Raw genomic sequence first — 72,089 nt, 5'->3', positions numbered from 1 at the left:
ATGATTTTAAATAAAGGTCTCTGAGACTTCTCTCTTTTCAGTCATTTGTGTATATAGCCTATAATAAATATACAACATACACCCAGTAAGTGCCACTCTCGTATATAAACAAATATAAATTGTTTTATTTCACACAAACAATGATACATGCATGCATAAACATTCAGCTGGAAATTAACGTTTAGCAAAATGATCTTATTTCTTGTTTATATTTGATCAATATTTTAAATCAAATAATATACAATACTGACATTTATACTTATTTTAAAAAGTATTAAACATAATCATAAGTGTATATAATTATTTATTTGTCTTGTTGCCGCCGGCAGCCTCCTCCAATTTCCGGGTATTAGCGACAGCTGCCATCCGGTTTTATTGGCAGCCACTTCCTGCTGCCAGTGACAGCCACTTCCTGCTGACAGCTGCCGATTTTTCGCTGAACCCCCTCTCTTTTGTCACCCAGGGCTTATTATTTGAATACATTTTCCTAGGTATCACAGACTGTGAATATGAACTCCCAACATCAGCTTACTCATCGTTGTCTACACAATTTTTAAAAATGTCCCATTCACTGCGATCAAAGCAGTTTTGTAATTGTAAGAGGTTATCATAAGTCCATCTTTGAAATGATCTATGTAGTAACAGGTCTAATTCTCTGCAGCATGGTTTATAGCATGGTTGCAAAGAAACGTCTCGGTTACGTATGGTAACCCTCGTTCCCTGAAGGAAGGAACGGAGACACCACGTCGGTGACCGACGAATATGGGATATCGCTTCAATAGACCAATCTACTTCGAGTGTAAACTAAATGAGCCAATGCACATTGGCATGCAATTATTGCATCCAGCTGCCGCTGATCACTGCTTGAGTATAAGAGGGCAGCAGGTGCAATGAATACAAGTTTTTCGCTGAGGAGCCGAGCCGGGAACCCGGCAGCTCAGCGGCGGTAGAGCAACCATGGCGACGGGACGTGGCGTCTCCGTTCCCTCCTTCAGGGAACGAGGGTTACCATACGTAACCGAGACGTTCCCTTTCAGTCGGTCACTCTCGACACCACGTCGGTGACCGACGAATATGGGATCCCTATCAAAGCGCCATGGGTGCTGCCCCTTCCAGTGCCCTGTGCGAGCCGCCTGCGTCCCTATTAGGTGTAGGCCGGGGCTCAGAACGAGTAGCTCCACTCACCATTGTCAAAGCACTACCTCACTGGGTGAGATTGGATAATACTGGGAAAACGTACCCGGTCCGCTTGGAGCCGGGACGCTGCAGAAGCCCCATCCTTCCCGAAGGAGGTCTCGGAGGCAAATACACATATAGCATCCGCTTAGGAGTATACGGAGAAATTTGAGGTGATTAAAACCCTCTTGGGAAGGCAGAAGTCTGCCGGGGAAACACAGCTCTAAGGCTATACCGTGGACTATACACATACGAGTAACGCTTAGGTCTCAATATGGAACCCAGCCTTCCATGGTTCTCACGGATTCATCATGAAGGCCTGGCGCCGGACGTTCCGCCGCGTCCAGCTGCCTAGGGTGATGGAGGATCTCAACAGGGTCTACAGTACGGACACTCTGGAGCAGTTTTAGCAAGCCCACACTAACCGGTGCCTCTCAGTGCCACTACCCATTTGAGGTGAGAACACAGGAGGATACCGGCTCTACACGAAGGCTATAGAACCTAGCAAACGTGTTAGGGGTCGCCCAGCCCGCAGCTCTGCAAATACCTGTCAGTGAGGCGCCATGAGCTAGCGGCCAGGAGGATGCAACACTTCTAGTTGAGTGAGCTCGCAACCTGAACGGGCAGGGCACATCCTGAGCCTGATAAGCCAGGGTTATGGCATCCACAATCCAGTGGGCCATCCTCTGCTTAGAGACGGCATTCCCCTTCTGCCGGCCACCGTAACAGACAAAGAGCTGGTCTGAGGTCCTGAAGCTTTGCGTCCGGTCCACGTAGCACCTTAATGCTCGGACGGGACAAAGCAAAGCCAGGGCTGGGTCTGCCTCCTCCAGGGGCAGCGCTTGCAGGTTCACCACTTGGTCTTTGAAGGGTGTAGTGGGAACATTGGGCACGTAGCCAGGCTGGGGCCTCAGGATTACCTGGGAGTCAGCCGGCCCGAACTCTAGGCACGAATCGTCGACCAAAAATGCATGCAGGTCCCCTACCCTCTTGATGGAGGCCAGTGCAAGCAGGAGCAGAGTTCTCAATGAAAGAAACTTTAGCTCAACAAAGGCTCGAATGGGCCCTGCTGTAGTGATTTAAGCACTAGAGACAGGTCCCAAGAGGGTATACAGGGGGGCCGGGATGGATTTAACCTCCTGGCCACCGTAACAGACAAAGAGCTGGTCTGAGGTCCTGAAGCTTTGCGTCCGGTCCACGTAGCACCTTAATGCTCGGACGGGACAAAGCAAAGCCAGGGCTGGGTCTGCCTCCTCCAGGGGCAGCGCTTGCAGGTTCACCACTTGGTCTTTGAAGGGTGTAGTGGGAACCTTGGGCACGTAGCCAGGCCGGGGCCTCAGGATTACCTGGGAGTCAGCCGGCCCAAACTCTAAGCACGAATCATCGACCAAAAATGCATGCAGGTCCCCTACCCTCTTGATGGAGGCCAGTGCAAGCAGGAGCAGAGTTCTCAATGAAAGAAACTTTAGCTCAACTGAATGCAAAGGCTCGAATGGGCCCTGCTGTAGTGATTTAAGCACTAGAGACAGGTCCCAAGAGGGTATACAGGGGGGCCGGGATGGATTTAACTTCCTGGCCCCTCTAAGGAACCTGATGATGAGGTCATGCTTACCCAAAGATTTCCCATTCACGGGGTCATGGTACGCAGCAATAGCGGCAACCTGGACTTTGAGGGTGGAGGGAGACAGCCTTCGCTCCAACCCTTGCTGCAGAAAGGATAGCACGACCGCAATCAGACATCTTCGGGGGTCTTCTCGGCGAGAAGAACACCACTCAACGAACAGGTTCCACTTCAAGGCATAGGCGTGTCTCGTAGACGGTGCTCTTGCCGAAGTGATGGTGTTAACTACCTCTTGGGGTAGGTCACCTAGAACCTCTGCGTCCCATCCAGGGACCAAAACATGGAGTTTCCAAAGGTCTGGACATGGGTGCCAAATGGTGCCCCGTCTCTGAGTCAGTAAATCCCTCCTCAGAGGAACCGGCCAAGGAAGGGCTGTCGAGAGGAGCACTTTTTCGGGGAACCAGGTCCGAGTAAGCCAATATGGTGCTACTAGCAAGACTTGCTCATCGTCCTTCCGGACTTTGCGCAATGTCTGTGCGAGAAGGCTCACTGGGGGAAACGCATACTTGCGTAGGTCCCGCAGCCAGCTGTGTGCCAGTGCATCCGTGCCGAGAGTTCCCTCGGTCAGGGAGTAGAAAACCTGGCAGTGAGAGGTCTCTGGAGCAGCAAACAGGTCTACCTGAGCAGCTCTGAACTGCCTCCAAATCAGCTGGACCGTCAGGGGATGGAGTCCCCATTCTCCCGGGAGTATTGCTCAAGACAGCTCGTCGGCTGTACGACTGAGCAGGCCTGGAATGTGAACCGCACGAAGTGACCTCAGAACCTTCTGACTCCAAAGGAGGAGGTGGCGGGCGAGTTGCAAGATGTGACGAGAGAGCAGACCACCTTGGCGGTTCATGTACGCAACAGTTGCAGTGTTGTCCAATCGGACCAGCACAGGCTTGTCTAAGTAGTTGAGATTGTGAACACTCTGCTCTCTGAGAGGAATGAGAGCTGCCTCCGTGACTTCCGTGAAGACACAGGGAGACTGGGACAGCCGGAAGGGCAGGACCTTGTACTGATATGCTAGTCCTTCGAACGCAAACCGCAGAAAAGGTCTGTGGCGCGGAAGTTTGGACACATGAAAGTACACGTCCTTCAGGTCGATTGCTGCAAACCAATCTTGGGGACGGATGCACCTGAAAATGCGTTTCTGTGTCAACATTTTGAACTGTAGCCGATGGAGGCCCCGATTCAAAACTCGCAGATCCAATCGTAACCCACCGCTTTTCTTGGGTACAATGAGGTACTGGCTGTAAAGCCTCGTCCTCATATTGGCTGGAGGGACCGGCTCTATCGCGGCCTTCGCCAGTAGGACTGCGATCTCTTTCCTCAAGACAGGGGCATCGGACGCTTTCACTGTAGTGTAGCAGACACCGCAGAGCTTGGGGGGAAGCCGGGCTATCTGAATCGCATAGCCGAGGCTGATGGTTCGGGAAGGGAGCACCTGGTCTCCACGCCAGGAGGCGGCGGACTTAGGACACAATTGCATTGCTACCCCCCGCTCCACCGACGGGATTCCTGAATACCCCTTCGCTGCACCGCCCTCGAGGGTGGTGAGGGAGGAGGAGCCCACTGGCTGGTTTCTGGCAGTAAAAGGTGCCATCCATGACTTGGTGAGCTCGTCATGCACTTCAGGAAAGAAAGGCACTGGGGTGGGGCGCTGAGAACCAGCGCGCGCCACCCCGAGAAACCAATCATCCAACCGTGAGGGCTCGGGACGCGGTGGGGAATTCCACTCGAGCCCTACCCTCTCGGCGGCCCGGGAAAGCATAGCTGCCACTTCGGGATCCGACTCAGGCTTTGTCACCATCCCAGAGGACGGTAGCGCAGCTGAACCTTGATCCGACCGCTCTCCCTCCGATGCTGAGATCGACATCTGGTCCCAGTGGGGGAGTCCCACTGGATACCGCTGGTACGCTCCTTGAAGAGGGCCCAGCACGTTCTGTGGGTTGCTCGCAGAAATGCACGGGTGAAATGGCATCCTTTTAAGGACGATCCATTGTCTTTACAAAGACGCACCCGTGAAGCTCTTTTAGAGAAATTTGCTCTTTAAGAAATGTTCTTTTAGTGCTGAGGCGCACAGGAGAATTGGCCGATTGCAACACGACAGGGGTAGTGCAACACAGCAGACACAGTTGAGCAGAGCGATACTAATGCTCGGCTCCGAAGCGAAAAGCTGGTATGCATTGCACCTGCTGCCCTCTTATACTCAAGCAGTGATCAGCGGCAGCTGGATGCAATAATTGCATGCCAATGTGCATTGGCTTGTTTAGTTTACACTCTAAGTAGATTGGTCTATTGAAGCGACATCCCATATTCGTCGGTCACCGACGTGGCGTCGAGAGTGACCGACTGAAAGGGAACTGCATTATGGTCTGCACAACTAATTGGGGGTTTGGAAAAGGATCTATATGCATCTGGTATTGAACCATAACCTAAATCAAGTTTTTTATGTAAAGTTATTGCTAGAAATGTAAAACTCCCTACAAAGAACATTTGTTAAAATCACCCATAATAAAATGGGGAGCATCCAGTGAATGCAACTGATACCGATGCACCACCTGACTGATGTCCGTTGGCTTCTGAACATCAGACTTCGGGTGAATGTATACCAATGAGATAGTTACTGAAATTCTCTTTGCAAATAAATAGGCCGGGTAGATAATCAATAGTTCTACATCTGCGGTATACACTTCCTTGGACACAGTCACTGTTTTTGCCCATTGATTGTTAGTGTATAAAACAGACACCTCCTCTTTGAGACTTTCCTGTGACTGAGAGGTCAGGGTCCAGCCATAGGTGTCCCAAAACCGTCCAAAGACAGTTTGGTGTCACAATCCTTCCCAGTTAACCAGGTATACATCAGTGCAATTACAAGTATCTCTGTACTTCCGTAGACAGCACACATTTGCATGCAGTTCATTTATTTTTCTTTGTAAAGACTGCACATTCTTGAGAATTATACTTGGCAGTTTAAGTTACTTTAAGTTGAGTGGAGCTGTGTGTGGAATTGCTTTTTATACTTTTATAAATAAAGTATCATTGTTGTTTTTCTTTATATTCATGTCTCTGATGTATCCTTGTGGGAACAAACCTGCTTCCTTTATGGACCATTATCTTCCTGGGTAAAATTCACAGGATGGTGTAGTCTTTCATATGTGCTAAATTTTTGCTGAAGGAAACGGGGTGTTATGAGGGATGGATGCAGAGAAAACTTAGGCTACAGTAGATGAGGAATCGATTATTGCAACCCCATGATATTTTGTAAACTGGAATTATGACAGAACTGGGCAGATTCAGATATTATAACAATCTATCGATGAACGCACATCTTGCCTCTGTGCCATCACAGTCTGTCCCCCTAAAAATGGCCTACACTCTAAAAAATGCTGGGTTGTTTCAACCAAACTTTGGGGCAAATATGGACTAACCCAGCTGTTGGGTTAAATTTAGTAATTAAAATTTTAACCGAAAAAAGGGGTTAGTCCATATTTGACCCAAAGTTTGGTTGAAACAACCCAGCATTTTTTAGAGTGTATTGCGACACCCACGTTTTATATATATATATTTATACAAATAAATACAGACAAAAACATATGTAAATGAAGAAAATCTAAACATATTTTTTGTAAATATTTTAATTGATGTATTCATTTAGTGACACTAACAGAGAATTTGCTGTGTTTGTCTGTTTCAAAGCAGAGGTTTGAATTTTTAAATGCAACTTTTACACAAACATCAACCGTATTATGAAAGCCTTCAGCTGAATAATTTATCAGTTGATCATCAAGGTTACACAACACAAACGAACCTATAGTTCAAGATTACAATCATATGTTGCAGAATATTGCATGGTGAAAGTGTTCAAATAGAGCCCAAAATATGAAGTATATAAATTTGCATGCATAAAAAGGTTTTTTCTCAAGTTAATTTAATAAACTTCTTCTTTGGTCTCGATAATAACCACAGGCTAAGTATTTACATTGTGAGATGATGTCAATTGTTCAATGTTCTCTCTTTCTTATAATCTTGTTTTAGAGTATGCCGATGAATAATCAAAGTACAGACCTTTTTGTCTATTACTGATATACTGTAGATGTAGAAGAAAAAAAGGTTAATTAAATCCAGTCTAGGGACTAGTGTCTTATTATTATTATTATTGATTAGAGAATATATTTAATTACAATATGCCATTATACTCTGTAATATATACCACTGTAACACTTTTTAGATTAGATTAGATTAGATTCAACTTTATTGTCACTGCACATGTAGGTACAAGGCAACGAAATGCAGTTAGCATCTAACCAGAAGTGCAATAAGCAGTAAGTACAGAATAAAGGTCTATAATATGTACAATAACTATACAGGTAAGTATTATGGACATAATTTACAGATATTAAATACTATAAGCACGATATACAGATAGGTGTACTATGAACATACTATACAGATGGGCTATGTAAAAGTGTATGTACACTATAGGCAGAACTATGAACATAATTTACAGTATTGCAATGGACAGTAAAGTGCATAGAAAAAAAATATTTCAATGTGCAAATGGATTATACATTGTTCCTGGATGAACAGGCAGTAGTGCAAGTAATAACAAGTTACTTTTTGCTTGTTGTGAGTAAATAAATAAATCAGAGTGTTGAAGAGGGGGAGGAGTCTATGTGTGGTGTGGGGGGAGTTGAGGTGTGTCAGAGGGCAGAGTTCAGCAAGGAGACAGCTTTAGGGAAAAAGCTGTTCCTGAATCTTGTGGTCCTTGTCCGGAGGCTCCTGAAACGCCTTCCGGAGGGGAGGAGGTTAAACAGTTCGTGGTCAGGGTGAGAGGAGTCCTTGAGAATGCTGCGAGCTCGACGTAGACAGCGTTTCTTCTGGATGTCCTCAAGAGCAGGAAGCGGTGTCCCTGTGATGCGCTGGGCAGTTTTCACCACCCTCTGCAGTGCCTTGCGGTCAGCCACTGAGCAGTTCCCATACCAGACTGTGATGCAACTGGTCAGGATGCTCTCGATCGCACACCGGTAAAAGTTCACCAGGATGGTTGAAGACAACTGGTTCTTCTTCAGTGTCCTGAGGAAGAAAAGGCGCTGGTGAGCCTTTTTGACGAGGCTGGAGGTGTTTGTGGCCCAGGACAGTTCCTCCGAGATGGTGGTTCCCAGGAACTTGAAGCTGGAGACACGTTCAACAACCATCCCGTTAATGTGGATGGGGTCATGCGTGCTTCCTTTCTTCTTCCTGAAGTCCATAATGAGCTCCTTGGTCTTATTGGTGTTAAGGAGCAGGTTATTGTCAGCGCACCATGTGGCCAGGTGCTGTATCTCTTCCCTGTAGGCAGTCTCATCGTTGTCACTGATGAGGCCAATCACCGTGGTGTCGTCTGCAAACTTAATGATGGAGTTGGATCCATGCACAGGCTTGCAGTCGTGGGTGTAAAGGGAGTATTTTTTAAGTCCCTTTTTAAGTTCTCATCCAACTTTTTGTCATTTATGTTCAAAGTAAAAGCAATGTTGAAGTCCTAATTGGCCATTTTTTACTGTTGGTTGCCATTTTGAGATGCTAGATTACTTATTCTATCTCGAGTTAGTCTGAAAAAAAGAGACCACAAAATGATTTTAGAATTATGCTTTTAAGTTTCACAGTAATTCACTTGTCTAATTCATAAAAAAAATAAAAAATAAAAAAATAAAAAAATAGTCTTTTTATTAGTTTTATTAGTATTAATATTATATTATTTCTCTGAACATTTCTTAAAATAAATAAAATGAGTCGAAGTAGCTCATTTTGTCTTCCAGTCAACTTCTCACATGCTGCTTCATTTCATACACACAATGGGCCACTTTTCAGAACATGGAAAATATACCATTGCCATCTGTTGCAAGAAAGAAAAAAATGGACGTTTTATTTATTTACTTTTGATGTTCCTCTCAAGGCAGTCATCATTCAATTTGTTATTTGGCTCTCAAAGAAACCGTATTTGGCAGTTAAAATTGGAACAATCACTCCAGAGCCTTATTCCTTCTGTGGAGAGAAAAAAAAAAAAAAGTTGAAAAGGTCATTTATTGACAACACCATATATGTATCTTTAACTGTTACCCTGGACCACAAAATAAATACATTTTTAATAAATAAAGAAAAAAAAACTTTCTCCTCTGAAACCCCAAACAAACCCCCTTCCTCCTGAAACATGAACTATCTCACTTTTTCCACCCCCCACTGGACACTTTTCACACACACTGCTGTAGGGGCGTCGAACTGGGGGTAAAACCAGTACTGATTACCAGGGCCCCAAAGGAAGAAATGGCCCTTGAAATATCCCTTGTGCATTGTTCAAATTCATTAGCCTTTCGTTATGTTCGGGATGAAAACAACCACTTAATTAAACTGCTCTAAAAATGTATCAGATTCATATCAATTTTCAGCACCGACTTGGTAGTGAAGTGCCAGAACTTGTGGCATCCCTATTCGCCATTTTATTGTCTGGTTGGTTCAGTCTGAAATACTGCTAAACAGCGGACATACTGCTAACCACTGATCTATAATATAGGAGCTGCTTCACTGTCTGTTGGCAGTTTAGAACGCGATGAGCGATCCAGTCTTATATAGATCAGTGCTGCTAACTCGTTTTCATTTCTTATTCGCTGCTCTAAACAGGGGTTGCTTGTGGCAACACAGCACAACTTCCTGTGTTTGCAATGCATTCTGAGCAGCGAAAAAAAAAAAAAAAAACGTGCAGCGGTTAGGCAAAGCTAGCGGTCTTAACTAGGTCTTGAAAATGGTATTGGATCGGCATATAGGTTCATGTACTCGCCGATGCCAGAATTTTTTGTGGTATCTGTGATATTTCCGATACTCGTATCGGTATCGGAACAACTCTACTTTTCAACATCAAAAGGCAGCAGGTGCATAAACACTTCTTTTTTGTTTACTCCATGTAGTTCTGAGAGCATGAGGTGCATATTTGGATATTTTCAGATACATCAAGGTAAATGCACAAAGGTCTCTCTCTCTCTCTCTCTCTCTCTCTCTCATTAAAATTTGCTGTTATACTCCATATACAAGTCAGAAACTAAGCCTTTTTTTTTTTTTTGCACAGGCCTGTCTAAAGGGTTAGTGGTCCCACCTAGTGATCAACTGTAAAAATATTTTTTTTTACCTTTTCCCAACAGGGAAAACAATCAAGAATCTCACACACAAACACTATAATTTGCTGTTATTCTCCATATACAAGCCAGAAACTAAGCCTTTTTTTTTGCACAGGCCTATCTAAAGGGTTAATGGTCCCACCTAGTGATCAACTGTAAAAATAACAAATTTTACCTCTTCCCAAAAGGGAAAACCACAAACAATCAAGAATGCATGATTATATGGTGTCATGGCTTTGCAATCAAAAATGTCGTTATAATGGAACAAATGATGAAAAAAAAAAAAAAAAAATCTAATGCTGCACAAAAACTAACAATGCAACAAAGCCAATCTTGTTACTAATCGTTGACCTGCCAAAGACTGTGATAAAAGGTAAAAAAAAATAAAAATATCCAGTCCACAATCACTTTTTATATTGAAAATATGTAATTGTGTGTTTTTTTTCCCAAATCAGTGACATAATTTATGAACTTGGTAATTAAAGAGTTAAAATCTTAGATTTTTCTTTTAAACATTTGGTAGTTTTGATCAGGACTGAGGTTGAATAATTTATGCAAAAAAAAAAAAAAAAAAAAAAAAAAAAAATATTTGTCCGATACATTTTTTAAAGCAGTTAAATTTAGTGGATGTTTTAATCAATGAACATTATTTATTATTATTAGGACTGCCTATGCATAGGGCCCGGGATCTTGTGCAGCGCCCCTGTACTGCTGTATGTACATAATCCCACAAAAGTAATGTGTGTTTACATGGTCATGCACTACAAATCATCTTGCACTGTTCCCCAGCCAGCTGCTTGACTTACAGTGTTTCTCTTTGCACATGCCCCAGAGCGGTCGTGCTTTACGCCGGGTTTAACAACACCATGCTGCGGCATACAGAGACACTGTAGAGGGACTTCAGGATCGAAACAGTTCGCAGCACGACGGTCGTGTCAGGACCACTGCCCACGTATCAACAAGGACATGAAAGGTTCAATAGACTTGTTGCTTTAAATTAATGGTTATTGTCATGGTGTAAAGAACAGAAATGCTCTTTGTTAATAATTGGAATCTTTTCTAATACTACAAATGGTGAATTAGGACTTGCATTTACTGACCTAATAAACTCTTTTGGAGTTAAGCAAAATGTCACCGGGCCCACTCATCATTTTAATCATACACTAGATATATTACATGGAAATGATCTTACTGATATAGATATCGTACCTCAAAGCGATGATGATACAGACCATTTTCTCGTGTCGTGCATGTTGCGTATCACTGACATTAACTATATGGCTCTGCATTGCTGTCTGGGCAGAACTATTTTTCCAGCCACCTAAGACAGATTTGCAAATAACCTTCCTGATTTATCTCAACTGCTATTTTTACCCCAAAATACACATGAGCTAGACGAAATGACTGGCAACATGGGCACCATTTTCTCTAATACATTAAAAGCTGTTGCCCCCATCAAATTGAAAAAGGTTAGCGAAAAATGTACTGTGCCATGGTATAACCGTAATACTCACTCTCCCTAGAACGAAACTAGTAGTCTTGAATGCAAATGGACAAAAACTAACTTGGAAAATTTTAGAATTGCGTGGAAAAACAGTATGTCCAGCTATAGACAGTTTCTAAATACTGCCAGGGCCGAGCATATCCACAAACTCATTGAAAATAACCAAAACAATCCAAGGTTTTTATTTAGCACAGTGGCTAAATTACAAATAACCAGACGCCACCTGATACAAATATTCCATCAAAGTTTAATAATAATGACTTTATGAATTTCTTCACTGACAAAATGGATAACATTAGAAATACAATAGCGAATGTAGATTCTACAGCATCTAACACTTCAGTTTCATCCATCGCACCCAAAGATAAACTGCAGTGCTTTACAACTATAGGACAGGAAGAGCTAAATAAATCACTGTATCTAAACCAACAACATGTTTATTAGATCCTATACTCACTAAATTAATGAAAGAGCTGTTACCTGTAGCCGAAGAACCGCTTCTCAATATTATTAACTCATCGTTATCTTTAGGTCACGTTCCAAAATAATTTAAGCAGGTGGATATTAAGCCTCTTATTAAGAAACCAAAACTAGAACCTAGTGAACAGGCAAATTTTAGGCCTATTTCAAATCTTCCATTTTATGTCTAAAATTTTAGAAAATTTTAGGCTCGACGCATTGGCATTGATGTTTCAGCACAGGGCGGAGCAGCTCTGGAGGGCTCCTTTGGATGGCCTTGTTCTGCTTCTGTACTGTCGAGTACTGCAATGCATACTGCATACTGTAATGTCATCACGTTATAACTCCTAGTGACCGAGAGATAGGGAACTATGGACTCTCTCTTTTCTATAATTTTAGATATGGTTGCTCCTTAAGTTAAGGAAGATCAAGGAAAACAGTGTGATTCTGTGGTGTAATGTGCCCACTCACACCCTCAAAAGAGCAGCATGGAAAATGGAGCGCATCTGGAGGAAAACAAAACTAGAGGTATTTTGTACTTCTTGATGGGAAAATATCCTATCCTACAGAAAAGCATTAAAAACTCCTAGATCTGATTATTTTCCCTTTTCTTTTAGAAGACAGCAAACATAACCCCAGGTATTTATTCAATACATTGGCTAAATTAACGAAAAATGAAGCATCAATAGGTGTTCACATTTCCCAACATCACAGCAGTAATGGCTTTATGAATGGTTTTACTTTGGATAAAATTGTAACCATGTAGCCGTCAGCTACATTATCACATCAAGGTTGAAATTGACTTAACCTAAGAGGTATCATATCGATCACAAGGGCAGTATGGGGTACCTCAAGGCTCAGTACTAGGCAGTTACTTTTCAAGCGTTACAAGTAACCCTTGGGAGATATCATCAGGAAGCATGGTGTTAGCTTTCACTATTATGCTGTTGATACTCAGCTCTATATTTATTTGTGGCCTGGAGAAACATACCAATTTGAAAAAAACTAATGGAATTGTGCAATCAATATAAAAACCTGGATTAGGAGTCTTTCTTACTGCTAAATTCTAAAAAAAAAAAAAAAAAACCCAGAGCTGTTAATTATAGGACCTAATAACTCTGCATGTAATAACCTAGAACACTGTCTAAGGCTTGATGGCTGATCTATCAATTCTTCATCATCAGTTATGAACCTAGGTGATAGCGGTCTTTCCACTTTTCAAGCATTTGTAAAACTGCATTTTCCATCTCAAAAATATATCTAGATTATGACCTATGCTCTCAATGTCAAATGTGGAAACATTAATTTATGCATTTATGACCTCAAGGTTAGATTCTTGTAATGCTTTATTGGGTGTTTTTTTTTTTTTCTGCACACTTAATAAACAAACTCCAGCTAGTCCAAAATGCAGCAGCTAGAGTTCTTACTAGAACCAGGAAGTATTATTATATTAGCCCAGTTCTGTCAACACTGCATAACTTACAGTATTGTCAACCATGTTACAAAAGTTTTTTAGTTGAATCATTTATCAGTAGATCATCAAGGTCACACAAAACACAAACTATACGCAAGATTGCAATACTGTTTTGCAGACTGTTGCATGATAATTCAGAAAGTTTTGAAGTAAAGCTCAACATATGAATACCAAAAGTCAATTGCTATTAAATTTCACTGAACATTTTCATATATTAAAAACATATTTCAAAGGCAAAAACATAGATTTTTGGTCCTCTGAATAGTTTAGTTTAGTGCATTGCAGGGCATTTTCCTCTGCAAACCATAGAACTGCCCCTCTCACTAGAGAAGATGCCATTCTCAGGGTGTTTATTGTGAAATTTTGTTGTGAAATAGTATGTTTTTTCTCTTCATTTCTCTTTTTGGTTTCCTGACCTTTATACAGTGGAAAAAGGAAGTTTAATAAACATTGTTTTGCCAAAATTAAGCTCAAATGGAAATTACAATGTTTTTGACAAGATCATTTCTAGCCTGGCCTAATTGTTTATATGTATGTATTAATATGTAACATTTACAAGCACAAAACTTAAATTTTTGTGCATTTGTATTGATGATAAATCTTACAATTTAGACGTATTTCAGCATTTAAAACTTACAAATCACTATGTATTTTTAGCTAAAAAAAGTAAAATATTTACAAATAATTTATATAATTAAAGGTGCAGTGTGTAATATTTACAATTATCTATTGTCAGAAATTCAATATAATATACATAACTGTTTCCAAAGGTGTATAAACACCTTACTTAACCCTTGCGTTGTGTTCAAAACTCTATAACATTTGTGGTATTCCAGGGCATTTGATTCCTTTCCAGGGCATTTGATTCCTTTCCATCCTTTTAGTCAACTTTTCTTTAATTTAGAACTATTTTTATTTATTTATATTTGCATCTAATTAATCACATGCCTTGTTTATCTAATTTCTTGAGTGGAAAAAGCATTATTTACAAATTTTCACAATATTAAATAAAATTTAGCTTTTTATATCACATTAGTGTCCTTTTATTGTTTAGTCAGAGAGTTTGTTTTGAAAGGCCTTTATTTTCTATAAAATGGCACAAAGTCACACTTTTGGTGTTCCTGGTAAAAAATGGCCCGGCTTCAGAAAAATTACTTATAAATCACCCATTATGGTATATTATCACCAAATATTGGAGTTCATATTTTTTACTTTTTTTTTTTCTTCTATTCAGGACTGGTTTTGTATTTATATTTGCATCTGATTAATTGTAGGCCTCATTTATCTGAAAGTAGTCACCTCACTCAGATAAAGTATTATTTATTAATAATTTTTCAAAATAATAAAAATGCCGGGTCATTTTTGCCCAGGAACACCAAAAGTGTAACCAGGTGCAAAATCTCCCCCAGAAAAGTACGAAAATTATGAAAAAATTGAGAAGTAGTTCTACCCTTTGTGAAGAAAGTCTCTAAATTTCAGTCCAATGCGATAATATTAAATAGTATTTTTTTTTATTATTAAATAGTATTTTGTTAATTATAGGACCTAAAAACTTGTAATAACTTGTAATAACCTAGAACACTGTCTAAGACTTGATGGTTGCTCTGTCAATTCTTCGTCATCAGTTAGGAACCTAGGAGTGCTATTTGATTGCAATCTTTCCTTAGAAAGCCACGTTTCTAGCATTTGTAAAACTGCATTTTTCCATCTCAAAAATAAATCTAAATATATATCTAAATTATGGCCTATGCTCTCAATGTCAAATGCAGAAATCCATGCATTTATAACCTCAAGGTTAGATTATTGTAATGCTTTATTGGTTGGTTGTTCTGCACGCTTACTAAACAAACTACAGCTTTTTCAAAATGCAGCAGCAAGAGTTCTTACTAGAACCAGGAAGTATGACCATATTAGCCCGGTCCTGTCAACGCTGCACTGGCTCCCTATCAAACATCGTATAGATTTTAAAATATTGCTTATTACTTATAAAGCCCTGAATGGTTTAGCACCTCAGTATTTGAATGAGCTCCTTTTACATTATACTCCTCTACGTCCGCTACGTTCTCAAAACTTTCGTTCTCAGGCAATTTGATAATACCTAGAATATCAAAATCATCTGCGGGCGGCACATCCTTTTCCTATTTGGCGCCTAAACACTGGATTAACCTACCTAACATTGTTCGGGAGGAAGACACACTCTTGCAGTTTAAATCTAGATTAAAGACCCATCTCTTTAACCTGGCTTACACATAACATACTAATATGCTTTTAATATCCAAATCCGTTAAAGGATTTTTAGGAAGCATTAATTAGGTAAACCAGAACCGGAAACACTTCCCATAACACCCTATGTACTTGCTACATCATTAGAAGAATGGCATCTACGCTAATATTTGTCTTTCTCTGTTATTCCGAGGTCACCGTAGCCACCAGATCCAGTCTGTATCCAGAGCAGAGGGTCACTGCAGTCACCCGGATCCAGTACGTATCCAGACAAGATGGTGGATCAGCACCTAGAAAGGACCTCTACAGCCCTGAAAGACAGTGGAGACCAGGACAAATAAAGCCCCAAAAACAGATCCCCTGTAAAGACCTTGTCTCAGAGGAGCACCAGGACAAGACCACAGGAAACAGATGATTCTTCTGCACAATCTGACTTTGCTGCAGCCTGGAATTGAACTACTGGTTTCGTCTGGTCAGAGGAGAACTGGCCCCCCAACTGAGCCTGCTTTCTCCCAAGGTTTTTTTCTCCATTCTGTCACCGATGGAGTTTCGGTTCTTTGCCGCTGTCGCCTCTGGCTTGCTTAGTTGGGGTCAGTTCATCTACAGCGATATCGTTGACTTGATTGCAAATAAATGCACAGACACTATTTAACTGAACAGAGATGACGTCACAGAATTCAATGATGAACTGCCTTTAACTATCATTTTGCATTATTGACACACAGTTTTTTGTTTAAAGCACTGTATAAATAAAGGTGACTTTGACTTTGATTGTAATGTAATAATATTTCCCCTTTTTCTGTCATACAGAATTACTCACAGATTGTCCTGTCCTTCTTTTTCAGGTCTACACTATAGAGCTCAACAGTTCTCTTAAGGGCAAACCCTCACAAACCTCCCTAAAGACTAAAATAGCTATTATTCAGTCTCAACAAATCATACCAGATCAGCCCTTCCCTTCCTTTTTTTTTTTTGATCAGATTTTTTTGAATCTGCATTAAATCATCAAATGATCTCGTCTGAATCTTACTTTAAATTAACTTTATTATATGTTTAAGGAGCAATATTAATTGCACATAGAATAAAGGCCGATTTATAATTCTGCATTGAAACTATGCCATAGGTGCTGCGTAGTACATGCAGGCTACAGCATAGCTTAAAGTTCATCAATTCTACTTGAACAACAAGAGCTGTGATTAGTCTACTAGTACCCCACCTTCTGTATGTATTTGAGTGTTTTGTGTGTGTTTTTTGCACTTTAATATATTTAAATATATAGCTGGCCCTCCTCCAGGGGAAGGAGTTGTGCTGTGCTGTCGCCGCCATCTCCTGAGAAAGAGCAGCTTCCCACATCTCTGGATTGCCCGTGTCAGGGCTGCTTCATCAACTTTTCAGATGATTTATTGGCCGACTGGGACATGGGGGGGGGGGGGGGTGCGCCATACTTCTGCAAGAGGCTAGACACGCTGGCCTTGATGTTGTTTCAGCACAGAGTGGAGCAGCTCTGGAGGATGCATGAGGGCGCCCACAGTGACGAGCAGGCTGAGGCTTGGTCCACGGCGAAGTGGTGGCTGGTGCCTCACGCCGGGGAAAGATGTGTTTGATGGCCTCGGTCTGCTTCTGTACTGTCGAGAACTGGTGGGCACAGTCTTTGACGGCGTTCCCAAACAGTCCAGCCTGGGAAACGGGAATGTCGAGAAAGTCCATGTAACGCTTAAAACTCCATGATCATGGAAATAAGGAGTCAGGAACCGGCGGACAATCAAATAAGATTTAATAATGACAAAATAAAGCTTCTGCCATGAGAGCAGCTGTCAGCTTACAGCTTTGGATGGGAGACGAGGACAATTTCTCCAGGTGGTGGTGTTTTGCGGGCATAAGTGCACCGCAAGCGCACTGTCTGCCTGGGGAATGTCAACGTCCCCCCTAGCCGCCCGCCATCGAGGGTAGTCAGGATTGAGGCTGGTGAGTGGCTTCTGGCAGAAAAAAGGGGCCATCCGTGACTTCAGGGGCCATCAGATCCTCATGCACCCCCGAGAAGAAAGAAATCAGGGCAGGGCGTGCCACGACCCGTGCTGAGAAACCAATCAACCCACCACAAAGGCTTGGGACCAAGAGGAGTGAATTCCTCCAGCCTGATGCTTGCGGCGGCCCAGGAAAGCAAGGCCATCAATGTGGGGACTGGTCCGATGGAAAGGCTCTCACTGTAACCCTCAGATCACTACGGTCAGCACTACAGATAGTGGTTCCCTTTTGTTCAAAAGACGTTGCATCTGATTTGCAATGAGTATTTGTCAGCCAATCAAATTTTGACACTCAATGACCGCACGCCCTCTGGGTCTAGCGATGTGCCCAGTGTTATCCCCAGCCAGGGTTGCTAGGTTCTCTAGACAAATCCCACCAAATCGCGTTTAATTTTACCCATTAAAAATTACATTCCAGGAGTAAAATACATGTTTTTGCAAGGTTACCCTTGTAACAAAAATGAGTTTTACATAGTAATTAACTCAAATGATATATAGGGAATTTGAATAATTAATCAAGAATTTGATTAATATATATCTCAGATGACAGTTACATTTAATTTTATTGATTATGAAAAATAGCTCAATTGCCAATACTAATACTAATCACAGGGCACTGTAATTTACTCATTAATATGTCAATATTACATTCTTCATATCAATTATTGTGATATCTCTTACTGTAAATTATTGCAGATCAAACCGTGGTATGTCCAGCACACCACTATAGACCTATCAATTTTCAATAAAGTTATCACGCCTTATAATTCAAGGAAAAGTATTCTCTGGCCATGAAAATATTATCCTATCCTTATGATAAATTTAGTTTCTAAATTTAGAGCTTGTAGCTAAAGACCAAAACATTTCAGTGACTCGTAATGTGAGTGGGGTGGAGTCCAGGCCAATCATTTTATATATGGGTTTTTAATAATTCAACTAGTAATACATCAAACTACAAATCACACAGAGTAAATATGCGTACGAAAATACAGACAATAAACATTTACAAGACATAACGGAATCCAAATAAAAGGGAGAGAGAGAGAGAGAGAGAGAGAGAAGTGGAGAAAGCGAGAGAGATCACAGAATGATCTCAGGTATGAAAATCAGTCAGTAAACCTTAGTGGAACCGACAACGAATCAAATAATAGCAACACTTTAAAACAGCATTTAAATCTCCATAGAAAACGATACTTGCATGGCCCAGTGGGTGAGCGTGGTACCGGCAACGCACGTGTGATGTCACGTGGTCCTTTGAAAACTGCGCGCGTGGGCCGGAGGCCGTGTGACGCGCGTGCAAGCTGCGCTGGATCTTGGCGTGAGCGTGGAGTCACGTGTTCCTTTGTTGCAAAGAGGTGTTCGTTCATCTTCGCGCGGTATTTGAAAGGTTCAACAAACAATGTTCCAGAATTCGTCTTCATTGTGTGGAGAGGCGAATCGTTGAATAAACTTAGTAAAGAAAAGAAAACAAAACAACGAAAATGAAAGTTTCCAAATGAGCCATGAAAATGGCTTTCCTCTCCTCAGTCCGTGTGCTGAGGGGGGAGGAGAACTGAGCGCGGCCCGAGGCCGCGCGGAGCGACGTGTCCGAGAACGGAGAACGGGAAGAAGAGCAAGAAGAGCGCAAGAAGACAGGGTGGACCTTGTTTGGTCAATTCTTATAGCTTGAAATAGTTCACGCCCATTTTCGAGGGAGCATCCAATGAATGTCCGCGATCTGAAGCGGAGGGAAAGTTCCTTTGTCTCGGTTGAGACAACCCCCTGATGATTTAGGGCCTGTCCGATTTCATCAGGAATATTAAAGCAAGTTCATTATTCCAGATTAAATACATTTTTCATTACTTTGCTCTAGATAAATGGGTCTGTCAAAGCATGACGATTAGAACAAGACTAGACATAATATATATATGACCAAAGATCTAATTTTTAGATCGAATTACACATTTAAAGATTTGTTTAACACATGATAACACTGCAGATGTTGGGAAACATCTAAATGTACCAAAAGGGAATACGTAATACATTTATAAAACATGAAAACAGAAAGTTAATGAATACATTCCATAGAATGCATTGTTCAAAAGAAGCCAGTGACTTGGCTTCTCTCCTGTCCTGTGTGGTCGTAAAATTTTACGAGCTACCAAGGAGTGTGGGGGTTGCAGAACATTTCTTTTTTTGAGAAAGTTAAAGTGAGGAGAGACATTTCCTAAAGTATGAGCTTGCAACTTATACTCTTCACATAACAAGGATTAACCATTTTATGCAATCCAAAAACATAATTAAAATACATATTAATAATAAAATGAAAGTAAGGAACTTATACAAAAGGGTTTCCTTTGTCTCCAGTGTGTTGGAGAAATTTGGGGGGGGTTTCAGGTATCCTTTGAGGCTCGCATGGGTATCGTAAAGTAATTTAAGTCCAGCCAGGCTGGCATTTAGTACCAACAGTCTGAATTTATAAAACAGAATTTAACCCATGAATCGCTGACCTGCATATCTGTTACACCTGGTAAAATTCACATTCCAGGGGCTAAATGTCACGTTATTGAGGTTGCTTCAACCAGCGAACATGAAAAACAACCCACGGCAATATTATTAAAGTAGCCCAATTTTGGTAAAACTGCTCCCAGCGCTTAGTTTGGAAATTTCCAAGGTATGAAAGTGAAATTAAACAAAAAGAAAATGATAGCCGCAGTCACCAGCGCCTTAACCAGATCTCCTTGGTGATCTTCTGAATGCTGAAAGGGCTCTTTTGTGGCCATAAGAGGAATAACTGAGAAACTACTCAAACTGAATTTGCTAACAAATGTTTCAAACATTGCAACTACGAGTGGCTAACAACTAGCACCGAGCGCAACAAGTTATTTGGCCAGATTTGCTTTGTAATATGAGTAAAGGGACATGGAATGACAGACTCGCTGACTTAAGTGACAGGAGAGTGCTTTATTATTTGACGAGTATTGAATCATACAGTTTTTGTAAAGTTTTGTTGCTGTGGGCGCGTGGTCAATTTAGAGTGCTGTGAATGTTCATAGTGACCTGTGTATTGGTGGATTACTTTTACTGATCCATGTAGAGAAATTTACTCTGCATTTAACCCACCCGATCTAGCCTACTGTTGAAATTGTTGATCGGCTGTTTATGTTGTTGAGAACCTGTTTGTAGCATAATATGCAAATTATATGCATATGGTTGCATTAGCTGTTACAGAGATGTGTAAGATAGATGTTAGGGTATGTTGGTTACAGTTGCATACTGAAGGCCCTTTTTTTCAGAGCAAAAATAAATAAATCTTGAAACACAAAAATATCATAATGATGAACAGTGAACTCATGTCTCATATTTACAGTTAAGAAACAATATCTGACAAGAAATCATCAGAGTGAAGAACAGTAAATTCATGTCTTGTATTGTTGTTTACATATTTGTATTGTAATTTTGTATTGTATTGTGGCATCTATTGGGGACAAAGGGACTCGGTTACATATTATAAAATGTCAAAAATTTAATTAATTGTATTTTACAGATGTAAATTGTAATCTTTGGTTAATATTTCTGTCACTGAATTTTGATTTATATTCATACATGTTCTTACCCACCTTCTGCTACATTATTAAATCATTCATGAATATATTGCATCATATGATTTGATACTACATATTGCTTAAAATGATAGTTCACCCAAAAATGAAAATTACCATTAACATTAATTCACTTCAGGAGGCCTTAATTAACCCCCGGGAACATGTGGAGCAATTTTTAATGATTAATATATGCAGTTTATTGAACTTACACTGGACTACTGAATATCACCCATTTACTGCCATTATAATGCTTGGAAGAGCCAGGACATTTTTGTTTTATATAATGCTGATTGTATTTGTCTGAAAAAAGAAAGTCATGCACCTTGGATAGCTTGAAGGTGAGTAAATAAGGTGGACATTTTCATTCTTGTGAACTATCCAACTAACTATACTCTATAGTTTGCTCTGTTCTTTTTCTATTCTATATGTTTTCTTTTTTATTATATAATTAAATAAAATCCTTGCTATGTCTACTACGTTAAGCTAACTGAGGCTTGTTACTGCACTGTTGATTTTGATTGCTTCCATTGTCCTCTCTTGTAAGTTCGCTTTGGATAAAAATGTTTGCTAAATGACTAAATGTAGACTATCCCTTTAAAATGTTAAGTGAATGAAACAGAAACATTTATTTTATCATAGACTTACAGAGCTTTAATAATTAAAGGCAGGGGCATAGCCATCTTTTCAGAAGTGAGGGGGACAGAAATTATATATATAGTAACATTTCTGTAATCTATATAGCCTACCAATCAACAGTTTTTGAACTGTAAGATATTTTGTTTTTAAAGAAGTCTCTTCTGCTCACCAAGCCTGCATTTATTTGATCCAAAGTACAGCAAAAACAGTAATATTGTGAAATATTTTTTTTTATTTAAAATAACTTTTTTCCCTATTTGAATATATTTTATTTATAAAATATAAATATAAAATATAAATATATTTTAAAAAGCTTTTTGCAACATAATACACTATATCTTTCAAAAGCTTAAAAATATTAAAAATATTACTATTTCAAAATAGTAAAAATATTTCAAAATGTTTCTGTTTTGCTTTACTTTGGATCAAATAAATGCAGGCTTGGTGAACAGAAGATACTTATTTGAAAAACAATAACAAGCTTCTTCAAGATCTTCGTAATTTAACATCGCAAAGGGCATTAGATTACACTGACCAAGTTTGGTGTTGATCTGAATAAATCTCTAGGAGTAGTTTGCAGAGGAAATTCGAAATAACCGACTTCCTGTTGGGATACAGATTTCGTACCAAGATACTTTTTTGTAGGTATTGGTGTGTTACAAGTGCGTACCGATTTCCGTATATGTATCTGAAACATAGCTTGAGACGCACTCCGTTGAAGTGTATAGGTAGCGCTATCGAGCCATTTTGCTGCCCATGTGTTCAGGCCAGGACTATTATCACTCATGTGAAGTTTGGGGAAGAGCAGACATTTTATGCCTGATTTATAACATCTTTTATTCCCATGGCGAGACATCGAACTTTGTCACGGCGCCAAGGACACGCCTTTTAACAAAAACTCAAGATCTTCACAAGTAAACATCGCACAGGCCTTTAGATTAGACTGACCACAAAAAATACATTGATGTCATAAAATTTCAAGGAGTAGTTTGTCGCAGTGTAAAATATGCAACTTCCTGTTGCCAATAGGTGGTGCTATGACTATAACTGAATATGGGCATGTCAATCTGTTCAGGAGATTGGACATTGTATGTCTGAGTTATAGCAACTTAATTTTTCATGGAAAATCATTGAAATTCGCCAGGCCGCCACGGACACGCCCTTTGACGAAAACTCAAGATCTTCGCAATTTAACATCGAAAAGGCCGTTCGATTAGGCATACCAAATTTGGTGTTGATCTGAATCAGTCTCTAGGAGGAGTTAAAATACAATGCATGGAAATGACAAAAATTACACACAATTTGCTCATAATATAAAAAATAACCGACTTCCTGCTGGGTTTAGAATTTTGCTCCAAGAGTCTTTTGTGTAGGTATTGGTGTGTTACATGTGTGTGCCAATTTTATGTACGTGAAACATAGCTGGAAGGCTGTTGATTTTTTGAGTATAGGTGGTGCTGTCGAGCCATTTTGCCACACCCTCTTCTGAATCCTATATCAGACGAAAATGTTCACCAGGTTTGACGCATGTGCAAAGTTTCATGACTTTTCGAGCATGTTTAAGCCCTCAAATGTTTACAATTTGATTCATGTGATTCATTCGGAAGATTTAAACCAATTTAAACTGGTGAAACTACTAGTGTTCTAATGATTTTGGCCAGTGTTCTGAGAATATATGTAGACAAATATTTCGGTTACTTAAAGGGTTAGTTCACCCAAAAATGAAAATTATGTATGACATGTCGTTCCAAACCCGTGAGACCTCTGTTCATCTTCGGAACACAGTTTAAGATATTTTAGATTTAGTCCGTGAGCTTTCTGTCTCTCTGTCTTCACTGGCCTAAGATTGGCCACCCCACTCAAAACTGCAATTTGTGTCCCTTTTTTTCTTGACAAGAAATGCATTTATTAAGATGTGGAACTGCTGTATCTCTTTATGACCACATAAAACAGCTGAATTTTCAGACGCGAACTTCAGCTTCACCTCAAATGTCAAGCGAAAAGCTGCCGTTTTGAATGGGGTGGCCAAGCTTACGTCAGTGGTGGCCCCACCCCTCCTGGCTCCACCCCTTTCTGCAATTATAAAAAGTCAAAGATCTGTACTGAGGAACAGACAAATACAGCAGGCTCTTTGTTAGTATTACCAAAATAATACATTGATTAAAACATTTTCAATAGCATCAACATAGTATTTATATTCAGATATGTATAACGTGTTTCATTGTTGTTTCAGATGTGCAGTATTCCTGGCTGATTTCAGTGAGAAACAATGGGAGTCTGGATTGTCTGTGTGTCTCTCTGTCTGCTCTTTGCTCTGAATGCATCAGGTGAGATATGGATCATGGCAATACTGCAGGATTTACTGAACATCCCTAAATACTGAATTTTCACTTACCTTCAGCATTTTATTATCTGACCTTTAACATCAGAACAACTGGTATAAAATTCCTATTTTGTTCAGTTAACCCAGTTTACCCAAAGCTTAATAACTGTTTCTTTTGGAATAACTGCCACTGGCAGAGAAAAATGGCCTGTTTTGCTCAATATCAACATGGCTGTGAGTAACTGTGAAACAAGGCTGCTAACATTCAGTAAAAAAAAACAATCTTGCACAAGTTGTTTTGCTTAATTGAACCAAATATATTTCCCTGCTAATAAAAACACACATCATCAAAAAAAGTAGTAAATGATGTTAAGGAAGGTTGCATTGCGCCTTTGACCTTGTATAAATAGAAATGGGTAAAACATTGATAAACAGATGGTCTATGTTCATTTTTGTTATTGTATAAAATGCACTGAATTAATGATCACTTTAACTTGCAATAAAACATACCAAATCTTGATGTAGCATCCAGTAGATGTCAGTATGGGTGGACACGATATGGACGAACATGCTTCAAGGTTTTTAACAGTCCATTATCCTGGAGTGATGCGGAGGTATGAAATACTAAACAACATCTGACAGAAAAGTATAAATAACCTTATTTGTACTTGTATTATTATTATTATTTTGAAAATGTATTTAAAGGTTTTCTTTTTATCTATCTATCTATCTATCTATCTATCTATCTATCTATCTATCTATCTATCTATCTATCTATCTATCTATCTATCTATCTATCTATCTATCTATCTATCTAAAAGCTGTTTCTCCTCATGTCTTAATCTCCTCAGGCAATGTGCTTGACCTATGGTGGGAACCTTGCCTCTGTACACAGTACATTGGAGTATACCTTCATAAAGCGCATGATCTCAAGTTCGAACTCTTACTGGATAGGAGGCAGTGATGCTGTTTCAGTATGTTATTATGTTGTTAATGTATTAGATTTTTTTTTTTTTCTTTGTGATGTTGTCCAAAATGAAAATGTAACAATTTACTGTCTAAAATCAAACCAACACTGCTTAAAGTGAAAAGAGTAAAAGTTCAAATTTGCACAGGTGTAAATATTTGTTCTTTTCTGTTCACAGGAGGGAAAGTGGTTCTGGAGTGATGGGTCCCAAATGGATTTCAAACTTTGGAACCCTAAAGAACCCAACAACTTACAGAGTAATGAGCACTGCATTCAGATGAACTTTGGAGGTAAATAATTTGAATGATGTGAACGTCATTTCATGTTTTCCATTCTGGACAGTTAATTAAGTATTATATTTACTCCCATGTCTTCCAGTGTTTAAGTTAAAAGCAACACTTTCTCTATTTGTCTTTCTAAATGTAAGCATTGTGGTTTACACATTATTATAGACCAATTCTCATTATTAACTAGTTGCTTATTATCATGCCTATTATTAACATATTTGCTGTTTATTAGTACTTATAACGCATTTATTCTACATGACTATATTCTTCATCCCTAATCCAATACCTAAACTTAAAAACTACCTTACTATGTATTAATAAGCAGCAAATTAAGAGTTTATTAAGGCAAAAGTAAAAAAAAAAGGAACTTAAAATAAAGTGTGACCACATGATGCTAATACCTGTATAATTATTTGTATAATAAAACATCCTTTTTCTTTTTCATAACAGCTGCAGGAAATTGGAATGACCAAGTTTGCTCAAACAAGTTACCATTTGTGTGTTTCAATTCTCACTGATCTCTTTCCCTACACCTATTAAATCAGAAGCGGTGTGCCTGTTCAATCTTATTCTGTTATTGCTTCAAACATTTTTGCTATTTTGATGCCTCTGTGTCAAACATCTTTCTTTCTATAACTAAATAAAGCTAAATGCATTCTTTTATTGTCCTGAAAATATTTTGCATCACAAACGTGGACACAAACAGTCATTGAAATACAACTCCAAGAGGAGTTTTTTTCTTTTAATTTATGTATCTTATATTCTGTTATGTTCAGGATATCACAGGTTTTGTTCTTCAGCCTGTCCTGACTCACAAGTACTGCAGAGACACTAAATGAGAAAGCTGAACATGTTTTCATAATTAACCATTTTATATCATGAATCCTCATTTTCCCGTAACTCATGTTTTCTATGAAAATAAAAGTGTCAAGTGTTTATAACATTCTTCATCATCAAAATTAAGGAACAGTTCATCCCAAAATGTAAATTTTGAATTAAAACTGAATCTGTTGTTATCATCATTTTCACAACATGGCATGGACAAACTATAGGAAAAAATCATTGTGTGAACAGAATGTAAAAAAGAGAACAAGGGCAGTTGCTGGAATATTGAATGTATCAGGGTCACATTGAAGATAACAGATAACACACATAACATTTCATTTGTAATTTTCTGTTCATATAAAATATTATTTAAATAATATTATAAGACTTTTGGGTAAATTGTTTATTTGGATCCTTTTTGGATTTTAATTAGCAGCACACTGTCTCATTAATCACCATGTGTCTGTAGCTCCCTTTTGTAAACAAATGACTACGTTCCATTCTTTTGTAATAACAAGAACCTTGGTAGTTGATATTTAAAGGCTTAGTTCACCCCAAAATCTAAATTGTCATTAATGACTCGCCCTCATGTCGTTCCAAACCCGTGAGACCTCCATTCATCTTCGGAAAACATAAGATATTTTATATTTATACCGAGAGCTCTCAGTCCCTCCATTGAAACTGTGTGTACGGTATACTGTCCATGTCCTGAAAGGTAATATAAACATCATCAAAGTCGTCCATGTGTCATCAGAGAGTCAGTTATAATTTTTTGAAGCAAAAATAGCAAAAACTACGACTTTATTCAGCATTGCCTTCTCTTCCGGGTCTGTTGTGAGCGAGTTCAAAACACTGCAGTTTAGTGATTCCCCCCCCCCCAAATCCCTCCACCGAGAGCTGATTTTGCATGCTTGGCTCTCAAGCAGACAACACACTGCATTTGTCTCCAGCCCAATATATTATGATGTGCAGAGAAAACAAACAGCCTGAACGCTGCCTGCTTTAGCCAAAAACTTCTCTTAACTGAGGTTTGATATAATGGAGCTTATCAGTGGACAAACAACACTAAATAAGACTCACAAAACAAATAGTGACTGACACACACACACAGAGCTTCGCTGAATAACAAAAAAAGCTGACAGTGTTTTCTATTTTAGCTACAGCCTTCATTTGAGAGCTAACACATGTATAGTGGTAAATTATTATTTAATGCCATGCCAGCATCTTAGGCCTATTTTCATGGCAAAAGTAAAAAAATAAAATAAAATGCAAATATTGTCACACACCTGGACTCATTTAGTGTTTTTGCCCCTGTGACCCAGTTTCTGTCTTCCGTATTTGGTTTGATTAGTTCCCAGGTGTGTCTATTCTCTTCTTCATGTGTGTTAATTTAGTGATTCCATCCACCTGTGTTTCCCCATTATCCTCTGTACTTAAGCCTTGTCCTTTCAGTTCTGTTTTGTCGGGTCTCTTCATTTGCTACTAACGTGTGCCTACCTCTGTGCTCCATGTTGGATATCTCCTGTGTTGGATATTATAAAAGCCTTATTTCGTTTATCCTCGGCTCCGTGTTCCTTCAGGCAGCGAAAACCGTGACAGAAGACCCGACCATAAAAAAGGAAAGTTTAAAACTACGTGTTTTCCCCTCCGTTATGTTTTTGTTGTTTCACAGTCCTTTTGTTTTGTAGTCTATGGATCCCCTCTATCGCCCCGAATTCCTCATCCTCCTGCTGAAGCAGGAAGGACGTTCTCTCGAGGACCATACCAGACAGTTTCTTCTATTAGCTAATGCCACCAGCTACCCGGACGATGCGCTCTGCACCTTCTACAACACCAGCCTGAACTCCAAGTGCAGAGCGTTGTCGCCCGAAGATGGTCCTCGGGAGGATTTCGCCGCATTCGTGGAGTGGACTCTGGCGAGAAATGGCTCATCTTTCACCATCTGCCCCATAGAGGACCTCGCCAGCGCCACTCCCGACCCAGAGACCAGCCAGCCACCACCCCGCCACACGGAGCCAGAGCCCACCGCAGCCGCAGAGCCCGAGCCATTCACAGACAGGGAGCCGGAACTCGAGAGCGCGACTGACCAGGTGTGTGAGCCGGCAACACCGTGCATCGTGGGAGTCCTCGTGGAGATCGAGGGCATGGAGGAAAGCCCTGCCCACACTCCTGCGACTGAGGGTGAGCTGTATGCAGTCTCTGAAGATCATATGGAGCAAGTTCTGGATCTGATGGACTGGTCTATGGAGGTAATCCCTAATTTTCCTGTTTCCCCGCTGGTTCCGTCCAGCCCTGATTCCCCTGTATACCCTCTCAGTCTCCCACTCCTACCTCCAGTCATTTCCTCTGCTCCATTTCCGCGGGTTCCATCCAGACATGAATCTTCTGTTTCTCAGCTGGTTCCGCCCAGCCCTGAGTTTCCTGTGTCTCCGCTGGTTCCGCCCAGCCCTGAGTTTCCTGTTTCTCCGCTGGTTCCGCCCAGCCCTGAGTTTTCTGTGTCTCCGCTGGTTCCGCCCAGCACTGAGTTTCCTGTTTCTCCGCTGGTTCCACCCAGCTCTGAATCTTCTGTGTCTCCGCTGGTTCCGCCCAGCTCTGAATCTTCTGTGTCTCGCTGGTTCCGCCCAGCCCTGAATCTTCTGTCTCTCCGCTGGTTCTGCCCAGCCCTGAATCTTCTGTCTCTCCGCTGGTTCTGCCCAGCCCTGAATCTTCTGTGTCTCCGCTGGTTCTGCCCAGCCCTGAATCTTCTGTGTCTCCGATGGTTCCGCCCAGCCCTGAATCTTCTGTGTGTCCGCTGGTTCCGCCCAGCTCTGAATCTTCTGTATCTCCTGTGTTCCCTCCCAGCCTCCCTCTCCCACCTCCTCCAGGACCTGCTGGTCCCTCTGCTCCACTTTCGCTGGTTCCGTCCAGTCCTGATCCTCCTGTCCTTCCTCCCATCCTTCTCCTCTCTCCTCCTCCTAGACCAGCCAGTTCCTCATCATCCCTGCTGGTGCCAGTCAGTCCCGCAGCTCACCCTCAGTCCGCGCCATCAGGGCGCGGTGGTTCGCCGCTGGACTGCCAGTCTCCAGCTCCGCCTTGGCATGTTAAGGCCCTGTCTCCGCCTCCAGCCTCCGAGCCCTGGACTCCTCCTCGGTCCTTCGACCCAGCGGCTCCGCCTTGGCTCTTAGCTCCCTCGTCTCCACCGTGGCCTGTCATCCCACCTACTCCACCGGGCTCCCTCGTCCCTCCGGCTCCACCTTGGTCAGTCGTCGACCATCTGCCGCCTCGGGACTCCTCTCCTCTGGTTCCACCTCGTCACTCCATCCCTCCGGCTCTGTCAGGCTCCTCCTTCCCTCCAGTTCCACCTCCATCCTCGGTCACTCCGGCTCCACAGCGGTCTGCCAGGACCCCGCCTCCGCCTTGGTCGCCTGAGCCTTCAGCTCCACCTAGGCCCTCCGGATCCTCGACGTCACCCTGGCTCTGCGGCTGTGCTGCTCCATCTTGGGCTCCTCACCCACCGGTGCAGTCTCCGCCTGTCGGCCCCCTGGTGTCGTCGACCCCTCCTTCACCATGGCTCCTCCCGCCGTCGACTCCACCTTGGATCTCCGTCCTGGCTGGTCTCTGGTGGACCATCTGGCTCCTCCTGCTCCTGTCTCCTCCCTGGCTCCTCCCTCCGTCGTCTCCTCCCTGGCTCCTTCCTCCGTGGTCCCTGTCTGCTGGCCCCCTCCTGGGAGTCCGTCCTCCACCGGAACCTCCTCCCAAGTTCCCACCCACGCCTCCCTCTGTTGTTTCTACGGTGCGAGGACGCACCTACCGGGAGGGGGGAGTACTGTCACACACCTGGACTCATTTAGTGTTTTTGCCCCTGTGACCCAGTTTCTGTCTTCCGTATTTGGTTTGATTAGTTCCCAGGTGTGTCTATTCTCTTCCTCATGTGTGTTAGTTTAGTGATTCCATCCACATGTGTTTCCCCATTATCCTCTGTACTTAAGCCTTGTCCTTTCAGTTCTGTTTTGTCGGGTCTCTGCATTTGCTACTAACGTGTGCCTACCTCTGTGCTCCATGTTGGATATCTCCTGTGTTGGATATAATAAAAGCCTTATTTCGTTTATCCTTGGCTCCGTGTTCCTTCAGGCAGCGAAAACCGTGACAAATATAACAAATACAATAAAACCAGCAAACAAAGAACCATGTTATATTACACCAGATTTTTTTACATTAACATACGACAGAAATTCTACAACTTTTTTTTTTATTTCAAAATAACACTAAATAAGTCTTTGAGTGAGTTCACAACATATGTATATTTCGAGATAACACTGGAATGGTTTGACAATAATTGTTTTCTTACCTGCTGTATGTTGACATATCTTAATAAACAAAATATGAATAGGACACAATCCCATTTTAAAACAGCTGAAAAAAAATTTGGAAGGGGAAGACCTTACCATTCAAATTATTATTATTATTTTCTTGCTCTTTATGTTACTAGGATACATATGACTTCAAAGCTAATAGATATAGACATACCACTCTAACTAGTCTGATTTCTTGGAGTATTTAAAAATATTGTCATTTGTCAATATAAAGGATTTTTTTTTTTTACAATTTCCTGTGCATCTATAATGTATATCACATATCTGTCCACTTGGTGGTGCCTCCGCTCCACTGACTAATAAGGTGATGTTTGCCATATAAGCCAGATTTGAGGAGTCAGGAGTGATTAATTGTTTCCAAATAAATGCAAGGCTGTAGGAAAAAAAAAAAGTTGTTGGGTCAAAAAGCAAGGACTTCTTGTGCTCCCTAGATGACTTGCAGGCAGAAATGTGGTTGTGTGAGATGTGTATATCGTTTGTGTATTTTGCATGGTGTTTGTGTGTTTCACATGTTTATCTAAAGTAATTTTAAAGGTTATTTGCTCTATATACCACTTGTGCAAGTTACAATCAAATGCTACTCTGCATTTAATACTATTAAAACTATACTTATTGGCAGGAACGTCTAAAGTTAGAAGTGTTATTCGTATGACAGCTCTCATCAGAGACTATCTCTATGGCCTTGCATAGCCGTGAGTGGCCATTAAAATAAATATTATATTGAAAATGAGGTGTCTAAACAGGTGACCTTCACACACTTTCACACTCTCACTGTTCTATCATAACTGGCTGACATCACATGGCTTCTCATGCATCTCGCTGACTGAATCTGCTGGCTTTGCTACTGGAGATTGAAGACTCAGAAGGTCTTAAGTGTGATTTCAGAGGCTGCATGTGCATCTAAGCTGAGGACACCTCTGGTAGGTGAGAAATGTCAAAGTCAGGTCTCGCGAATCATGACAAAATGTTTCAAAAGTATAAGCACTCTTTATAAAAATAAAATAAGTAAATAAATAAAAACTTTGTTTCAGCCGTAGACAGTAGCTCATGGCCTTCATATAGGTCATAGTTAAAAGTAAACCCAATTATTTCGTTTTTTTTTTTTTTTTTTCATTCCAGTTTGTTATTGTGGCATTAGTGGCTAATTAGGTAAACTGGATCCTGGGTAAAAACTAAATGTGACTGATAGCTTTTTAATCGTTTAACCCTAATGTATCATAATTGATAATGCCTCTAAATAATCAGCATGATCAAAACTTGCTATAACCATCAGCAATATTTTTTTTTGCTCAGTTTGTGCTTAATATTCTTTTGTCATGTTAAATATATATTATAAAAGTTTGATGCATCAAATAACACTCAATATATACATACAGTATATTGATTTGATTCTAATTCTGATCAGACTATGAATCCATCCACACAAAAGGTATTAAACATTTTACATTTTGAGATGATTTTAGAACAGGTAATGTTTTAATTTGTTGTTCATCTCCTAGCAATGAGACACATTTCTACATGAGTTTGTTGTGTTCAGAAAATTAAAAGTGTATTATATTTAGTGTTTGCATTTAGAAGGTGGTATAGTCTATTTCGACTTTAAGATGCAAAATGTTCCAAATTATATGTTGATACTAATGATGCTTTGTTGTTTTCTAACTCCGCCCATGGATACCAGGCAGCACAGCTTTAAACTGAGCAAACAAAGTTTATACACCAAGAAAAGAAGCCCCACTACAAATAAAAGCTAAGTGCTTCACCTATCTACTTTTAACTTCATTTGCACAATTTGGAATTGGAATCATTTGCATGATTTGCAAACGTTTTTCTTTGATTTTTCAAACTGGAAGATGAAAAAAAAAATATTTTCTGTGGAATCACAACATGTTTTTGCCTGAGCAAAAGTATTTGAGCTGAAATATTCCTACTGCAAACCTTATACAAAAGCTAAACAGAAAAACATGGGCTTAAGGTGTTTTCCAGGAAGAGATTTCAACCATTTAAAATTAAGCGTCATGTTTCATATCTTATGCAGTAAGAGTCACTTTTAGAGCCTTCTCCTCTGGCTTCATGAAATTAAACCTGCTTTTCATTTAGAGTGCTGCACAGAGAATGATGTGATCAATCTTGTCAACCATTTAAAGCGCGCAGGAGAGCTCGAGATAGGTGCATTAGTCAACCCTTCTCCCTTAAACTGCAGCTCCATGGACAGATGTGCTTTCCAGCTACTGGAAAACAGCAAGAGACATTGCTAATACTTGATGTAGCAGTGCAAACGAGAACCTTCTAGATCTACAGACAAAAGCATGTAAAGAGTTTGACAAGTAAGGTCAGCAAGCACAGCAATCCTTCAACCTTTTGTGTGCATGAGATGGAGACTTAGGTGTTGAAACGTCAAAGCCTTTTCCTCAACCTTTACATCAGACATGTTAAATCAATATCAGCCACTGTGGATATTGATGTACACCTCTGTGAAACTATTTACAGGCTGTGTTCTGTGTTTTAACCCATGAGGAAACAGCATTTACTGCAGATGCCAGAAGCAGCACTGCTGTTGTTATTCTCCTTGACGACCAGAAGACTCGCTGTGTTAAGGTACAAGAACTAGGGCCAGCATACTCGAGGAGATCTGACAAACCAGAGCAAACTGGGCTGGTGGGGGAGAGCTCCGTCCAGAGAGAGCAGCAGAACTGAAACATGACTGAGAGAAGGGTGAAGTGGACCAGGGGACATTAGTATTCAAATGCTTAAGCCTGCAGCCATCTGCTGGACCAAGGATTAGAGCACTTGCTCATTTGTTCAGTATTATGTTTTTCTTAACAGCAGTACTATATTATGCTATGTATATATTTGGCCGGGGGTGAGAACTTTTGAAAAGGATAAAGATATCTTCTTTTATGTATTTATTTATTTATCTTTATTTATTTATTTTAGTACTCCCCTTCAGAAGCAACAGAATATACTTGCATATTTCTTGGAGGACAAATTCAAGTACAATTCACCTTGATCTTCAAATTCAAAATGTTTTCACCCCCCGGCTCTCAATGCATCGTGTTTCCTTCTGGAGCATCAGTGAATGTTTGAAACTTTTTTAATAGTTGTGTTTGAGTCCCGCAGTTGACCTCAGAGTGAAAAGAATCCGGATTCCTATATGCAAAAGAAGCTGGAAAACGGAAGAATCTGCAGGACATGGAGGGTTTTTCATAGATCATCCAGGGAATCACACACAGTATTAAATAAATAAATGTTAATAAAATTTATGCATTTAGCAGACGCTTTTGCATCTAAAAAAAAAACAAACAAAAAACACATGCACTATTTTTACATTCATTCAACTTTTGCGATATTTGGTCAGTAATCTAATTTTGTGTCTCTGAAAAACAGTGATCTATAACATTGTATTATGTAGTTTTTTTTGTCTACTTGTAAATGGGGGATTTGTACACACATAAATGTTTTTAGATTTGTGGAGTAAAGATAATAGTTTTTATTTCAAAGAGAAAAGATCAAATCAGACCTCAAGATGGACCTCCAGAACTGGAACAGGAAGCCCCAAGAGACACGTTTTTACTGGTTATGTATTTGTTCATGTATGGGCGTAGGTTTAGGGGGGGACGCTAGGTACTAGTCCCTATCAATATTTTGAGATGACAAATTTGTCCCCACCAATATTTAGCGAGCTCCTTTGAACTGCCATTTGGATCTTTGCACTGCTATTTGGATCGAATTTAACGGCCAGGTTGACAACAGTACAAGAAACGGCGTAATTTGATTGGCGGCGGGGTATCTGACAGGCTACACGCGCGGGCCGGGACTACTTTTGTGCTTGCACTAGCAGCGAGCGGGTAGTTTATGTGCGCGCGCATGTTGACGAAGCCGACGGTAAGTTACAAGGGCTGTCTCTCTGCCACATACAAAGGCCAGAGTAAAAACATTTTAATATTCCGTTTTTTTTTTTTTTTTGCCGCTTTTTGTACTTTGTAGATGCCACCCAAGAAGAAAAAATGGGACATAAGAAGCTTTTTCAGAAAGCAGAGTCAGAGTGTAAGTAGGCAAAATAACTAGCTAGGCACAAAAAAACTAGCAGTAGTGACTGACCAGGCTTTCAAATGCAGATTCTACTGTGGAAAATAGTATTAACTGGTGATAGTATTACTCAGGATGATGGAATGCTACGTTAGCAAGTAACTGAATGTCAGTTAGCCTGTACCTTAACTTAGAATCTTGCAGTCAACATAAACGTGAGTGTACTGGAGGGTAAATAGTGTTTATAATTGTGTTTATAATAATAATTTATCTTAATTAAACGTTTGGTTGTTCAGCATTACACAGTCTCAGATTTTTATTTTTTGAGAGTGCATTTTTGAGATTATACAGTTATAAGACCAAACCTACGCCCATGTGTTCATGTAATGGAGGAGTCATCACAGGACATGGAATCCATTTGCAAGCTTTTAATACACTGTAAAACCGAACAGTGAAATTAATCAAATGAAATTAGTTAATTGCACTCAAATAATAACGAAAGTTCATTGGACTTAATTTAAATAAGTTCTGTTTACTCAAAAATTTGTTGTAGTGAGGTGAACTTAAAATGATTGTGTTTTCTAGTTCCCAGCATGCTTTGCATCAGAAAACAAGGAAAATAAATTTAAAAATTAAGTGTTATTTTGTGTGTTTTTACACAAGATTAACATAGAGGGACATAAGTTAATACATAAATGTTGTGTTATATTAGATTTTACAAAGGTTTATGTTATGTTGGATTTGTAGTGTTACCGTTGTGGTGAAGAGGAGAGCCTGTGGTTAGACTGAGGATGGACAGCAAAAGCCTTATTTTGAGTGTATTTCCGACATTATAGGAGTTGAAAAATAGATAAAATTATGAGTGAATTACTCCCTAATTATAAGTTCAGAAATATAATTATTTAAGATAACTCTGAGATAATTTAAGGCAACTGGAATTAATTTTTTTAAGTTTATGTAAACTTAAAACATTTAAAAACATCACTTAAATGTTTTTGTGTAATCTGTTACAAAATATTTTTTGAGTTCTGTGAACTTATCAGGGTTTACAGTGTAAGAAACATCGTGGTCGTACAGGCAGGGGTCAATGACGGCGAACTCAGCAGAGAAGGACAGGCAGAATTGTAGTCGGTGTACAGGTGGAATGTCAGGGTATCAAGCAGAGAATCACAGTCCAATAAACAAGCAATAATCCAGTAGGCTGGCAGCAGTAATCGTAAACGGGAGACAGACCATTTCAGACGCAGCAGACAACAGAAATAGTAAATGCACAGAAATGCACACCGTAGTAAAAAAAAAGCCTGTCATGTAGTGCAATAGTCACTGTGTGTGTGTGTGTGTGTGTGTGTGTGTGGTTGTAGGAAGAGTGGCAGTTACAGGGTGAATGGGAAATGGAGTTCAATGGATATGTGAAGTCCAGTTTGGAGTGCCCTCTGGAGGCCATGACTGGCACTCTCACTTGTGATCATGACAGTTCATGTATGTATGCATTTATTTATTCATTAATTTATAATTTGATTATTTTTGTACTTAATAATATTTTTTATTCAGAAATTCCTATAGACTAACAAAGTGAAACCATACAATATTAATTCATAGCAATACTATTATGACATATCTTGGGGCAATTGAATTTCAATTAAATTTGGGAAATTAAATATATAATATTCATGTGTCAGGGAGTCACCACAGTCATCAGTGCCCACGTTCACCAGATCTCAATCACCAGATTACTATTCACCCACACCTGCTTCAGCTCATCAAGCTCCCCTTGATATGCACTCACTCCACACTCCTTCCTTGTCTGGTCTACTGTTCACATCACTGAACAAAGCCTGATTCTCTGCACTAAACTAAACTGTGTTTGCTTACCTCAGACATCCCCGTGTTCCACCTCTACAGTTCTCCACGATTGTCCTGCGATGATTCAAAGGCCCTATACCACCAGCTAAGCTACAGGTGCATCTAAAACAATAAGAATATCATAGAAAATGTCTTTATTTTTTATTTTATTTTTAAAGTAAACTTTCATATGTTCTAGATTATTTTTTTTATTATTATTCTGATGGTTATGATTTACAATTTAAGAATATTTTAAAATTCAGTATAAATTAGAATATTCCATTTTGAGCTTGGTTAGTTTGATTAATTTTGAGTATAAATCCTGTGTAAGGGAAACCGGTCAATTTAGCTCAAATGGAATAATTTAAGATTTTAAAGGGAATTTGGACAGAATCACTGTTTTACGGCTGATCACTGAGATGGCCAGCGATTCATTGAATGAGCCGTATAACATCAACTCTGCAATTGATATTAATAAACAAAGTACAGTGAAATTACTATTAATTAGCACAGTAACAAGAACGGCAGTTTAAGACTTTAACTTGTAAGCACAAAACACAAGATTCTTCTCTTTTCAATATGAATAAGGCTTTATTAGAAAAATCTAAGACATATAAACTAGGGCTGCTCCGATCACGATCTGCCGATCGTTAATGCGCATCTCGTCAGTAAAGCCGGTTCTCTAATCAGCGGTTAATTCCATCAGGTGCGTGATTTCACATAGAGCAGCTGTTACTACACAGAGCCGTTGTTAACTGAGAAGATGTGCCAAAAAACGCTGAAAATGAAGTGGATTTGCGCATCTTCTCTATTTACAACGGCTCTGTGTAGTAACAGCTGCTCTATGTGAAATCACCTGATGGAATTAACAGCTGATTAGATAACCGGCTTTACTGACAAGATGCGCATAACGATCGGCCGATCGTGATCGGAGCACCTCTAATATAAACTAATCTAACACATATGCACACACACTCACACATTCACACAAGTTGCAGGAAGAGAGAAACTTTGGAAAGAATGAGTTTAAGATAATGAAAATGTGAAATCCAAATTTTTCAGCAATAAGTGAAAATGTATAGACATAAACAACCATCAATCACTTAATTAACTCTCGCATTGAGTTTCTCAATGAGGATACAATTATATTAGATACCCCAGTTCAGCTCAGAGTCTGAAGGTAATTATTGAATTGCCTGTGTAAAGGGAGTTCTCTTTGTTGTCACGGAAAAGGGGTTTTCCAGAGGAATGCAAAAAGTAATGGCAAAAAGCATGGCTAAAAGTGGGTAAAAAACTAAAAGGCTAAAAGCAGGCATGACTAAAAGCAAAAGCTAACGCTAAAAGCAGATGCTTAGAGCTAAAAGGCTAAAAGCTAAATTTGATGGTGTCCTGTGTGTTTAAACCAAGCTGTGGGACACCCCCCAATTAGATATTGTCTTTGCTCTGAGCATTGTATATTTCTCCACCCATTCATAAATCAAATGTTATCTTATCAAACACATTGTCTGAATTTTCCCGCTCTTACAGGGTATGAGTTTGGACATGATTCCTATAACAAGGATATGATACAGTAGACAAATAATTGATTATAAGAAAAGTTTCAAGCAAGAAGATTCAATCACACACATACTAAACATGAATTTAATTCCTTAAGCTATTCAATAGTTATTAAAAAGACATACGCAATAAGTGATTAGAAACATGATTGTCAAATATGTGGGATAAATACAGTATGTATATGATATGGAATTAAGCAATGGACTGATATTAATTTATAAGTCTTTTTGAGTCCCTTTTGGTGCTTTTACATCTGTAAAAACCAGTTTATGTGCCATTCTTTGACATAAGGTCGTTCTGTGGAGACCAGAGGTTAAAAGGTCCCCTTAAATGAATTTTAGTATGGTTCTTTACTTCTCATGTGAAGACCATGAGATGCTGTGTCTTTGGCAATTAATCCTGATTACTTCCCCAAATTTGACAATCTTTGACAATCTTCTTCCTGTGTTGGAATTGTCAATAAGTGTTCTTTTGTTTAATGTTAAAAGCTGCTTTGTAAAGGAGTTGCTTGGTTAAGGTAGCTTCTAACTGACTCGAATAGGGATTGATTTACAACATCCTGTGTCTTGAGCCTTTCTGATGAATTCAGCTCCTCATGTTTCAACCATGCCCCCGATCGAATCTTTAATTGTCTAATTCAAGTCTGATACCCTACATCTGGGTACCTTTTGGGCTAGTTTAGAACATGTGACCACAATTATGGGAAAGACTACTTACTTGACAGTTGTCCAGAGGATGATCATAAACACCTTCCACAAGGAGGGCAAGTCACAGAATGTCATTGCTGAAAGGGCTGGCTGTTCACAGAGTGCTGTATCAAAATATATTAATAGAAAGTTGACTGAAAGTAAAAAGTGTGGAAGGAAAGATGTGCAGGCATCTACGAGGAATTTTGAGCACTTTATGCTTCCATCTGCTGACAAGCTTTATGATGTTTTTGTAATTTGATGACCATGATATTACTGTGCATGATTTGCCAGCCAACTCACCTGACCTGAACCTCACAGAGAATCTATGGGGTATTGTGAAGAGGTAGATAAGAAACATCTGACAAACAATACAGAGGAGCTGAAATCCACTATCATTGCAGTCTGGGCTTCAATAACACCTCCGCAGTGCCACAGACTGGTCACCTCCATGCCAAGCTGTATTGAAGCAGGAATTTGTGCAAAAGGAGCCCCAACCAAGTATTTAGTGCATAATTAAACCTGCTTTGGAGATCTTGAACATTTCTGTTTTGTAAGTTTACGCACTTCCGGATTTAGCACTGCTGCTGATTAAAGAGCGTCAGTGGATGAATGTCACTGTTTTGCATTGCTTTGAAAACGGCATGGCATAGCCTAGATTTATGCTTTCGGGTTGAAAATAAAACTTGTATAGTACAGTTTGTGATGTAAAATGGTAATTGTGTATTACCAGCTGTCAACCATGTCGGTATGCAAATGCACTGTCAGAACACATTTACATAACGCTTTTTTTTTTTTTTTTTTTGGTCGCGTATGAGGACCTGCGGACCACTTATGTGCACCCCTGCTTATAATTCTTAATCACAGCACTTGGTGGTTGTTGAAAAGTCTTCAGATTTACTATGTACTAGAGTAAGTCTGAGAATTATATTTAATGGATAAAAAAAAAAAAAAAAAAAAACAGCAACATGAAATTACAGAAGAAAGCCTGGATATATATTTACAAACATTCACTCTTTATCTTGTGATGAATAATGTAAATGGCATTAAGAAATTTGAAAATGCCAGTAGTAGTTCGTATCCCTTTTATTAATTTTATTTTATTGTAAACAGTTGGCAAAATTGGCATCTTACCTCAGCTCACATCCAAATGCCACGCAGCTCAGTGTCTGTACAGTAAAATCCTGTTCTTTGATTTGATTGCTTATCTCAAACATTTTGACATTAGCAAGCATTTTGAAGCCGCACCAAGACGGGGCACAGACAAATAGTTAAAATAGTTTGAATGTTTGATTAAATTGGGCTGACGGAAGGCTATAGGCTACAACAATTGCTAGCCTATAATTCCTTCTCTATATTTACGCGATTGGTACATTGGCCCACATTGTACTGCAGCCCACCTGTAAAACCCGGTGCTCTAGATGGCCAGTCCACCACTGTGCGCGATTGCGCACACACATACTTTTATAAAGAACATGTTTCATGTTTTTCTATATCTGAATTTATAATAAGGTTTGTTTGTTTGTTTATTTGGGTTAGTTCAGGTTGTTCTGTGGTATGAATCACCAAAAACATAATAATATGAATGTGAGAATGTTTAAATTTATGAATATTTGCGAAATACACCTGTGGAATGTTCTCATCTGCCTTTGCTTTGAAATGCATATGTGACGTTCACTGGTTGTAGCCTATATTTTAAACATGCATTCTGAACACACAGAGGCAGGTGACTCACTCTTCACACTCTTCTCTTTGCCCTGTGATCTTGAGAACTGTGGTGCACAGATAAAAAGCAGTGTGATCTGTTCCTGCGTCAGAGTGTACAGAAATAACTGGCAGATGAGGAAAGAACTCAGATTTGTTCCACATGCAAATATTGGTATCTGAAATAAACAATATTGTGCAAAATAAAAAATAATAATAATTGTTGTTGTAAAGATCAACAGTTGTCAAACAGTTACATGTTAAAAATTCTGTGTAGAAATTTCCAGTCTTATGCGCTTTAACATAACGTAAATATTTACATTATCTTTCTTCAGTGGAAGACACACACAAAAATATATTTTGTAAAATGTCTCAATTTCCAGTCTTGTAGTTCAGTTCAGGATACCAACATGCTGCATATTTCAACGGTCAGTGATTAAGATGCAGGTATTTTGGGGAAAAATAATCTGGAAAAATAATTGGCGAAGTAGGCACAAGGCACAAGTTTGTTAACTTAATATTTATTTATTTATTATTGCTGTAAAACTAATTTAGCAGGACCTTCAGTGGTTTGGTAAGCTCACTGTTTATGTCAACTCTCCCTGGTGTGCAAGCGCTTGAGAGTGTTTGGCCTTATGCCATCGATACCAGATGTGAGACTATAATGAGAAAATTCTAGAATAGAGCAACAGAAGGCTTGACACTCCAGTCTTCCTTTATCAGCAGATGCACAACTCACAGAACATTATGTTACCCTCAGCATCACCTTTTAGGATATTAAGGTGCCTATTGTGCAAGATCTTGTCTTTAATTACTGAAGAAATCTAAATAACACTGCAGCTATCTGTTGAAATGTCTGAGGAATTTTAAATACTTCGTATAGGGGGAAGTACCTAAGAAATTAGCCAAATATCTATTAAGACTGAGCCAGCTACAATTATAGAAGAATAATTGTGAGCTTTGTAATATTCAGTAATTATTTTGCACACTCCTTTGTGAGCTTTGAAATGCCAGTTGAGTATCTGTTTTCCTTGGCTAACCTTATTAAAATAGTGTTTGCTTTTGGGAAGTCTCAGTGGGGATTATAGCAAAATTATTCTTCAAAGAAATAAGCACTCTCTTTTTCAAATATATATTTGCATCAAACTGTCATTTCCTCAGCAGGTTCTTGAGGTTAATTTATATTTCATGCAATTCAGTCGAATGAATTCACTCTGCATTTTATGATGGATTATTGTTCTTTACTTATACCACAATATTGCATAATTTTGGCATGAAATAACAGCTAAAATTATGAGGTCATTATGATTACATTAGCATACACAAACAAGAAACAACAAACTTGGCCATTAGCAGTTATGTCACTCAGAGTTCCTGAGGTGAAATTTGTAATTCATTATCTGCATGCTCCATCTATCATATTTAAGTCAGACACATTTGGTGAGCTGTAACTCATCTGAGATAAGCTCTCATTAATTTCTCACACCCTTAAGTGCATCAAATAGTGACAGCACAGCCATCTGCATTTTAAAGTCTCAAATTGCTGCCATGATAACTGTGCTTTTTCAGAATGATCCTGTGTAAAATAGCAAGATCAAATACCAAATAAAATATTAAATTCTTACTTTCCAAGAATCCTTAAAGATGATGTGGCATTAAAAAATGAGCATCAACAAACATGACCCGGTAAATCTGTGTTCAAATCATCTAAATCTGTTTTAGACACCTTTGTGCTTCAGTGATCAAGACTAAAACAAATTCTTCAGTACAAAGTTATTAATTCTGATTTTCTCATTCAGCACCACTTCATGCCTATCTCAAAACATTAGGTAATTATAGTTATACACTTCAACTTTCAGAAAATGTTAAAGGCGTTCAACAGTTTGGCAAGCTTTTTTCTCTGACTACTTGTGCTGTTAATCTCCCTTCGTCCTTGGAAAAAAAAAAAAAAGCATATTTAAATGACATGTAGGGTGAAGTTAAATTTCATTAAATATATATATATATATATATATATATATATATATATATATATATATATATATATATATATATATATATATATTTACGTATATACATATATATATATATATATTTACGTATATACATATACGTGTGTGTGTGTGTTTAATCACTTGTTTGCTTGATGATCCGTTGGTACAAGTGATGTACAGTAATCCTAAATTTCTCCACATCTGTTCTGATGAAAAAAAAAAAAAATCTACATTTTAGATGATCACCAAGTTAACACAATTGATTTGAGTGCATATGTATAGTAATGTCCTCTCAGTACTATAATTTGGCTGATAAGATCGCAGGATTTGTTGGACCATGTTTACAACTGTGCTTAGCATTGTTAATTCCACAGTCTTCTCACATAAATCATTTAAAATAAAATTTTCATGTCCATTTATTTATTTGATAAATACCCATGCTGTTGTCCTCTGTCAAGGGTTTATTTAGCAATAATGACCAGCTGCTAGTATGTTAGGCTTTACATAAACACTGTGCTAGTCTCTATACTGACGTAATTAAAATCACATTTCATTCTTGCCACTTATTTTTTCAAATGAAAACCGAATGATTGTGAAGGAGCATCCTGTTCTGGCCTCATTCATCTTCCTGACAAAGGAAAGAGGCGCTTATTGTATGGATGTGTGAATTATAAAATGGCACCTAATCATGTACTGAGTGAATGGAAATGAGTGTGAAGGGTGAGTGAGACAGAAAATAGGCATAAACAACCAAATTTAATTACCAGACAAAAACACTGCTGGAGAATCTGACAGCGATTGGAGGGGTTGGCAGGTAAACTGTACAGCTTTGGGTAAATAGTGCTGTAGGTTTGCCACATAAAACAACTGCCTTTTTTTTAATCACTGTCATTAATGAATATGTGAAGCAGCGAGTTGCAAAGAAAATATGTTGAGGACAGGACAGGAAAGCAGGACAGGAAAATATTTTTGAAGAAAAACAAAACTGAGACCATTGCTTTGATGCTGCAATCTCTTTTTGTACTGTTGAAGATGTTCTCAAATGTTAAAAGGAAATAAAATTCACAATATTACAGTAAAAACCTGTTAATGGGTTACTTTATCATATGGTGAAAAAAAGTTTAAATGAAACAATACATTTAAAACAAAATGTTAAACAAATTTAAATTTAAAATAAAATAAATAAATAAAAATGAAAATAAAAAGTTGCACAAGCAACAGGGATGACTGCAAGCTTGAGAATACTGTCAAGCAAAGCCAATTCAAACACTTGGGAGAGCTTCACAATGAGTGGACTGAAGCTGGAGTCAGTGCATAAAGTCAACATGCTCAGACGTCTTTAGGAAAAGGGCTACCAAGCCACTTCTGAAACAGAAACAATGTCAGAAGCATCTAACCTGGCCTAAAGAGAAAACGAAGTTAACTGTTGCTTAGTGGTCCAAAGTCCTCTTTTCATATAAAAGTTAATTTTGCACTTAATTTGGAAATCAAGGCCTGGAGCCTGGAGGCAGACTGGAGAGGCACAGAATCCAAGCTGCTTTAAGTCAATTATCAAGTTTTCAAAGTCAGTGATGATTTGGGGTGCCATTCCGTGTCGTGCTCAGTAGTGCCTCAGCAGTGCCATAGGCTGATCGCTTCCATGCCACACCTCACCAAGTATTGAGTGCATAAATTAACATAGGTTAAAGAACTTGAATTTTTATGTTTTGCATATCCTTTTTTTTTTAATTGATCTAATGAAATATTCTAATATGTTGATTTTTTTTTTTTTTTTTTTTTTTTAGATACACCTGTCTAAATATATAATGTATGAAATAACACTTGATGTTATACTATATTTATATTGCTAAAATAACACTAGGGAATGCTGAGGCTATATCTCCATAAGACCTATAGATGGTTTGGCCCTGTAAGCAACTATTCAGAATACTATTAATTCAAGATCCAAAACTGGAAGGCTGTTGGCAGTTGTTACCATAAACAATATTAAAATACATTTTAAGAGGCACTAATACAGGCAGCAGTGTGCAAAATCCCTATTAAATATAGAGAATTTGTATTATTTTATATTTTGCCCCTGTTCCCCCCTTAGGAGCCATATCACACACAAACACAAACACACACACACACACACACACACACACACACACACACACAGACAAACTCTTTGCTTGGAAAATACCAAATTAACCCAGTTTACAAATCAAACAAACCCTTTCCCAAACAAACAACGCAAGACTTTTCTAGCCTCATCTACCAAGATGGCAGAATTCATGCACTGTCAAGTTTAAAATTTCAAACAAATGAAAATGAGGAAAAACCATGAAATGGAAGACACAAAATGTTAAATTACTTACCGGTTACCAACTTTCACATATGACATCACTACTTGTGGGTGGAGTTTCATCTTATGCGCTTACAGATAATTTAAACAAGTAATATAGAATACATGCAAAATTTTTGATTTAAATCATTCAAAGGCTTATGGTACAAACAGTTATGAGTGCTGATTTAAAATAAGACACACATACATTTTAAAATTCCAATTAATTAATCTCAAGGACATGAACCTGAATGTCTTTGTCTTGGTACCAAGTGCCCAAGTTGTTTATTTGAAATGTTTTTCACATCCCGCCCGTAATCATAATTCTTTTTTTTTTTTAATGTTATGTTATGACCTCCGCTAACTATGTGGCACAATATAGATTTAGCTGTTGTGTAGTATTTAATGACTCATTTGTTTTCTCAACATGTTTACCTCAGTGACACCCTTTAATGCCATGTGTTAAGAGATAAATGGATAGGACTATTTCCTTCAGTGTGCTTCTTCCATTCATCTTTAAATGTTTCACCCAGTGCACTATAAACAGTTTTAATGGAGAACACTCTACTGACAAATGGGAGCTGTAAATTAAGTCAATTGCCCTTTGTCTGAGACAGAAAGAAGGAGAGTGTGAAACTGAGAGGGAATGTCTGGCCTAATTTAATAGCACTAAACACATTAAACCAAAGGTCAGATATCTAATATTTAGTTTTTTTATAGAGCGGCAGAAGTCTGACTTTGTCACTGATGTTTTGTCCTTAATGTCCCTAGGAGCCAGACAGGACTTCATTAGTGTAATTCAAACCCCTTATTTGTTTTGTGTGTAACGACGTACTCCTGTTTCTCAACCTACTAACAATGTCTCTGGTCAATATCATAAGCCGGTAAATAAGCCATCTTTTATACCTCATAATCGTTTCAGTTTCTGCGCAATATCTGACCTGCCTTAGCATCATTGTTTCTATAGATGGTTTCAACGCCAACAACATAAACAAATGTTACTGCGCATGCGCGCTTTTGTGGCCCTAACTTAACTTCTGGTAGACTTCCAAATAGAATCAATAATAACAGCCAAGTGCCTCTAGAGTAGTTATTTATTTTTTTTTTTTTTGATAACAAACAAAATATGTTTGCTGCGTAAATCAGGTGGACTTAATGAAAATGCAAATTAATTATTTCCTAGCAGGAGATGCATAAAGTGCGAGAAATAGAGGTTTCCCCAGTAACAGCTGTAAACAAAGCAGAGCGACACTCACAAACGCTGTGTTATCAATCATACAACAGAAATAGTGACATAAACACACCCGTGCCTCGTTTTGATTTTTAAACATAAATATAAGGAATTATTATCATTAAACGTGCAGTACGTAACATTACTCATGTTTATTCAACGAAGCCTTTTTGAAAATCGATCAGTTTTTAAAACTTGGCGAGTCTCAAAAAATAAATAAATGTATGGGAAACACATCCCACAGCACAACCACCTGAGCCCAACTTCAGTCTACTCATCACCTTGAATTTAACTGCATTTGTAGAAGGCACCGCAGCCAGACCGATATACACAAAACAGACCGGAAGTTAACTCAGGGCCAGGTGCGTGCGCCCGATGAAACCGTCTATAAGAAGATTTAACAAAATTTCAACCAATTAGGTGGGTAAAGGAAAAAATGCTATGTGGAAAAACTGTATTTCATTTTTATTAAGTGCTATTGCAAAAATATACTTCTCAGCATACTTACAGCAAATGTCATATATAGAAGATTTTATTTATTAGGCATTAAATGACTCCTACTTTTATTTATAGTCAGGCCTCATCCCATTCTCTAAACAAAATACTTCTACTTCCCATACACATTATATACACAATGAAACTTCATGCAAAGAGTTTATTTATTTATTTATTGCAGTTTGAGTTTAGATGTTTAAAAGTTACATCCTTATCCTCAACGTCCTCAGTTTGAACACTGATAATGCACCCTGGTATTATGCTGTTTACATTTCTCACTGAGTTCAAGTAAAGTCAAGCTTTTCAAATCCAGTCTAATGAAGCCTGTATACAGGGCTAAGTGAAAGCACTTTTCTGTAACCTGTTTCAGTGATACAAATGAGTTGTTTAAAACAATTACCAAGTATTAGAGCAGGTTTATGCTCACTGTAACACAAGATACTGTACACAATACAAAATATAGTATATGAAACAAGGCAAATGGACTAGAAACAGGGAGAATTATATCCATTACTTAGTTTTATTAATTAAATAAATTAGATTAAGATTAGTAATTTCATTACATATGGTGTGGGAGGACATGCCATCATTTATAAAATATGTACATACATCTTTAACATACATAGGTATAACTATATTTTAATGGAAAATAAATCCCATAAGCACATTTTCACGTACAAATTTATTTCCTTCGATGTTCAAAGATCTTTTTAGATGGAAAATAATCTATCACTCGACTTGATCTCTTCTGAACTTCGTTGCTTATCAGAGTCTTATCACATGCAGGCAGAGTGCTCATTGAAGTCATACGTTTCATGGAAGAGGTTGGTCAAACGAGGCCGGGAGTTGAATTGATTTAATGAGCTTGATGGCGAATGGTGAAAAGAGTTAGAGAGCGTCTGAACCTAAGCCGATTCATTAACTACCCACCATCACTCATTTTAATAGGGAGTTAAATTAGACTGACAGACAATAGGCATCACAAGAGGAGGAGAAATATGAATACCCATCTTGTTTCTCTCACAGAAACCAAATGACCAATAAATACAGGATTCAGTGGAAACCCAGTATATTTTGTCTAAATGAGGACAATGTTTATGGGGGAGAAAAATCTGAAGTAGGGCAGATGCACAGACATACAGTAGATTGATCATTGACTTAACTTATTAACTTTGAATCAGTCAGTGTTAACTTAATGTGAATTAGCTTTGAATTATTTGAATGCATAAGTTTGTATAATCCCTGTGTGGATGTTTGTTGTTTAAAGTTGCATTTTGTTCATATTTTATTTTAAAATTAAAATAAAATTTTATTTTAAACTTTTATGAAAAATGCTGTGATGTTTTAAAAGTCTGTAGATTAAAAATCACACCTGTAATTGCCCACAGTTCATTCATCACACTGAAAAAAAATACACTGGCGCCGATACAGGATTACTGCCTCCATGATTGCTCTGCAGTTGTTTTTGTGTCTTTGTTAGTTTGTCCTGTCTTTAGTTATAATTCCAGCAATCAGTTTCACCAGGGACAAATTGCTGGACATCCGGCACCACACATCTTCTGATATATTAACGGTTTTTGACTATTCTGATGTTTTGCTGGACATTCTTGTCGGAGGAGCAGCTGCGCTGATCACACGCGTCAGGACGCGAAGACAGGGAAAAAGAGCTGGCCCGCTTGTGGGATAATGATAATGCGGATTTCGAAATCTCCACTCTCTACCCAACAAAACAGACAAACTCCTTCTGCTCTCCCGGAAAAATAAGGATTTCTCACACTCTGCTACTTTGTGTTTCATGGAAACCTGGCTAAACGACACCATTCCAGACAGCGCGCTCCATCTGCCGGGCTTTCAGCTCTTCAGAGCGAACCGCAATGCAGAATCAATTGGGAAATCACGCGGCGGCGGGACATGCTTTTACATAAATGAAAGTTGGAGTAAAGATTGAACAATGTTAAATAAAATGTGCTGTTCAGATCTAGAAACTCTATTAATTAACTGCAAGCCGTGGGAGTTTCACTCTGGTTCATTCTGGTGAGTGTTTACATTCCTCAGCAAGCGCACGTAAGCCTGGCTTTACAAAAACTCGCTGATCAGATCACAGAGACAGAACAAAAACATCCAGACTCTGTTTTAATCATTCTCGGGGACTTTAATAAAGCAAATCTCTCCTGTGAACTGCCAAAATACAGACAGCACATCACATGTCCCCCCAGAGACAGTAACATATTGGATCACTGTTACACCACAATAAAGGATGCATCACCCTGTTCCATGAGCAGCTTTAGGACGTTCTGATCACTGTTTGGTTCATCTTATACCGGCCTACAGGCAGAAACTAAAATCAGCTAAACCTGTATTAAGGACTGTAAAAAGATGGACTAATGTAGCAGAGCAGGATTTACAATCTTGTTTTGACCACACTGATTGGAGTGTTTTTGAAGCTGCTGACACTGAATGAACTCACAGAGATGGTAACATCTTATATTGTCACTTTCGTCACTTTCACTTTCACTATATTCGTTTCTGTGAGGATATGTGTATTCCTACCAGAAATCATCTAACTTACAACAATGACAAACCGTGGTTCACTGCAAAACTCACACAGCTCCGTCAGGCCAAAGTGGCAAAGAGGAATTCTTTTGGAAAAACAAGGACTCAGTTCACTTCCAACGACTCAGCATCAGTGTGAAAAAGTCTGAAAGAGATCACCAACTACAAGACACCATCCCCCAGCACTGTGGAGAATCAACGACTGGCAGACGATCTGAATGAGTCTTACTGCAGGTTTGAAACAAAACACCCATCACCTGCCTTGAACGCCTCTCCACACAACCATTCACACCATTAACAACTCCTGCAACCTGCTCAAAACAGTGGTGATGATAGTGGACTTCAGAAGAAACCCCCCTGCTTTCCCCCCACTCACCATCATGAACAGCACTGTGACTGCAGGTTCCTCGGTACCACTATCTCTCAGGACCTGAAGTGGGACGTTCACATTGACTCAGAGGTTGTATTTCCTTTGCCAGCTGCAGAAGTTGAACTTGCCACAGGAGCTACTGAAACAGATCTACTCCACCATCATTGAATCCATCCTCTGCAATTTAGTAACTGTCTGGTTCAGCTCAGCTTCTTAATCTGACCTCAGTAGACTACAGAGGGTAGTCCGGACTGCTGAGCGAATAATCAGTACAACCCTCCCTTCCATTTAAGACCTGTACTTATCCAGAGCAAAAGGGCTGGCAAAGTCACTCTAGACCCCTCACATCCAGCACACTACCTCTTTGAACTGTTGCCATCTGTTCGATGCTACAGAGCACTGAGCACCACAATGACCGAACACAGGAAAAGTTTCTTCCCTCAGGCAATCCATCTATTGAACACTTGATAATAACTGTGGACCACACTACACTATTTATATTGTGACGGTGTGAAGAAGTACACAACACAAGGATCAAGGTGAGTTCCCTGAAGGGTGGATTTTATTGACCAATGTGAGGGGAAAAATAGCCAACGTGAGGGGTTTCCGGTGCTCGGTGCTTGGCCTTCTCCCTCTCTCTCTCTCTCTCTCTCTTTATGCGCAGTGCTGTGTCAGTCCATGTAGTCCGTGTATGTCGTGGGTTGGCGGTCACATGCTGCTATCTGGAGGAAACAAGCAGAGATACGTTAGCCGAGTCTTTGGAGACACCTCTCACCTCTCTGTTCATTGGTGCTGCTTATAAAGCAAGGCCTTGATGAGCTGCAGGTGTGACTGCTCAGCCTGCAACGAGAAGGTGCAGATATGCCTGCTCCGTTTCCAGGGCGACGCTGACGAGAGCTCGGGATACGTGTCACACCCCATGTGTTGGTGTCCTTCGCCCGGGTCATCCACTGTAGAGGAGCGTGGTCTCTAATCAGGGTGAACTGGTGGCTGAGGAGGTAACAGTGGAGCTCCAGGACTGCCCGCTTGATGGCCAATGCCTCCTCACCGTCGAGGACCTGGGAGAGGATGGCTCCCAACCTGGTATCGGATGCATCCTTTTTGCAACAGGAAGGGGTGATTGAAGTCAGGGCATCACAAGTGATGGGCAGTCTGGCTTTAGGTTTGTGCCATGGAGGAAGGACGATTGGTCCGATGAGGGTCCCCAGCCTCCCGTTTTTGGGTGGCCTTCACCAGCTCTAATGCCTCCACCAGCTCATCAACGTTGGTGGGGTTCCGCATGCCAGCTGCCTGCCAGAGAGGGTGGGGAAGGGCCCGTAAGAGGCAGTCCACTACTACGCGCTCCGCTACCTGGTGGACCCCCGGCCAGTAGATAGAGTTGGGTGAGGCGTGAGAGGTCAGTAACTTGCGCACGGCCAGCCGACCTGGGCTGTATGACCAGTCATGGAAGAGTTTGGGTGGCACTAATGGGTGACAGTCCAACCCGCCCCAAGAATTCTTTCTTGAGCTCTTCATATGAACTGCTCTGCTCGGGGGTAAGCATAAAGTACGCCTGTTGGGCTTCTCCCGTCAGCAACGGAGCCACGATCAGTGCCCACTCGTCCCTGGGCCACGGTCCCCGGGCGGCGATTGTCTCAAACATTTGGAGGAATGTCTTGACATCATCATGCGCCGTCATGTTGGGGATAAGCTGGGTAGCCTGGGCTCGGGGGTCAGGTAGCGGAGTTCGCGGGGTGGCAGCCATGCGTAGGGCGGCGAGCTCACATGTTTCATCTTGTCGGGAGGACATGTGCTCCATGATCTGTTGCTGGCGGATGCTCACCTCGGTGAGGTGCTTGAGCAGATCTTCCATCTTCAAGGGAAGGGCACCACCTGGGGAAACAGGAAGGGGACATGAGCCAAACAACCAAAAAAAAAAAATGTCTGTAACAAGCCAAGTGGGGTGAGAATGAATGTGGTGGGATCCTGATCAGTAACTTCTTCACTGCAATGTCCGCATTCTCCACCAGTGTGACGGGGTGAAGAAGTACATGACACGAGGATCAAGGTGAGTTCCACGAAGGGTGAATTATTTGAATGGGTGCTCTGTCTTCTCTCTCTTTCTCTCTCTCTCTCTGTGCACTGTGCTGTGTGGGTCCATGTAGTCTGTGTATGTCGTGGGCTGGTGGTCACATGCTTCTATCTGGAGGAAACAAGCAGAGATACGTTAACCGAACTGGTTGGAATAATTGCATGCCAATGTGCATTGGCTCGTTTAGTTTACACTCGAAGCGGTATCCCAATTCGTCCGTCACCGACGTGACGTCTCCATTCCCTCCTTCAGGAAACTAGGGTTACCATACATAACCGAGACATTCTTTCATTACTCTTTTTACATTACTTGTTAAATTAATTTAACAAATTTCATTATAATTTTTTAAAATTATTATATGAGGCATCAGTTTAATATAATTTAAATTGAAATTAATTTTTACAGCCAATTTGATTATACTTTAATAAATATTAGTATATAAGTTTATTAGTATATAAGTTTAAGTATATTTTAACAGTAATATTCAATTCTGGACATAACCTTAGTCTTATACTGTATGTTTTGCATAGCAATTCTGAGCATTTAGTCTGTTTCTAGATTATGGCACCATATTTTGAATTTGGATGTATGTATTTTAGACAGATTAATCAGCTTTTGTCTGCTTAATATTATAATTTCTCCTAAACCATTTCTAGAAGCAACACACAGACATGGTTCACACAAATGTGCAAAAGCTTAAATCGTTACACTAGCTCAAGGTTAGACAAGTTTGGTCCTAGATAGCCGCGGTCCTGCACAGTTCAGCTCCAACCCTGAAAAAAACCCTCACCTGCCTGTAGTTTAGTAATCCTGAAGACATTGCTGAGCTTCTTCAGGTGTGTTTGATTAGAGTTGAAGCTGAACTCTCCAGGTCTGCGGCTCTCTAGGTCATAATTTGCCTATCCCTAGACTAGTGCAAACAAACTCTTTACAGTTGAGCAAAAGAAAATATGCCTACAACTAGACAAGGGTGTCTTTAATCTCAAACTGGATTTGTTGAACTACTTATGAAATAACACCAGAAAAAAAAAGGAAAAACACTTTTCTACCTTTGTATTAGCGTCAGTTCATAGCAAAAGTTGTGAACATTGTTTGATGTATTAACAATTCTGCTTGCTGCTGAGTGACTGCTATCTTTGTGTGCATCTACAAACAAAAATTCAAGCAGAAGACAGGCTAGCCTGTGGCAAAGCCCACATCTCCACACAGGCTGGCAAGTTGAAGACAGAGTGAGATGGATTCTGGAGGCAATTAGGGATGACATTCTGGGGAGACGTTCACTTGGCATCAAAGTGTAAATCCCCAGAAGGCAGCTGTTACTTAGAGAAAGGTTAAGAACCAGCTCCAACTTGCTCCATACCTTCATTTCTGCTCTTTCCTGTAGCTGATGAAAACTAATCCAGACAAAGGAAAGACCACCATTCGCTCTCCAGGTATATATGATTGATTTTATTCATCCAGGCAGTGAGAAAGCAAGAGCTAACATCATACCCACTATTAAAAAAAATAATAGCTATGCAATACTCTAAAACTGAAACATTCATTTTTCAAATAAATTATAATGAACATCTGTATTTTTATTAATGTCTTTTCCCCCAAAAAATAATATATTTGACTAGAGACTATTTTTAGTTTTCTTTAGTCAGATGTTTTATCAATGCTCCTCCTAACAATCACAATATTACTGTTTTACTGTATTATTATAAATGCATACTTGGTGAGCATAACAGAATTCTTTCTAAAACATACATCCGTTTACAATTAAAACTGTAGTCCATAGGGTAAGGAAAACTTCCATTCTTATAAGCAGACTGAAGAGCTGGTCTGAAATGAGTATTGAGCTCATGGCTTTGAGATGAATGTGATGGAGAGATGAAGGACCGACGTCTTCTCTCAAAAAGACATATTTGATCCTGTTACGTCCACAATAAGCTATGACTAAAACGTCCTTTATAGCTATAATGTAGACATGTCAAGTGCATAATTTTTCAGCCTGGCCCTGTCTGAGTAAACACTCAAACTCAAAAACATATATATCTATAAACTTTACCCCAACCACTTTCATCACTGGTTGAGATTAATAACAGCTATAGAGGACATACATTCAATATGAATGAAAAGCTTTCAGGCAAGCACCTAAATTGGAAAGAAAAGATCCAAGTCTCTATTCTAGATTTATAAAAACTGAAAGAGCAGCTGATCTTTAAGAACCCAGTAAATGGAAGGATAATTTCAATGCCATGTTTGAATCTTTGTGTACATCCGCAGTGTAGTGCAAGACATATTTTTTTTTTGGATAACTTAGAAAGACAACAGCAATTTCACACTAGGATTTCATGCTGAGTTTCCTAACTTCAGCTATCTTGGTAGCTTTTTCCGACAAGACCTCTGACAGCGCTCAAAAGTGTCTCTCTGTTATGAGAGCACTGAAGCTAAATGCTGCTGTTAGCGTCCATAGAAACTTTGTTTGGAGTGAAAGTAGTGCATATTATGTATGTAAATATTTTCATCAGACTGCAGGGTATAAACATTCAAATTTGTTGTTTAATTAAGTATTATTATTTTTACTATTTGAAAAAAAAAAAAAAAAAAAACACGAAAAATACAAACCTATGCAGGCATACAGACAACTGTCAATTATATAGTACTGTAGATACTATTCATTCAGATAATGTGGATAATGTGGACTTCTTTAGGTAATACGAGAAATGTAAAAAGACATGATTCATAGAGCAAAATAACCACTTTTATCTTTTCTTTTTTTTTTTATTAAAAAAATTATCTCCGTTTTACTGAGAGTTTTGTAGGATGTTATTGTATATAAAGAACACAGTTACACCATTACTGAGGTATGCTGTCATTCCTTATTCACTTCAGTGTATAGTATTTAGTAAAAAAAGAAAGAAAAACTTAGCACATAGAAGGCAATTTAATTTAAATATTTAGTATTCATAACTAAAATGCATACCAGTGTTTTAATGTCACATGCTGAAAATTAGCCATCCTTACTGAATATCACAGAAGTGTTTTGTTGGTGCTTTCAGGTGCATTTGTGTGAGTGAAAAGGGAAGGACAGTTCACTCATGTCATTTCGAACCCGTATGATGCTCCTGTGTCGATATAATGTAATGTAATGTTTTCCAAGTCTTCTGAAGCGATGTGATAACTGTGAAGAACAGACATTTTTGTCTTAAATTATTAATTAATTATTGCTGAGTTGTAAATGAGTCATTATTTTGCTGAAAACAGAAAGTCTTTGCATTTAAACACATATTTAGGAACGTTTTGCTTTTGCAGTTCTACAATCACCTGCAAGATTCTGCAATTGCTAATTCACTTTAAAATTCATTTCAAGCCACATCATTGTAGAAACCTTGAGATGAACGTGAGGACTGAATGCTAATGTGTCTTACATGACTAAATCAAAAGTGAAGTGCATTAGGAGATATTTTAATGGTTACTGAGCATAATAAGAGGGAAACTTAGACAGCAGAAATATTCTGTTTTGAATTTCCCATTATCATGCAAAAGTGTGTTATTTCACATCTAATAATAATAATTAATGTCTGCACAAAACCTCATAAGCAAATATCAAATATAAGCACAGTTCATAATTGACATAAATCAACCAAATGAAATTCACAGACTACCACAGACTTCAATACTCCCCAAGGAGAAACACACAGCGCTGGTAAAAGCCGCAGTCTGACTGGAGATTGTAACATGTGCTGTTAAAGAGCCTTCTGTGGCTTGTCAACCCGTCACATCAGACACTAATTAAAGCTCCATATAGGGAAATTTTATTCAGGTCCAATCACAGATCTGGAGTTCAGCGACAGCACAGAGTTAAAAAGAGACTATTATCTCAGAAGTCCTACCTGTCTTCTGTCTATGTTTCCTGATCCACCAGGGATTTCTGGAGATGGGAGGTGAAGAACAGAGAGGCCTGTGGGAGACAACAGAAATAAAACTGTTAACTGTTCATTTCCTATGTAGGTCTTACTAATAATGCCTGCAGGTGTTCTTTTGCATTCATTGCGTCTTTCTATTTTCTCTTGTCTTCTTGAATATAATAAAGAGGAAATGGGTAAATTTCGTAGCCGTGATGTATGACTCCAGCATGGCTAGAAAGGTGTGTGATTGTTTGGTGGCTCCAGGGGAGTATTTACCATCAATGTGTTGACGCAAACAATTAGCCAACATACGAATGATAATAGTCAGAATAATTATTCTTCAGAAATCTCTAGGTAAAAAAATCAACACTGAATAAAAATGTGCAAAATCAGTGACATGTAAATAGACAATCAAACAAGGTGCAAATGATGGCTGCTCCTTATTACCTTAGTTGGTGCTTCCTCACTCCTTTGTCATCCTGGCGATTGATTATCATGAAGGACATATCAGTCTTCTAAGTGCACTGCAAGGGAGAAAATAAGAGGAAGCTTCCAGAGCTAGGAGCATAGAAAGACAGGAGCATTCACTGCAGACAAAAGACCTAATGGACAGATCAGTTCTCACCCCCTTCATAGACACAATTATTCCGAAGTTTTAGAGTTAAGATTTTTAATATATCATATTTTTGTGATAAATATGTCATGCAAATGTATTTCTAAAAAAGGTTACAATTTAAGCATTATTATTATTATCCATATTATTATTATTATTATGATTATGAATAATTAATTCTGACCAGAAGACAACAAACTGACAAAAAAGTGTATTCTTTCAAATGAGACCTTTTTGACACCTTTTTCTTTCTTTCATCAAATAGTCCTGAAAAAAAAAAATAAAATAAACGCAATAGATAATTAAATAAAATGACAAAAAAAAAAAAAAATTCAGTGCTGAAATTAAAAAGAATGCTTTTTGATAACCAAATCAGCATATCACAATGATTTCAGAAGGATCATGTGACATTGAAGACTGGAGGAATGATGCTGAAAATTCATCAGGTTTGGGTGAACCACCCTAAAGGTTTATTCTTGAATGAAATAACAAAATCCTCTGGAATAAGTATTGTTAACATCGCCCATGTGACATAAAGGTATGATGAAATAGTGAATATTTCCAAGCAGGCAAGCCCACCGAATTAATTATCACAAATGTGAAGTTTCTCTGGAGGCTTTTTTCAGTTTGTTTTCTCTGCAGTGTTTCATTTTGTTCTTTTGAATGCTTGATGAGATTTCAAGGGCACCATCATGTTTCTCGCTAATCAAGACGCAGGTCTTCAGGCCCACAGTCACACATGCAAACAACGTTTACAAAAAAAATCAAAAAGCCAGACGGAATCCCATTCAGTTTGGCAAAATAATGCAGTATCTTGCTTATTAAAATCAATATGCTAACAGATCCAAACGGCTTTGGATGTCAGAGGAACTATTGAAAAAAAAAAAAAAGCTACATTTCCCCAAGTGTTTCCCAGGAGAGTGTATTAATAGTACTGATACATTTTCTTCTCTGCAACCAGTGTTGGATAAAAGAAGAGATTGATGAAAACTGTGAAAACTGTGATTTTGTTCATTCTTAAAGCTTTTTGGGGGGTGTTACTGAATTGTCTTTTCTGCTCCCTTTCTTTTGTGTGTTCATTTGTTCGATATTTTGCATCGAGTGCTTATGAGAGTGTAACATGCTTCAGTTCATTTACAATGCAAGTCAGCCGGAAGACTCAGAGGAGGAGCTGTGTTTCCTTCCATGGAAGATGCAGTTTGTGTCATCACATTTTGAAAAATGATGCTTATTAATTCTAAACAAAAAAGATACCATGTTTAATATTCAATATCCTGAAGTCTTTCCTCACACAAAACAAAAACAAAAGCAAAGATGTTTTTTGTCAAATATATAGATTGTCAGCTTTAGCAGTTACATTAAGCAGGCAGAAAACATGTTTCTCTTCTGACAGCCATTCAGCAGGTGTACTCTGACTAATAAGTAAAAATGGCAGCATACTCTATGTTCAACAAATATATATATATATATATATATATATATATATATATATATATATATATATATATATATATATATATATATATATATATATAGTAAAGTATAATATAAATATGTATTTGAGTTCATTATATTTCTCTGACCTATTATACATCTTATCATTAAAATTTTGTCAGCAAGAACATGGGCATTTTTTGGGGAGCAAAAGTACTTGAATACTTGCTAAACATCACCGACTCTGACAGGGACAGCTTGTGCTTTTGTCACACTTGGCTTTTATTCACCTCAAATGCATAAGGGGCAGCGCATTGTCAGTAAATGTGTCATGATAGCAATTTGTTGTGGTTGCCGTTTTCTCCATTTTTCACCCCTCAAAACTCTTGACATCTTCCAAAGTGTGCATTTAGTCGTTTGTTTACATGGACAGAGCTTTGTATCCATAATGGCTCAGACACTGCAGGTTAATATTACTATGAGATCTGTCAGAGGAAATCTGACAGGTGTGATCATCGTAATCACTGTCCCAATATGCTGTGCAATTTCATGTGAACACAAGTTTGTGGTCTATTAACAAGGCACTTTCATTCAGGCCCCTGAGCAATTTCTCTGCTGTCATCTTTGAAGAATGAATGTCTAAATGGGCTATATATTTGGCATAATTTTCCTTTCTTTCTGTCTTGCTTTTTTTTCTGGTCAGAAGGTACAAGTGTTAAAACATAAATGTAAAGTCTGAATATAGATACAAAACGTAATACATTATGTATGTATGTATGTATTGTTTGTTTGATTGATTTATAGATTTCATAATCTTAATTTGCAAATTCTGAATTTTGTGCAAAAGCTGAAGCAGAAGTTTAAATGTGCAAAATTTTTGCATACGTTCTTGCTTATTAGGAATCTTCATAACACAAGTACCCGTCACTTTCAGGTCTTGTAGTTTGTTCCCAGGAAATTAATTTATGGAGCATCTTTAATTTTCCGAGAGCCCATGTATTTGATATTAACCTGGGGAGATATCTAGTTAGAATCACACAGACGTGTGTAATTAAACAAACAAGCCTATATTCATCCATTTTTATTTAAATAAAAAAAAAAAAAACAATTTTTAAAAACAGAATCACGCTTTTTTATTTTTTGAGTTGTTTTCTCATCATTAGCTCCTTACCAATTTGTTTTGAAGTTTGAGTACTTTTATTGTACTTGTGACGTGCTATTTTTAGCCTATTGAATGACATTTTACCAAAGGGATAAAGATGATGGATCTGTTTAACTTACAGAAATCTTTAGTGCATAAGCATGACAGCCAACACTTTGTCAAGAGCTCAAATATGGAGATGAACATGTTTTAACAGGAGATGTGGTTTAAGCATGCCAAAATATATGACATATTAGAGTTGCACCTCATAATAAATCAATGCTGAGACTGAATGTGGATCATCTGGCATAACAGGGGCACATGCTTGACAAATGAGATATGGGAACAATCACTTTGAAAAATGCCAGGAGCTCCCATGGGACCTGAGGCTGCAATCAGCTTGTTTACTAAACTAAGAAAGTATTGCAAACTACCTTTGCAGAACCAGATCTAACCAGCTTCACTGTCCTGTAATGCTTCTTCTAGCTGCAATAAATGTTTGGCCACCTATGAAAAAACTCTAAGGTTTTACACGTTGCTCAGAAAAAACCTTGAGTACTGGAAGTACTGTGAGATTTACTTCATTTTGATATTGATCATTAAAGTTGGACTTGATGAGGGATTCTAATGGATGAGGAATGGAAATTGCTGGCACTATAATAAACTGCAGTACTGTCATCTCAACAAAACAGTACAACTGTTTCTCTCACAACCAAAGAACAAAATCTGATCTTATTAATATTCAGGGATGTTTGATGTCTCCAACTGCGGTATCTTGAAAATGGCCAAAGCCATGGCTAATAATAAACCAGTCTGAGATTGATACCAGTTACCTGAAATTATGTGAAAAAAAAAAAAAAAAAAAAACTTTATTGTACCAAAATCCTATTACTTGCAAAACATTTTGGAACACGGTGTAAAAAGCATCAATTTGACACCACCACAATGAGATGAGACATCCAGTTTTGCATTAATATACTGCTTGGTGACCAGAACAGGTGGTGGTCCACCTGCCTGTCTGATATCTGTGCACAAACTGAGAGTTGGAGCATTCTGGATGTTGTACAGTTTCTCTTCCAGTGACATGGTTTGCATTTCCCTTTATGCAGCTACAAGATCATTCAGTGTACAACGTCTATATCCACAGTATCCTATCCACAGCTTCTTCTGAAATACATTCACATCCACACATACTTACTATCCCTTCAAGCTGTTCTTTGTTCTGTTTCAGGTGTCTTTGATGTTTTTTGTTCAACCCCAAAAGACAGTTTTAACCTGACCAGACCAAGTTGTTCACACAAGTATAGCTTTGTAATGACTATTACAAATCATGTCACGTTCCCAGATGTTATATTTTTCTGTTTTGGAGAAACAACTGATCTGAAACTGTAGCTTCTCAAGCTACAAGTGACTTATAGTTAAGCTACAGTAACACTACTAACAAAGTAGCTAACTACATTAAATCCTTTTAAGTATCTTTTAAAAAAATACAACAAAATATATTAGACAGAAAGCATTGGATTTAAGATAAATGTAATGTATTAGTGCATTTCCTTTATATACACTAGTGGTCAAAAGTTTGTAATAATCAAAATGTTTCTAATCCACACCTATATAAACTTCAATATGCTTCAATTAAAAATAGCTGAACAAGTGTTACAATACCAAAAAAAAAAAATGTAGTTAAGTTAGTAGTGTCATTATTTTTAGTCAGCTGCACCCCAAGTGTGTTCATTTTTCTACTGTTTTCTTCCACTGCAGGACTAAAATGGGCTCTTTATCATTCTGTCAGTGATGTTTCAATAGACATGATGGCCAGCTGAGTCCAGAGCAGATACGATATGTCACAAGTGCATTCAGATGAGGTCGCTGTTATCTACAGAGGTGTGATGCGGGCTAAAAGTGATAGGAGAGTGGAAGAGAACAGAGAGAAGGATGAATAGCCCTGTGAGCTTTCAGTCCCGCTGTGAGTAAGAAGCTGTTTCAGGAATTGAAGTCCAGATTTTGTTTTTTAGAGACTCTCTTCACCTGGCTGACTGCAGTGATACGCTGCGGTACTCACAGAGGCCTTAGATGGTCACGAGAAACACTTCAGTCTGATCTTGACTGTGAACAGTGTAACCTGCTGAAAGCTTTAAACCTGGTACCAACCTATCAGGATGCAGTTTAGCTGTTTGTTGATGCACAGTGAGTAAACGAACCTATACCTTACTGTGCAGTTTATTCCCACAAGCATATAATGCATTCCAAATTAATCGATGAGAGCCATAAAAGGCTGTTTCTACAAGACTAAGTGCCAAATCCATCTGAGCTCAAACTTCACCCCAATAGGCAATTCCACTCCATAAAGATCAATAGCACTAAATTATGAATGATATAGGGGAAATAAATAAATAAATAAATGTACTCTAGGTCAGGGCAACAAATCTGATTCCTGATTCCATTTCTATGTTTGTTGATAGAAAAGGAGCATCCATTCATCTCCTGGTTGTTTTGCCAGTAGGCAGTTTGTACCTGCTGGGACATTCTTTATTAAGCTTTAGAGGCCTGCCTCATGAAGGGACAGTTCTTTTATGAGCCGGATTTGGATGTTTTAGTGCCAGGCTATGATTACAACCAAAGTCCATTTTCATTTCAGATCTGAACATCTCAGGCCAACCATCACTGTGCACTATTTCATCCAGAAACTCACAAAGAATGCAAGAAAGAGAAAGAGCAAGAATTTATTGCCACCATCCCTCTGTTCAGATATAATCATGGCCACCTGTTATGTAATTTGGCAAGCCATTAAAATGACATGCTTTGGATGAGGACACTCACTGACACGAGTCATTAAGTTTTAATGAATCAGGACAGTACACCTGACATTTGAAGTCCCTTACGCTCACCAACTCTGCATTTTAGTTGGCCAAAATGATACTAAAATGAATTAAATGAAAGATTAATCATTAACAACTGTTTTCTTTTAGAATATATTTTAAAAAAAAAAGTAATTTATTTCTGTGATGGCGAAGCTGTCAAATGATCCTGCAGAAATTATTCTAATGCTAATTTGAAAGAAAGAAAGAAAGAAAGAAAGAAAGAAAGAAAGAAAAAGAAAACATAAATTTATAAAGACTTCTATTTCAAATAAATGCTGTTTAATATAGTTTTTTGTTCTTTAAAAATCCTTTATATCAGCTTTTACAAAACAATTAACCAGCAAAAATATGTTTAACATTGGATATAATGAGAACATTAATATTAACAATTGAGCACCAATAATAACTGAGCATCAAATCAGCGTATTAGAGTAATGTCTGATAGTTCATAGGACACTGAACACTGGAGTAATGATTGTAACAGATATGCAGGTCAGCGATTCATGGGTTAAATTCTGTTTTATAAATTCAGACTGTTGGTACTAAATGCCAGCCTGGCTGGACTTAAATTACTTTACGATACCCATGCGAGCCTCAAAGGATACCTGAAACCAAATTCCTTAACACACACACACACACAAAAAGAAACCTTTCTTTTTGTTCCTTACTTTTGTAAGTCCTTTATTAAATATGTATTTTATATGTTTGTGTATTGCATAAAATGGTTAATCCTGGGTAAATGGTTAAAGTGCTGACTTATAAGTGGAAATGCTTGATTTCAATCTTATACTTTCTCAAAAAGAAATGTTCTGCAACCCCCACGCTCCTTGGTAGCTCGTAAAATTTTACGAGCTCACAGGACCACAGGACAGGAAACCTAATCCTTACAAAAGAATGATAGAATGTACTCAAATGTAGTCTTAATGTGTATAGTATTGTTTTTGCGGTACATTAGAGGTTTCCCATATAAATTGGGAATATCTGCAGTGTTATCATGTGTTAAACAAATCTTTAAATGTGTAATTCGATCTAAAAATTAGATCTTTGGTCATATATATATTATGTCTAGTCTTGTTCTAATCGTCATGCTTTGACAGACCCATTTATCTAGAGCAAAGTAATGAAAAATGTATTTAATCTGGAATAATGAACTTGCTTTAATATTCCTGATGAAATCGGACAGGCCCTAAATCATCAGGGGGTTGTCTCGACAGAGACAAAGGAACTTTCCCGCCGCTTCAGATCGCGGATGTTCATTGGGTGGTTCACGCGAAAAGAGGCGTGAACATCTCAAGCTATAAGAGTCGACCGAACAAGGTCCGCCTCTCTCTTGGCTCTTCGTCGCTCTTCTTGCTCTTCTTTCTCTTCTCCGTTCTCGGACACGCTGCTCTCCAACGTGGCTCATAGCGCGAACCCCCTCAGCACAGGGGCTGAGAGAAAAAGCCATTTTAATGGCTCCTTTGGAAGCTTTCGTTTCGTTCGTTTTCTTTTCTTTTCTTTACTAAGTTTATTAAACTATTCGCCTCTCCCACGCAAGGAAGACGAATTCTGGAACAATGTTTGTTGAACCTTTCAAATACCGCGCGAGGACAGAACAAAGGACCACGTGCTCCACGCTCACGCCAAGCGCAGCGTGCACGCGCGTCACATGGCCTCCGTTTCATGGCACATGGCTGTTTCAATGCGCAAAGCTCACAAGCTCGACGCCGATCCCACGCCACACTCACATGGGACACCTTTTGCAAGTATCACTTTCTCTATGGAGATTTAAATGCTGCTTTAAAGTGTTGTTATGATCTGATTTGTTGTTGGCTTCTAAAAGTTACTGACTATGATTTTCATACCTGAGCTCCTTATGTGATTCCATTCTATTTTCTCTCTCTCTCTCTCTCTCTCTCTTTCTCTCTCTTTTATTTGGATTCGTTATGTATTGTATAAAGCTTACTGTTTGTATTGTCGTACGCATATTTACTCTGTGTGATTTGTAGTTTGATGTATTACTAGTTTAATTATTAAAAACTCATATATAAAATGATTGGCTTTGGACTCCACCCCACTCACATTACGAGTCACTGAGATGTGTCTGATCTTTAGCTACAAGCTCTAAATTTAGAAACTAAATTTATCATAAGGATAGGATAATATTTTCATGGCCAGAGAATACTTTTCCTTGAATTATAAGGCGTGATAACTTTATTGAAAATTGATAGGTCTATAGTGGTGTGCTGGACATACCACGGTTTGATCTGCAATAATTTACAGTAAGAGATATCACAATAATTGATATGAAGAATGTAATATTGACATATTAATGAGTAAATTACAGTGCCCTGTGATTAGTATTGGTATTGGCAATTGAGCTATTTTTCATAATCAATAAAATTAAATGTAACTGTCATCTGAGATATATATTAATCAAATTCTTGATTAATTATTCAAATTCCCTATATATCATTTGAGTTAATTACTATGTAAAACTCATTGTTGTTACATTTTGGTGGAGGAACGCGGCTATTTCAAACTTCGTTTTGTGAGCAATCAATCTGTGTATATGGTTTTTAATAATTTCTGCACGTGCGCTATGAAATTATGTAACGTTACTTGTGAGATGAGTCGCAAGACGCGAACTCACTCCTAACTGACTGAGGCAAAAAGCTGGTCAGTAGCACCTAGGTATTCATAGAAACTTAACAGTATAGTCACTGTTATTTTTAATGAAAGTAAACTGCAGTATAATGTTAAAAGTATCCTGTTAAGAAAGACCAAAATCTTTTTACAGTGAGAACATTTTAATATGAATAATTAAAAGATGAAGAAATATTTTATTAGTTGCAACATGTAAATCTGAACATGAGCGATGTTCCTCTGATTCAGTAAAAAGGCCTTCTTATTAAATATCGTTATTGAATTCGTGGTAAACCACAATAATATTCAAAAATAAAACGATAAAAACTCCTGGTCTAAAATTGGCTTAGCTACCCGATTTTTAAACCTAAAACATTTAAATCATAAGTGCTATTTTGATAAATGTTTATTGGAGTCAACAGTTGGAAAATTCCTGTTTTTGTTACATTTGTGTTTTGGAAGTGAACGGATCCTTCTTCAACCTATGTGAATATATAGCACCTCAGAAATTAAAACTTTCTGTTTGTTACTTGTGATTTTTGATGCAGAAAATCAGCCTGACAAATGATCAGATAAATTCTAAGTCCTATTGAAATTGTAATTCCTCTATCTAAACACTAGAGGGAACGTGTGGGTTAGAAATTTCAGGGTACACCCTGCTTTCTGATTCCAGCTTGCATGAGTGCAAAGCTGCCATCCTGTGGCCATTTCAGATAATGCGCTCTGATTGCTAATTTATAATCCCCTGTGATGTATATTTGAATTGGATGTCTAAATTCTCGATAATTATTTGCATTTACAGCTTTGCTCGTGCGAATATTATTACAGGGAAACAAAAGAATGTTCTCTGCCTTTGACTGTTTACATTTACTTTGAGTTTGGTTCAAACATGATTTGAATTAAAATGTAATTGTTTAATAGTGGAAATCTAGATGTGTCAGGTCAACCACTGATTGACCCACTTAGAAGGTAAGCCATCTAGTGGCAGTCTCCTGTTAAATCGACTAACAGAGCTCTGTCTTTTCCATTCTGTTTTGAATTGCATGTCCACTTTTACCCTCTTTGATTAATCTCACACTGTTTGATTAATTTCATGATCATTAATGATAACTTACAAGCTATCAATGGTTATTATAGGATCTTATTCAGATTTTCCTTTTAATTCTTACATGCTTATTTTAAATTTTGATTTAAACCAGTTTTGAATTTTTAATTTGAATTAAGTTTTCTGCTCAGCAGGTTAAAGACAGAGAAGCAGCACTTTCCCCCCCTTGTGGTGAAAACCAGCTACTCCTTCTCCCTTGTTTCATTCCTGTCTTTTATTTTGATTTGTATTATTCTTTCTTCTCTCTTTTGATTTAGGTTATTTTAATAATTACCATTATTATAATTCCCTTTCTTTGTTTTATCATTATTAGGTAAAGCTGTTACCTTTCCTTTCTACATAGTTACTCAATTGATGTTAAACAAACCAAACCTTAATTAACTTAAAGTTTCCTTTGTTCATCCTTTGTGTATTTGATTGTAGAACTCCCTTGGTGATTGGACAATCATCTCAGGTTTCCAGTGAGCAAGGGGGCCGACCGGCGTTACCAACACTGGCTGTGAGTGAAACTCGGTCCCTCTTATCTCTGTTCGTTTGCGGCACGCAGTGGAGACATCAGCAATTTGGCACTCCAACGGTGATCAATCAGTCCAGCCGACACACGACGCAATCTCTGGGACCAGTACCTAAACCGGGGGCTAAATCGGGGCCCACTTTCTTTTCGAAGAGAGGGTTCTGGGGAACAGCCCAATTTTGTAGTGCTGTCTGGCGGTTGACATCTTGGTGTTGCCGGTTGTGTTAAAAGTCACAAGCTGTTTGAGAGGGCGCAGCGTCAGAGTAACGGAGGGCCAGGGACACTGCGGTTGAGTGTTTGGGAGCGCCAGGGAGGCTGACCGTGCCGCTGGATTCCACCCAGGTGAACCAAATGTGATAAAACCCATCCACTTATTATAAGCCACAGAATATTAGATATTCCCCCGGATATATTTTAAGTGTTTGACCCTTTTGCTTCTTTAAGCCACACCATATTTCTAGGTTTCCTACCCAGATAGCCCACTCACCTGTTGGCCCTATCTTAGCAGTAGGCTTAGGCCTCTTTATTCCCACTAACACATTGTGTTTCTATTGTTTTCATCTCATTTCAAGTGTTGTTTCACTTTGATCTTTTCTACCCTCTGTTCTGTTGTGATTTGTTTCTTTCATTTCACATAGAGACAGTAACCTGGGAGCCACCAACGAAGTTAAATAGTAGAGCGACCACCAGCAGCCGGTGTCATCACACGACCCGCTAGGCTACTGCCTGTCAAATCTCCATTTCAGGTCCTTCGTTGACCCAAGTTAATTGGCTACTTAACTGTCTGACTGTTTGCATCAGTCAGCCCCAAAATTCTCATAAACGGCACAGCCCGTATGAATATAGCTCGTTAAACGTAGAACGAACTTGCATTGGTCTTTTTGTGTGTGTGTGCTGTGCTTCTCTCACCGACAGAGAATCAGGATGTTCCAGGCATCCAGTCCAGCAGTCCACGGGGGCCACCTCTCGACATGGTTGAAAGCAGTGACGACCCCCTTCCTGCCCAAGGATGCCATTAACCTGCAGCACCCAGAGCAACTAGACACCGAGCTAGATGAACTGATGGCACGCGATCCAAACCAAAGCGACTACTACAGAGAACTCGCCAGGATCTTCGGAAGCCTAGTTCCCATTCTCGTCGCCCAGGCACCGCTCAGTGAACGGAGCAACATCGCGGAGGAGGCCTGGAAGGACCAGGCCCCAACCCAGAGTCATCTTGATCAGCTTCTCCTCGAGACCCAGAACCAGCGCGAGAAAGAGGACGACACAGATCCAGAGCTACAGAAAGGAGTTGAAAGACTTCACAATGCCCTGCAAGATCTTCGCCTCGACACAGATCAAAGAGAACATCTGGAGAGAGAAGCCAGAAAAGAACTCAACAAAAAAACTCCAGCAAGGCGACGCTCTCCTAAAAAGAGCAGAGACTGAGCTAAAAAAAAAAAAAAAAGACTATAAAACCTGGGCCTGCAAAACACACTTGCAAGCGGCCCAAGCTAAATTCAACAAGCTTACTCTGCAGAGAGACAAGCTCCAAGATGAACTTTACACTGTTCACACAGAACTGAGACAATTTCACAGATTACAGAGTGGCTGGATCGGAGAAACGCACACCACAAAATTTCTCCCGGGCCGCCACTCCAACCCTTTCAGCCAAGAACCCAGAGCTGGAAAAGGGGGTGTAATCTCCCTTCTAAGGAAATCACCAGCCAGCTTACAAGAACATCTGTCAATAACGGAGGGAAGAGAACCCTTCCAGAGAACGCATGTCACCAAACCCTGCACTGCTCACAGAGAACTTCACAAGCTAGCCAGAAGCATCTCTACATTCATTCCAGATCCTGCAGGAGGACATGATGTTCATGCTTCTTTACAAGCCATTGACTTTCATTTGCAAACTGTCGCCAACGTGACAGATGTGAACACATTGTACCTGTTAAAAATCACGGCCAGCCGTGATGTGCATTGCTTTCTGGATCGTCCACCAGAGACTGTCAAAGCGTACTACCAGCAACTGCTACAGACTTTGATTCTTGAATTCTCTGATCCAAACTCAGATCATGGGCTCCTTATTGCTATGGACCTCAAACAGGGCCGATTTGAAAACCCACAGACTTTCTGTAGTCAGCTACGAAACACCTACTTCGGAGCATGCAACGAACCAGGTATGGAACAGGATTTCAACTTAAAAACTCTGTTCCTCCCAAACCTACATGCCAGTTGGAGTTTTCATCTCAGAGTCCCAGCGTGTCCCCGTAACAGAACTACACAAGAGTTACGGAACTTAGCCCACAAAGCTTGCACCAAGCAAAAGACTATTTGTGAAAAGACTGTAAAAAACCCCAATGTCTCTGTCTCTGAGCACTGCTTGGAGTTAACCCTAGATGGCGCTCTACAACACCACAGTCACAGACATCTTTACAGAGAGTCAATACCATTCCAAGCCAGCAGAGGGCAACACAGTGCAGCCACGTCTGAGACAGCAGAGATCCTGAGGGTGCTGAAAGATCTTCTTCACATGAATACTCGCAAGGAAGATGAGCCAAGCACCCAGAACACTGCCCGAGCTCCACAGTCAACAGCTACAGCTAACTGAACGAGACAGCACAGGTCCTCACACCAGGTACCACAAACACAAGGTACCAGAAAATGCTGTTTTGACTACCTGCCTTCGCAGCGAGCTACACAAGACCGGTCCTCATCACCCACCGATCGTCCCACCTGCCCTAATGCCAACATTCCTGGGCAGCCCTGTCAAAAAGGGGGTGGGTCAAAAAGGAGTCAACAGGGAAGACCTGATCGACACAGGATTAAACCTGACGGTGATCTCATCTTACCTTTCCAAAAGACTCCAATTTGAAGCTAAGAGACAAGATCGAACTCTTACACCTCAAACTTATGAACTGAATGTACAGGTGTACAGACAGGATGACATCCAGTTTGAACAGGTTGTTTCCATTCACCTGACATTCGTTCCGATGAGTCTAATACATCCCATGTATGTCCCACCAATGAACACTCATACATTGCTCATCGACAAAGACCTGCTAGAACACTTTGACCCTTTTCTGAACTTCAAACAGCTAAAAGACTTTGCTCAAGTGCGAGAACCTCTTTCTCTCCAGCCACACAGGTTGCTAGAGCCAGACTGTCAGGTCGCAGAGGTCACGGGAACTCCCACAGAGCCAGACGGTCAGGTCACAGAGGTCACGGGAACCCCAGCAGCCAGCCATGAGTACAACGCCCTAACAACAGGCCCAAGTTCAAGCCTCTGTACCTTAGTCAACAAACAGGGTACGGTGGTACCAGCTTACACCAAAGGGGTCGCTGTTCGACTCAACCTGCAAGGTGGTCAAACCTTACACCACACGCTGGGTTTCTTCCAATTCTCACCTGAATGTGTGGAACTCGGACTCACACTTGCAAACAAGCATGTCAAACACCAACACCTGTTCCAGCAATGTGATAACATCACAAAAACACACAATGTGATCGTGTACTGGAAGAAGGAAAAAGGACACTCAAAGTTACCAAGTCTAGACGAGGACTTTAAAGATCACACTGACACCCTTGCCAAAACTGGCACACTAAACAACATTCTGTGGTCACTCCCAACCCACCCACCCACATTCAAGGTTGAAGTGATTACACACAGCACAAGAACTTTACTAGCTAAACTGCCTACCTCAGAATCGCTTACGCAGGCTCCGTTGTCTACACAGACCAACACAGCGGACATGCGGGCTTCTGAAACCTTGATAATGACTTTACCACCTCTCAGACCCCTCCATCCACCCTGGCAACCAGTCTACAGTCACTGACAACCAAAGCCCCAGACCACTGCATGATACACAAACCATGCTGCGTGCACAGAACAATATTGTGGGTTGTGCACCGTCTGACATCACAATGCCAGGGCGTGTAATGCCACGGAGCAAAAGGGGGATACTGCCAATATATTTCCATGACGCAGCATGTGCTGCACCACGCAGCACCAGAGCCACTGACACAACACTGAGGCAAGCGTCATGCCAGCAGCAAGATGTGGCAAAACATGGGCGAGGGCGAGCTAAACCCAGTCGCCGCCCACGAAGCAAAGAGACTGTCCTGTCCAACCAAAGACAGGCCTTGTTTGTTTCTTTCTCCCCTTTCTCTCTCTCTCTCCCTATTATCTGTACCAGGATGCTGCTGTGGTTTGCCGTGCCGTGCTGTCAGCCAAAGAGAGGACAGCTGCCACCGAGAAAACCGCTGAGACTCCTGACTACCGATGACAGGGCACACTACCCCAGCACTGTAACCGAATACAGCTGTACAAGGTTCCGATGGAGAGAGGACTCCCTCACTCACACTGAGGCCGATGTCAAACACCTGTTCAGCCAACATGAGAAAGTGACGGTTACACAAATGGAGTTAGGTGGACACCACCACCGCTCCAAACAGTTCCCGGGAGCTTTGCTTAGAGCCGCTGCTGCCGCCAGAATGTTTAACATTGTTATGTCCAGTGTCAATGCAGCGAACCAGACTGTAAACTCCTTGAAACCACTGTTTACTGTCTTCCAGAAGAACTTTACCCAGACTCAGCTGCTTACAGCGTTAACAACAGACATGCTGTGGGAGGTTAACTCCTCCAATGACAGCCTAACCACGAGTAAAACCCCACCGTACATGATATCTTTAAGCCTTGTGTTAACTGTGCTGTCTTACGCCATCACCATGCCAGCTGACCTGCTACAAATACACCTGGCCAACTCTCTGGATAGCGCCTTCCTACGGCACGTAAACCCCAAACAGAGAGAAGTGAACGTGCTCCTGAACCAACTCATCAGCGAGTCAAACCAAGTCTACAGACCTAAAGACATTGTCAGTGTCAGGATGTGGAAGAGCAACACCCACACCAAAACACACATTCCAAATGTGGTGGCCTACCACGACAGCAACACACAGCTGTACCTGGCCCCAAACAGGCACATGTGTACTTTAACCAAAGACATTCATTATCTCTGCCTTAGCAAACCCTTCCTCAGACACAACTCTGAAGGAATCTGCGAGCTGCAACCCTGGGTCAGCGATACGCGCTGCCCTGCCGAAGCCAAGCCTCGTACACAAGTCACAGAAATGCAAGCAGAGATTGTGGGTAACAGATGGCTCGTCAACACTCCTGTGCGCTCAGCTATGCTGACCTACGACCAGCATGACACCGCCACCCGTGCCAACCTGCTGGACCAAGTACTGAAAGGTACCACCCAACACATTGACATTACTCCTGTCGACACAGCCCTCCAAGCACAGCCTCGACAGCCCGTTCTGAACCAGTCATCTGCGGTCCTAGCCTGGACTGCTGCCGACACTGCACGGGGCATCTCCACTGTCATTGGTCCCGCCCTGACTCTTGGCGTAACCTTCATCCTATACAGGGTACTCAACGAGATGCAAACCTCTACAGCCAAACTCACGACAACTGTGGCTGGAGGTCCCCGATGGAATCCCCGGAAAGGGGGTGCCAAGTCAAAGACAACACCGAACCTCATCAAGGGGAGTCCTCAGCTTCAGGAACCACCTGCCATCATGACCCACCTGCTACATGACCATCACGATTCACCTTTCATCTGCCCATCCTGATGATTGCCGTCCGATGATGTCCACACAGGGACTTCATCTGACGAAAGGGGGAGATGTAACAGATATGCAGGTCAGCGATTCATGGGTTAAATTCTGTTTTATAAATTCAGACTGTTGGTACTAAATGCCAGCCTGGCTGGACTTAAATTACTTTACGATACCCATGCGAGCCTCAAAGGATACCTGAAACCAAATTCCTTAACACACACACACACACAAAAAGAAACCTTTCTTTTTGTTCCTTACTTTTGTAAGTCCTTTATTAAATATGTATTTTATATGTTTGTGTATTGCATAAAATGGTTAATCCTGGGTAAATGGTTAAAGTGCTGACTTATAAGTGGAAATGCTTGATTTCAATCTTATACTTTCTCAAAAAGAAATGTTCTGCAACCCCCACGCTCCTTGGTAGCTCGTAAAATTTTACGAGCTCACAGGACCACAGGACAGGAAACCTAATCCTTACAAAAGAATGATAGAATGTACTCAAATGTAGTCTTAATGTGTATAGTATTGTTTTTGCGGTACATTAGAGGTTTCCCATATAAATTGGGAATATCTGCAGTGTTATCATGTGTTAAACAAATCTTTAAATGTGTAATTCGATCTAAAAATTAGATCTTTGGTCATATATATATATTATGTCTAGTCTTGTTCTAATCGTCATGCTTTGACAGACCCATTTATCTAGAGCAAAGTAATGAAAAATGTATTTAATCTGGAATAATGAACTTGCTTTAATATTCCTGATGAAATCGGACAGGCCCTAAATCATCAGGGGGTTGTCTCGACAGAGACAAAGGAACTTTCCCGCCGCTTCAGATCGCGGATGTTCATTGGGTGGTTCACG

General features: G+C 39.6%; 1 protein-coding gene and 1 long non-coding RNA gene across 2 annotated transcripts in view; both read left to right on the top strand.

The window, feature by feature from the left end:
* Positions 1-30, top strand: part of LOC127971183 (uncharacterized) — a 1,476-nt gene extending 1,446 nt beyond the window's left edge. Inside the window, exon 3 of the long non-coding RNA XR_008156767.1 lies at positions 1-30. This exon is cut by the window's left edge and continues 768 nt beyond it. This is a non-coding gene — a long non-coding RNA (uncharacterized LOC127971183).
* Positions 31-23,913: 23,883 nt separating this feature from the next.
* LOC127971173 (galactose-specific lectin nattectin) lies at positions 23,914-26,066 on the top strand. The gene is made up of 6 exons (XM_052574014.1): positions 23,914-23,964; positions 24,065-24,158; positions 24,680-24,768; positions 25,006-25,128; positions 25,300-25,411; positions 25,859-26,066. Exons 2-6 carry the CDS (start codon positions 24,101-24,103, stop codon positions 25,924-25,926), a joined length of 450 nt encoding a protein of 149 aa, XP_052429974.1. The 5' UTR covers positions 23,914-23,964; positions 24,065-24,100; the 3' UTR covers positions 25,927-26,066.
* Positions 26,067-72,089: the final 46,023 nt, after the last annotated feature.

Source organism: Carassius gibelio, chromosome B14 (assembly GCF_023724105.1).
Source record: "Carassius gibelio isolate Cgi1373 ecotype wild population from Czech Republic chromosome B14, carGib1.2-hapl.c, whole genome shotgun sequence".
Classification (NCBI taxonomy): Eukaryota; Metazoa; Chordata; class Actinopteri; order Cypriniformes; family Cyprinidae; genus Carassius; species Carassius gibelio.
The sequence above is the reverse complement of the archived record's forward strand: the minus strand, read 5'-3'. Positions and strand labels throughout refer to the sequence as shown.

What these genes read in the sequence shown, in the direction of transcription:
- LOC127971173 (XM_052574014.1), top strand. Translation starts at nt 24,101, where the DNA reads ATGGGAGTCTGGATTGTCTGTGTGTCTCTCTGTCTGCTCTTTGCTCTG. An exon ending in CTTTGCTCTGAATGCATCAG is followed by an intron (nt 24,159 to 24,679) that starts GTGAGATATGGA and finishes ATCTTGATGTAG; the next exon opens with CATCCAGTAGATGTCAGTAT. An exon ending in CATTCAGATGAACTTTGGAG is followed by an intron (nt 25,412 to 25,858) that starts GTAAATAATTTG and finishes TTTTCATAACAG; the next exon opens with CTGCAGGAAATTGGAATGAC.